This window comes from Mirounga leonina, unplaced genomic scaffold (assembly GCF_011800145.1).
Source record: "Mirounga leonina isolate KUSES-001 unplaced genomic scaffold, KU_Mleo_1.0 Mir_174, whole genome shotgun sequence".
In the NCBI taxonomy this organism is placed as follows: Eukaryota; Metazoa; Chordata; class Mammalia; order Carnivora; family Phocidae; genus Mirounga; species Mirounga leonina.
In genome coordinates, this window is record NW_023270451.1 from 67,915,417 (window position 1) to 67,986,063 (window position 70,647).

Sequence of the window (70,647 nt, forward strand, 5' to 3'; positions counted from 1 at the left end):
AAAATATGATTTAAAAATAATTTTATCCTATGTTTCCTAACTTTTCAGACACCCTCTACTTAGAACAGTGACTGGCACTTAGCAAGCACCATTACAAATATTTTCCTCTGACTGGTTAGGTCCCATTGCCTTTACAGGGAGGGTCTCCCCCTCAGCCTTAACATCTGAACATCAATTCAAGATTGTTTCTTTTTTTTTAAGATTTTATTTATTTATTTGAGAGAGAGAGAGCACACGAGCAGGGGGGAGGGGCAGAGGGAGAAGGAGACTCCCCACTGGGCAGAGAGCCTGATGCTGGAGCCAAAGGCAGACGCTTCACCGACTGAGCCACCCAGGCACCCACAATTCAAGATTGTTTCAATGTCACTTCATTCTTCCTTTTCCTTTGGTTTTCAGACTCAACTTCTCTTTCAAACCACTAGGCAAAATATATTTGTAAATAAATTTGTATATTTGTAATTTCAAACCACTAGGCAAGTTTAAGCAATTTTATCACTCACTAAGAATTAACCTCAAAACAGCTTCAAAGTAAAATGAGCAGAATTATCAGGACGGTTCAAAAGGCAATCACAGAATTCTTTCTCTTTTTCTTTTAAAAATTCCAGATATTCTCCGTGATGCTCTCTAGGTCTCTGGAAAACATTAATCATCAGACTTAATTTTGTGAAAAATATGTGTTTGTGTATGTGTATGTGTGTGCTCAGAGAAAACTCTGGAAGCCAGAGGGCTTACAGATGATTTTTCTTTTTTCTTTAATTTTTTGTATTTTTTTATGAATATGTTATGACTAAAGTATTTTTTCTTTCTTTAATTTTTAAATTTATTTTTATTTTCATTTTCTTTTTAAAGAGGTGCTGGCATGTTGTTTCCAGAATTATCTTGATTCTTTTCCAATTTATTTTCTATCTCCATTAATCAAGCAGAGTCCAATTTCTTTTTTGAATCTAAACAATTTAGCTAAGCTTGCAGCAAGATTGTGTGCTCTTCAGTTTATGCCTAAGGCTAGATCTTTTTTTTTTTTTAAAGATTTTTATTGATTTATTTGACAGAGAGAGACACAGCGAGAGGGAACACAAGCAGGGGAGTAGAAGAGGAAGAAGCAGGCTTCCTGCAGAGCAGGGAGCCCGATGCGGGGCTCGATCCCAGGACCCTGGGTTCATGACCTGAGCCAAAGGCAGACGCTTAGCGACTGAGCCACCCAGGCGCCCCACCTAAGGCTAGATCTTATTTGTAACTAGCACAATGCCTGACATATAATGGGTGCCCACAGCATGTTTGCTATCCTGGGTTTGACACTCCTAGCAGCACGATTTCATTCTGGATGCAAAGATTCAAATCCTTTTCATGGATTAAATGATTTAAACCTATTATCACAGGGGGCGCCTGGGTGGCTCAGATGGTTAAGCGTCTGCCTTCGGCTCAGGTCATGATCTCAGGGTCCTGGGATCGAGTCCCGCATCGGGCTCCCTGCTCCTTGGGAGCCTGCTTCTCCCTCTGCCTTTCTCTCTCGCTCTGTTCTCTCATGAATAAAAATAAATAAATAAATAAATAAATAAATAAATTAAAAATTTAAACCTATTATCACAGGTTTTCATTCATGGTTAGTGCCCACAAAAAGTACCACAGAGAACAGTACCCTATTACAAATATATCACCCTGAGTGCCTCAGCAGCTCAGTTGGTTAAGCGGCTGCCTTCGGCTCAGGTCATGATCCCGGAGTCCTGGGATCGAGCCCCACATCAGGCTTCCGGCTCAGTGGGGAACCTGCTTCTCTCTCTGACCCTTTCCCCTCTCATGCTGTTTCTCTCTTGCTTGCTCTCTAATAAATAAATAAATAAATAAATAAATAAATAAATAAATAAATAAAATCTTAAAAATATATATATATATATCACCCTGAAAAGGTAAGCCACAGCTTTCCTTTAATCAAGGGGACATAAAATCCAAGACTAATAGTGGTCAAAATTGCCAGTGGTAATCTCTACCCTAGCAATTGCTATCACAAATATGTGGATTTCATAATAGAATGAATGTAGACTATGAAACCCAATTTATATCCAACCTCTCTTTCGAAAAGAGATAAACTGCATCTGTTTTTATGTAATGAAATCACATCTTTAAAGAACTGATCATACTTGAAATGCAAAATGCAATTATACTTCCATACTTTTATTTATTGTTTCGATGTCATTCCATTAAGAGTTGGCAACAGACTCCCCTCGCCTGCAGAACTCGTAATAGCCTTCCCCTTGCAGGAGAGTGCAGGTCCTCCTAAGGACTCATCCCTACTGCTTCTCATTGTTCCTAGACCCATATGATTTCAGTTATAGCACACCCCACAGGATGGGGTACATAGGATAACCCATGAAGAGGTAACATGCATACTGAAGAATTGCATTATTTTACCAATTTTTATTTTTTTTAAATTTTTTTAAAGATTTTATTTATTTATTTGAGAGAGAGAGAATGAGAGAGAGCACATGAGAGTGGGGAGGGTCAGAGGGAGAAGCAGACTCCCTGCCAAGCAGGGAGCCCGATGCGGGACTTGATCCCGGGACTCCAGGATCATGACCTGAGCCGAAGGCAGTCGCTTAACCAACTGAGCCACCCAGGCGCCCCTATTTTACCAATTTTTAAAAAAGATCTTATCTATTTATTTGTGTGTGAGAGAGAGAGAGAGCCAGTGTGCACACAAGCAGGTACTCGATCCCAGGACCCTGGGATCATGACCCAAGCTGAAGGCAGACACCTCACCGATGAGCCACCCAGGTGTCCCGTTATTTTACCAATTTATATCAGCCAACCACTTTCCAGAATGGAACAAATTCACAGACTCGGAGCCCCTTGCATGAAGGAGAATGCAGTTCTTCTTGAAGAAGGAACCTATTACACATAAACATGCACACTGTAAATCTTCCTCCTAGCCTTCTCTAATAGGAACTGCAGCCATTTCCCCGGAAACATTAGGAAAGGAGAAATAAATATTTTAGGGAAAATTAGACACTGGCTCTGAACTAACTCCTGAACACCCAAAATGCCACTGTGGTCCACTAGTCAGAAGAGGAGTTTATGGCTGTCAGGGGATCAGTGGAGTTCTGCCTCGGGTTTATCTCAACAGTGCGCCCAGTGGGTTCCCACAACCACCCTCTGGGTAATTTCCTAGTTCTGTAATGTGTAATTGGCACAGACGTGCTCGGCGACCGGCAGAATCCCCACATCGGTTTCTTAATACACGGAGTGAGGGCTCTTATGGTAGGAAAGGCCAAGTGGAAGCCTTTGGAGCTGCCTCTGCCTATCAATACAGTAAACTAAAAGCAACACGATATTCTTGAGATTGGTGCCCCGCAGTGGTCATGGTTCCTGATACATCCCCATTCGACTTGCTTATTTGGCCTGTGACGACCGACAAGTGCATCTTAGAGAATGAAAGCAGTTCAATGTCAACTTAATCAAGTGGTGACTTTCATCGTAGCTGCTGCTCCAGCTGTGGTTTCTTTGCTGGAGCAAATCAACCTATCTCCTGGCAACCTGGTAGACAGCTATTGACCTGGTGAATGCTTTTTTCCTGCCAGCCAGCAGGACAGTTTACACCTCCACTGCCCTACCTCAGGGCTATATCAATTATCCAGCGCTATGCCGTGATCTAATCTGCAGGGACCCTGATCACCTTTTCATTCCACAGAGCATTGTGCCGGTCCATTACACTGATGATATGACTTTGATTTGACTCAATGAATAGGAAGCAGGAACTAGGTAGACACAGGGGTAATACTCATGTCGCCAGAGGGATGCAAATAAATCCCACAAAAATTCAGGAGGCTCCACCTCAGGAAAATTTCTAGGAGCATTTGAGATAACCCTTTCAAAAAAAAAAAAAAAATAATAACAGATGGTTCCACCTGGCCCCTCCTGTCTGTAAGAAGGAGACACAGTGGACCTCTTTAGATTTTGGAGGTGACATAGGCCTCATCTGCGAGTGCTGCTCTTCTTTATTGAAGGACCTGAAAAGCTGCCAGTTTTGAGGGCAGTTTAGGACAAGAGAAGGATCACAATAGGTCCAGGCTGCCATGTAGCAGCTCTGCTACTTTGCATAAGACCTAGCAAATGCAATGTTTGAAGAGTCCGTGGCAGATAGAGCAAGCTGCATAAAGCCTTTGGCAGACCCCTATGGGGAATCAAAGCACAGACCCTTAGGACTTTGGAGCAAAGCTGTGCTATTCTCTGCAGGTAAATATTCGCCATTGGAGAAAGAGCTCTGCTCTGCTTCTGGACCTTAGTACATATTGAATGTTTGCTTGGTCATGACCTACCTGATCCTGTCCGGAGCCATCATCCACCAAGCCATAAAGTTGGGCATGCACGGCAGTAGTCCATCAACCAGTGGAAGCGGTGTATACATGATTGGGAGACTGGGCTCAAGCAGGTCCTGAAGATACAAGAGATTTGCATGACTAAGTAGCACAGATGCCCATGTCCGTATTCCTGCCACACTGCTTCCTGCTTCTCCACCTGCATCTCTGGCTTCATGGAGAGCTCCCCATGACCAGTTGACTATGGAAGAAAGAATTTAGGGTTCGTTTACAAATGGTCCTGTATGGTAGGCTGGCCCTACTCAAAACTGGGTAGCTGCAGTACTATGGCCCCACTCCGAGGTGGCCCTGAGGGTAGGGTGGAGGAAACTCCCCGCTGTGGGCAGAACTCAAGCAGGGGACCTTGTGGTTCATTGTGCCTGAAAAGAGAGGTGGCCAGAGGCACATATATAAACTGACTCATGGATAGAGACTGATGATATGATTGGATGGTCAGAGACACAGAGTAACATGATTGGAAAATTGGTGACAAGAAGGTCTGGGGAAATGGTACGTGCTTAGAGGTATATGAATGGTCACAAAATGTGAAAAGATACTTGTGATCCATGTGAATGCTTACAAAGAGCAACCTCAGTAGAGGAGGATGTTAATAATCAACTGGGCTAGAAGACCTGTCCTGTGGACAGGTTGACCTCTTTCTCCAGCCATCCCTGTTCTTGCCCAGTGAGCTCATGAGCAAAGCAGCCGTAGCCCATGAATCAGTAGACAAGGGAAAGGGTTACTGTACTGGCTGGGGTGATCGATCCTGACTACTAAGGGGAAATTGAGAAGTTACTACACAATGGAGGTAAGGAGGCATGTGTCTGGAATGCAGGTGGTCTGAGACACATAGAATCACATATTACTATGTGATCAAAGTCGGTGAAGAACTACCATAACCCATATAGATGGGACTGTTAAAGGACCAGACCCTTCAGGAATGGAGGTTTGGGTCTCCCCACAAGATCACAGCCACTTTTTTCCCCTCAAGGAAGTAGTACATGTATAGTGGCTACTTTTCTGGACCTTTTGCAGCTAAGGTGGCAAAATGTGTGTGCCTAGTTCTGGCCAGTGAGATATTAGCAGAAGTTGCTGGTAGAGCCTCTGTGAACATTTGTGAAAGTGATAGATGTGTCTGGCTTGCACCTTTTCCTGCTCCCTTCCCTTGTCTGGAGTGTGGACACGATTACTTGGACATGCAGCAGCCATCCGACCATGAAAATTAAGGTTGCACCATAATACAAAGGCAGCAGAAGAATAGAACGAGATTGGCTCCTTGGGGACATTACTGAATCTCTGAATGCAAAAGACCAGCCCTGGACAGCCCAGCTCCTGACTTCTTGTTGCCTGAGATAAAAAGCAAACCAAACCAACCAGCCAACAAAAATTTACTTGTTTAAGCTACTGTTGGTTGTGTTTTCGAATTACTTGCAGCTGATCTAACAGACTTCATGAAATGTTTTTAAAGAATTATTTTAAACTAGAACTCATTTTTTAATTGTACAAGTTATATTCTAACCTAAGAAAAGATGGGGTCCTTTAGAGAACTTTCCCAAAGTATGGTCCATAGATGATCTGCATCAGAACTACACAGGCTGCTTGTTTAAGAAGATAAATTTCCCATGTGCTTGTTTGCCTAACCTGCCCTCCCAAACTAAGAATCAGAATTAATGGGGCTAAGTCCTGGGGAATCTTATTTATCCAGCGCTATGCTGGATAAATCTGCCTTTTTCACAAACTCCCCCAGTGATTCCTGTGTTCAGAAAATATTGAGACCCAACCCCCAAATATAATCCAAACAAGTTTGAGTTTTTTCTGGGCAGCAAGGTAAATAAATGTACAGTCGTTGTTGTTTTTTCCCAGTTGTGCACCAATACTCACACCTACCAACACTAATTTGAATATAATCAAGGAGGGTCCATCCTCCTTCTGGAAGGGTAATAAAGTGTCAAGCTTCAAAAAAAACACACAGGGGTGCCTGGGTGGCTCAGTCGTTAAGTGTCTGTCTTTGGCTCAGGTCATGATCTCGGTGTCCTGGGATCGAGCCCAGCATCGGGCTCCCTGCTCCGCGGGAAGCCTGTTTCTCCCTCTCCCACTCCCCCTGCTGGTGTTCCCTCTCTCACTGTGTCTCTCTCTGTCAAATAAATAAATAAATAAATAAATAAATAAATAAATAAATAAATAAATAAATAAATCAATCAATCTTAAAAAAAAGAAGAACACACTATTTCCTATGTGGTTTTGAGCAAATATTCTTTCTATATTAAATTTAACTAAATTTACTAACACTGCCAATCATATTTCCAGGTTGTATATGCAGTTGTAGTCAGTATCATATTTCAATTGTCTAACAAATTTGAAATGAACACAGTCCAATATATTTCTGATTTAACATTCCCTTCATTTAGGCTTTATTGAGTTATCGATTCTTTTTAGGCTCAGAATAATCTTATCCAACTTTGTCTTTCTCATTGTATGTAAGTTCTTCTTACATGAAAAAACATAGGTAGACGCAATTTAAAAAACCCCAAATCTTGAATTCAAGTATGATCAGCAGTCATTTATTAAGTAATAACAGAGATCATTGACCAATTTTAGACCCCTGAACCGTTCCTGACCCTATCTTTTGGAAACTCATTTCTCAGAGCATCCCAAAGCACATTCTCCTCACTGGTCATTATGCTATCCTCAACTCATTCCTGACTCCTCCTCTTTGCGTAGGCTGCTTCCCTATCTAGTTTAGCCAAGCCCCACCTCCTCCACAAAGCTTTCTTCAATTGCCCCAATCTAGTCAACTGGCTCTCTTCTCTAAATTCTTACTCTACTCACCGTCATTACCAGCCAATTTTTTAAACCTTCCCAAAGGATATTTTAGCATGTTAGTCTTCAACTAAAAATCCTTCAGTGGCGCCACGTTTTCAACAACAAATACATTCTGAGCATCCTGTAAGCATGCTCTGCTACGTGTCAGGGACATACAGGTGGTTAAAACACAGCCACTGTCTCACAGGGATTATGGACTGTTGGGTTATTCACTGGAATTCCCAAATGGTCTGGATCGTGGACTAGAAACAACTTTAAGGCCCTCCATGATCTGTCTCCAATTTATTTTGCTAATTCTATCCCCCATTATTTCTTTTCCTTTGATCCAAATAAACTGGGTTACTTGCTGTTCCCCAAACACATCTGCTACCTTTCTCTTTTTCATATTCTTACTTTGATCTCTGTTCCTGAAATGACCTCCTCACTTCTCTCTCCATGTCAGTTCTGACATATACTTTAAGATCCTAGATTTCAAATGCCACCTTCTTCGTGAAATGTTGTGATTAAGTCAGGTTTCTTAAAAAGAAGCAACCCCACATAACACCAAATCAGCCAGCAAGGGCTGGTTCTTGATTAAATCCTGATTTGAACAAACCAGCTCTAAGAAATATTTGGGAGTAAATTAGAGAAATTTGAGTATGAACTGGGCACAAAATGATATTAGGGAATTGTTAAATTTATCAGAAATTATAGTGTTATTGTAGTTATGTTTAAAAGATCATTATTTTTAGATATGAAAACTGAATTAATTAGGATGGAATGCTATGATGGCTGAGGCTTAAAAATGGATGAAGGAAACATGGCAAAGTGTGAAAATTTGGTATTGGGAATATAAGTGTTTTAGGATTATTCTTTCCATTTTTCTGTATATTTGAAAACATTTCTAATCAAAAGTGAAAACAAGAACCCCAAACATTTTTTTCCTGTAAGAGTAAAACATGTTCACTAAAGAAAGCAACCCCAATAAAAAGCAACCATGGGGCGCCTGGGTGGCTCAGTGGGTTAAGCAACTGCCTTCGGCTCAGGTCATGATCCTGGAGTCCCGGGATCGAGTCCCACATCAGGCTCCCTGCTCAGCAGGGAGTCTGCTTCTCCCTCTGACCCTCCCCCCGTCTCATGTGTTCTCTCTCTCTCTCTCTCAAATAAATTAAAAAAAAAAATCTTAAAAAAAATAATAAATAAAAAGCAACCATTATTCTACTGCACCAAGATAATTATCATTTATATTATAATGCATTTCCTTCTATACAGTTACAAATATACTTCTTTTTACTTTATAAAACTGTGGTTACTCTGGACATATAGTTTTATATTGATCTCAGATTTTATTTTTTTTAATTTTTAAAAAAGATTTATTTATTTTATTTTAGAGAGAGAGAGAGCACGAATGCGAGGGGCAGAGGGAGAGGGAGAGAGAATATCAAGTAGATTCCACACTGAGCACAGAGCCCAAAGCGGGCTCCATCCCACCATGCTGAGATCAGGTCCTAAGCCAAGAGTCAGTCACTTAACTGACTGTGCCACCCAGGTGCCCCGATCTCAGATTTTAAAAGAACATGTGCAACAGGTAGAAAGAAGGGCACATAAATAAGAGAATGATGCATTTTATAGGTATGTTACATATCAATAAAAAATTAAAATAATAAGAAAAAATTTAAAGCACTAAATAGATCTGCCTCCCAATTCTCTTAGACTCACATACCAGCAGTGAATTCTTTTACAATCCTAGATCCCACAGATGGGCTTTTCAACTGTATATTTCAAATCATCACTGAATCACTTACTTGCCTTTTGGCAGTTCCCAGCATTTGCAGTTCTCATGGTGGGCTCTCTAGGCTACCACATGTTTTTTTTAAGGAAATCACCAGCCTGGCTAACTGGGACCACCACAAAGTCATCAGCCACCCCAACTGGGCTTTCTCGGCCACTGAATCGCCTTCCTTCCAGCCTCCTGCCCTGATCTACTTCAAGCTCCTCCTTCCCAAAGCTCCTGGTCTGCTTCTTCTTTCCTCCTTGGCACCCTTACTTCACACGCCCTCTTGCCAACGTTAGCTCCAGCCACGTGACTGGTTTTTTTTTTTTTTGCTTTACAGAAATATTGTTCAGATACTTTAATTCCGTTCATAATCACATAAATAACATAAAATACAATTTTAAAGTTAGACACTGCTACACATCCTAAGATATCAGTGCAAAAAATTTTACTTTTACATTTTCTTTGGTTTGTCTCTGTCCATATTTACACATGTGTCATACTGTGAATAAGCTGTTTAGGATTTTTCACTTACATTGTTAAAATGTTACATATTATTACATAATCTTTGTCATTTCAGTTTAAGTGGCCACATCATATGGTCCAAATGATTAAAATGCCTTCCAAGGACCTGAAATAAGTCAGAGCCCTTTCCTGGTTATCAGATACTTTATATGCTTTATTCTACAATCTGCTTTTCTGCACTTTCTGTGTCATGGACCTTTTCTCAAGTCACTATATATATTTTCTACATTACTTTAAATGGCTGCATCGCATGTTATAATAGGGCTGTGATTTCTTTTAATTTAATGCTTTGAAGAGTTAATATACTCCATGCTTCGAAAATCAGAAAAAATAAAATGGCACACAGTGTAAAGTCTCATTCTTCACATCTTGGTTCTCATTCACTCCAGAACATAACGTCCTTCCTCAAAGGATATTTTGTGTCTGTCCAGAGTTTATTTAGGTGGATGCAAGCTAATACCAATGTCATTTCCTATTTTTGTCTTTTTTTATCAGAATGTCATACATTATATACACTGTTCCTCATTTTGCTTTTTTTCACTTAGTAATTTATCTTGGAGATTGCTCTTGGTACATGGAGAATTTCCTCATTCTTTGTTCTACAGCTGCATGCCTTCCCACTATACAAGGCACCATCCTTGACTTCCATCCTGTCCACCCTTGATGGACATTGTGGTCATCCCATTGATTCCTAATGCCATCTCTACCCATTAACCCCAAAACTTTGTCCCATCCATTATCAACCTCAATCCATTTTTACTGGCTTGTTTTCCTATACATGTCAGATCTCTTGTATGCTGAAAGAGAACTTTCCATTCATTCTAAGGTCCTTCAAAGCTCCTATAATCTTCAAATTTCTAGATTGAGGTGTCCACAGTCTTCATCCACAGCTTCCACTTCACCCCCATTCCCTCCTTGACCCCTTATGATCTGTCTTCCTCTTCCTGTCTAAAACTAATCTGATCTAAAACTGATCTCTGAACTGCCGTCTACTAGAAACATTCAGCACCTTGTCTTTTTCTCAGTTCTCACCCCTTTAACATCTGAAGAAGGGTGCGCACCCTTGGTTGCCCATTCACTCCTAACTTCTTGTAGAATGACCTCTGTTCAACCCACACTTTTTATACTAAAATGGATCTCCAAGCAGTCACCTGTTAATGCCCCATCCCCCAGCAACCTGGTCTCAGTCACTTCTTTGAACCCCATCCCTAGAGCTCCTGTCAACCCTACCCGCCCCCTCCATAGCTAGCCCTAAAGAGCCTGTCTTCCCAGTGGCTTCACTACTACCCTTTCCTATCAACTCTGTCCCTCACCTCTAAATCAGATCCGAAGTTCTGATTACCTAGACTATTATAATGGACTCCTAACAAACCTTACTCTCCCAACCTCTTTCCCACTCTAGATGAAAACCGAATACCAAAACAAAACAAAACAACAGGGATGCCTGGGTGGCTCAGTCGGTTAAGCATCTGCCTTCGGCTCAGGTCATGATCCCAGGGTCCTGGGATCAAGTCCCGCATTGGGCTCCTTGCTCAGCATAAAGCCTGCTTCTCCCTCTGCCTGCCGCTCCCCATGCTTGTGCTCAATGAATAAAATCTTAAAAAAAGAAAAAAGAAAAAAGAGTCCTTATCTTTAAAAAAAAACAAAAACAAAACAGATCTTACATCATTCCTTTCTTCAAACTTTTATTTCTGGGGGTGCCAGGCTGGCTCAGTTGTAGAGTATGTGACTCTTGATCTCAGGGTTGTAAGTTCAAGCCCCACATTGGGTATAGAGATTACTTAAAAATAAAATCTTAAAAAAAAAAAACAACAAAAAACCCCCCAACCTTTTATTTCCAAACCAATGAAGCACTAACTCCCCAATCTGGCATTCAAGTCCTTCCATGATTTTAACTCAATTCAACATGTATTGGCATCAGCCAGTGTTATCTTCCACTGCTATACTAAGCATACCCTATGCTCTAGCCAAACCAATCTGGTTATTTTTCACTAAACACACAGTGTGTTTTTACGCCTCCAGGCTGTGGTTCACCCTTTTGTCCACCTGGATTACCCTCCCCTTTCATCTCTTCTATTCTAAGTCTCTTCCTCCCTTAATTTCACTTGCCGTGGTATCTTCACTAACTCTCCAGCAAATAAATGTGCTGTAGTTATTTGTGCAGTTATCATATTTCCCTACTGGATTCTAAATTCTGCTCAAACAAAATACTGCCTTGAGTGAACCTGTCAATGTACCAGCCTGTGCTAAGTGATTTGCATGCATTATCTTGTTTAATCTACACATCAACGTTGTAGGACAGGACTCTCCCCATGTAACACTGAAGAAACTGAGGCTCAGGGGCATCAAGTTGCCTGCCCAGGTCATGCAACTGATGAAGGTGGAATCCCTTTCTTAGTCTATTTAAGCTGCTATAACAAAAAATACCATAGCTTGGGGGGCTTATGAACAACAGAAACTTATTTCTCACAATTCTGGATGCAGAGAGTCTAAGATCAAGGCTCCTGCAGATTCGGTGTCTGGTGAGAGCCACTTCCTGGTTCTTAGACGGCTATCTTTTCCCTGTGTCCTCACACGGTGGAAGGAGTGAGGAAGCTCTCTGGGGTCTCTTTTATAAGGACACTAATCCCATTCATGAGGACTCCATTCTCATGCCTAAGCACTTCCCGAAGGCCTCTTCTCCTAATACCATCATCTGGGGGGAAGGGGGCAGTTAGGAATATGAATGGGGGGAGGGTACAAACATTCAATCAATAGCATTGGTGTTTGTATTACTTATGGTAGCCAGCACAATGTCCACTACCTACACTACACTCAACCTGTTTGTGTCAGATCAACATGTTAAAAACAGTGTCTGTCTATAGACCAAGATTCTAAGGAAATAGGAAGGGGGGTATTGAAACGGTAATGAATTGGGATGGCAGGATTGTTGGTGATGCTTCCAAATCTCCACTAGTGAGTTACAGAGCTTCTGAAATAAGCATTTAAAATATATAGTTACTAAACAGGATTGCCGCTACTCTTAAATATTTTCAAATTGCTATATGTAGGTTAGTTTTGTCTCCCTGATTTTATTGTCACCCCCCGGGGATTCACTCTATTCTCTTGTATTCCCACAGCTGTCGGCGCATTGCTGAACACACGACGTACGTACTTGTTGATTTTAACGTATGTGTGTTTGCATAGTATGTGTACAGCAACCGGGGAGAGGACACGGGTGTGTGATGCAGTGTGCATTCCATCTCATCCCTTCTTCCTTGAGCAGCTGCTGCCTGGATGCTTCCCTTCTCGGGAGAGCCGGCGGAACCACTGATCCTTTAACAAGTTGTCCCTCACAGAACAGGTGTCTCCCCCGCCTTTCGGAGGAGAGGGATGGCTGGACACTTAGTGACATCAGCGACCGACCAATGAGAAGTCAGGCTTCGGAAGCCGCGCCAATGGGCGGCCAGGGGCGGGCCCGGTTTCCTGGGAGCTGGGAGGGCCAGGCTGGTCCTCCCGCCGCCGCGGACTCTCCGCGGCTCACGCTGCCCGCCGCCGCTCCCGCGACTCCCGGCGGCTCCGGTGGCGGCGCCGTTGCCCTGCCCGCGCTCCTCCCGGACGCACGGCTCGGGCACTTCCCACCGCCGCGCAGCCCCCCCCCTCCTCCCGGGCTCCCGCGGTGGCGCGGCTCATGCCCCCGGGCGCAGGGCGCGCAGGTGGGCCGGCCGCCGCGGGGAGATAGGCCCCCGGGGGGACGGCGGCGGGACCATGGCCCGGAGACCCGGGGCGCCGGCCGGCTATGGGGAGGAGTTCACCTTCGTCAGCCCGCTGGTGAAATACCTGCTCTTCTTCTTCAACATGCTCTTCTGGGTGAGTCGTGGGGGTCTCGGGGGCACCTGGGCTGCAGGGCACCCCTCGAGGGTGCAGTGGGCTGCCCACGGCTGAGGAGGGGGCGTCCCAGGATGCCAGGTTCAAGGCGAGCGTCGTGAACGGCACTGCTTAGTTTTCTGGGTGATGACACTTTGGGGTAATTTATCCTGGGGAGGGACACCATACTGGCGCCGAGTCCGGAGGGGTTGTTGCGGGAGGGAGGAGGAGGGTAATGCAAGAGATTCAGTAAAGACTTACGGGTATCCTCTGGTCATCGGATGAGCATCTGTGACAGGCCAGAAAAATGGGCTTGCGCGGGAGAAGCGGGTTTTCCTCTTGGCCCAAAGCAGATGCACTGGTACATTCATGATTGGGGGACTTTCAGGCCTGGGGGCTGGGATGCCCAACAGCAAAGAAAAAAAAGGAAAGGGGGAAAACCCAGACCTTCCCCTCCCCTTACCTCAGAGAGGATGCGTTAAAGGGCTTCATCTTTTCCTTTTGGAGGCCTCTGGTGCCCCCCTCCTCCCAAAGGCTGAGAAGGGGCAGGAATGGCCTCCAGATGTGGATGCCTTTCCCAGCACTGTCCCAAACTTGGCCCCACCTTTCTCAGGACCAGACTCCATGCCCTGGAGCCTGACAGTCTTCAGCTTCTTTAAATTGGACCTTGTGTTGGGCTGAAAGGCCAGCAATCCTTTCAGAATCTTATGATTAGCGTGGAAAATTGGAAAAAATATTGGACTGGGCCCACCTGGATTCTTGTCTCCAACCTGCAGTTGTTGACTAACCTGTGCAATACATTCATCTCTGTAGGCCCTAGTTCCCTCCTCCATAAAATGGAACCCAGTATGATCAGGGATGGCAGAAACACTCTGCTGGAGCTGGGAATCCACCTGGACCAGATCATGAAATGCTAGCTCAATTCTGTTTCACTTCTATAGAGTCCCTGAGCTCCTCTGGGTTTGAGAACACAGAGAGGTCCTTCTCCCATCCCCCATTCTCTTCCAGCTCCAGCCACACTCAGAGCAGCTGCTGTAGGTGCCCATTATCCCTGCCCATTTCAGCCTGAGACCTAAAGTTCAGACTTGCAGGAGAGAGAAAGCTTGAGTCTAAAATGTGTTTCCTAGGAGAGGGAGCAGACCAGGCATCTAAGCCAGTTGCTGGAAAGGTTAACAGGGGCCATGGTTTGAAGAACAGACACAAAGTGCGTAAGTGCTAGCCTGTTGGGACAAACGAGAGAAATCCCAGAAGGTGGTGATAAGAGCTCAGCCACTGTACTGGGAAAAATGAAGTCATTTCCTAACAAATTCTCAGTTTTAGACCTGGAAAAAAAAAAAATCTAGAAGACATTCTGTCCAGCACCCACATTTTATATATGAGAAAACTAAAGCACAGAGATGTTAATTGTTTTATCCAAGGTCTAACAGCTAGTTAGTAAGTTTGATCTAGTGGTTTTCTGTTGAACTACAGTGCCTCTAGGGGAAGTCCGTGGCCCAGATGACTGCTACTGTAGCTGGGGAGTTAGTATTACTAGGTGACTCAACTTCCCATGGTCTAGGGTCGGCCTCAGCTGGAGGTTAGGAAAGAACAGAAGAAAAACTCCCCACCACTCTGCCGGGGCTAGGGGATGGTCTAAGGGAAACTCCCTGCCTAAGGGCAAGTCCCAGTGAACCCTCCTACATGCTCCCTGAATGTGCCAGGCCAGTAACATGCCATCCTGGGGGATGACATACCATCCTCAGAGCCAGCATTAGCATCCCAGGGACCTCAGATCCTCATTCTGAGTTCCTCTATCAGCCAAGACTCTGCTTCTTCTTTGGAGCCTTGGGAAGTTCACCCTTATCTGTGTTCCCCAGCGGCAACAGCTGGGTGCATCTGTTACATTTGCGTTCATGGTCATTTTCTTTGACTTCCCCCACCCTGTTCCATCCCCCCCTTTTAGCAGACAAATGACTTTGGGAGGTTGCAGCCAGGGAGAGAGTTTGGCTTCATAGGCCCATTTGCCTTGGTAAAAATGATTCATTCAGGGTCAGAGGACCTGGCTAACCAAGCTGGCACCACCCCAAATTAGAGAAGAGCCCCTTCTTGGCCCTACTTTAGACTCATAAAAAGTCAGAGGCTCTAGAAATAGCACAATGAAGGACAAGAGGCCCAGTTCCTTTCTGGCATCAATTTACTGTGTGACCCTAAGCCAATATATCTGTCTCTCTGTCCTTAATCTTTCTCCTCTAAAGGAGAAAAATTTTCGGCCTCTGTGAACTATTTAAAGATGAATGCATCACTTTGGGGACTGTTTTCTTTCTTCAGGACCTGGGACTGGATCTAAGGATGCATCTCTCTGTGTCCTGGTGTCCCTGGGACATTGACCTTCCCAGAGGCCAGTACCTTTTGGGTGTTACTGAGTGTCATATCTCCCCCAGGCCCAGAGTCGTAGAGCTACATTCCACACAAAAGCAGTTGGAGATGAAGGGCTGCTTCCCCAGTTCAAGGGTCCTCTTTCTTCCTACCACCCTTCAGGGACTGGTTCCTGCGCTTTCTTTTTTGTAGTCTCTCACCATCCTAATCAAACTCCCCTGTTCTGCCCAGGAGGCATCCATGTTGGCCGTGTTTGTGCTGGGACACACTGGGAAGGTAGCCAGTATTGCCTGGGGTCACACTCAGTGGTGGCACTGGCTCATCCCTGCTGCTACTTGGGTCATTTAGTCTGACTCAGAAGGCTGCTGGCCTCTTTGGGAGCAGGACCCATTCCTCCTGTTCACGTTTCAAATCTCACTTCTCCTTTTGCCTAGGAGTTCTGGTTTTCTCCCCAGAATCATGCTGCTGGATCCCTGATTGTTGGGATCCCATGACCCAGAGGAGTTGCTCCAAGATCCCAAAAGTTGTATTACAATTTTTCAGTTAAGAAGTAGCTGACTTTCCTCCCCTCCCTGTGTCGGACAGCTCTGTGCAGAGGGAAGACCAATGTCATGGTACATTTCTTTATCAGCCTTGGGCATACACTGGCAGGAACATTATCAGTGCTGCCCATAGCGGTCATCTTCCTTGCTGGTCCTTTTTCCACCCAGGGCAGCAGTTGGGGTGGTTTTGAGTCAGGCTGAACTCAGACCTCCAGTCCCTGTGACTCAGCTCAGGCTTTCTTGGTGGCCATGCCTCGGGGATCCCATGACACCTTATATATACCTTGATTGTCACATCCCTTACCTCTGCTGCAATTATGTGTTTATTTATGTCTCCTCTTCTAGACTTCAGGCCCCCGAGGGTACACTGCCTTATTCACTTCTTGCTTCTCAGTGCCCAGCTGAGTTTGGCAGGTTGGGTACTTATTGAATGCTTATTGAATGGCAAATGATGGAGCAGCCCCTACCAGGTGAAGGCATGATGCCCCTCCTCCCTCTCTTATGGACACTAGTCTGTCAAGATGCAGCACAACCGGAAGTCCTTGAGCATTCTTGTGGGGGGAGAGGGATCCAACTGTGTTCTCTTCTGCACTGGGTCCTGTGGCCTAGCACCGCCCCCCCCCCCCAAGCCGGATCAGCCATCCCCTCCAACATCTCCCTCAGGGCCATGCATAATTACTACCTACAGCACCCAGATTTTTTCATTTCCACTGCAGTACATGTGGACCCCCATCCGGGTCTTTCCTAGACTGATCCAGGCCTCTAGTGAGGTATCTTCTTTAAGAAATTCACTCTTCCGGGCGCCTGGGTGGCTCAGTTGGTTAAGCGACTGCCTTCGGCTCAGGTCATGATCCTGGAGTCCCTGGATCGAGTCCCACATTGGGCTCCCTGCTCGGCGGGGAGTCTGCTTCTCCCTCTGACCCTCCCCCCTCTCATGTGCTCTCTCTCTCATTCTCTCTGTCTCAAATAAATAAATAAAATCTTTAAAAAAAAAGAAAAGAAATCCACTCTTCCCTCCAGGACCACTGTATTGGAGTCCCCAGGGCAGTGAGAATGCCCCATACCACCTGCAGCACCATCTGTTGTAACCTGGCTCAGAAGCTATGAGGAAACGACCAGGCATTAAGCCTGGCAAAAACCTCTCCTGAGTGGCAGGGGCCCTTTCCACCACCTAACACAACCTCAGCACACGCACACGCTCACACCTAAGCACATTAGGAGGCAGAGCCCATCCTCCCGCCCCCACCCCCAGCTCTCGTCCTTTCCCTGTAGACTAGGCAGGCTGTAATAAGTGACGTAGTCACATTCTTTTAATTAAAAGAAAAAAATGAAGACAAGAAACATATCCTATGCTGTCAAGCCACTCACGTGCTTTCTTATCTCAACAGCTCTGTTTGCCTTGAACCCCTTAGAAAATCATAAACTTCAAGAAACCTTTAAAAGAATAAAAGAAAGAAAGAAAGAAAGAAAAAATAAATAAAAGAATAAAAGAAAACATGTAACACCTCTCGGGTCTTGATAGCAGACTCTGTGTCAGGCTGGGAACTCCAAGGCCATAGTTTGAGTGTTTATACTACTGTGAGCCCTTGTGGACTTCCATCCCTCATGTATAACCTTGGGAAACCAAGACCAGCCATGGCCTAAAGAGAAGCTAAATGGTTGGCTCCTGACATTGGAAAGGAAAGAGTTCTGTGGATTCCCCCACTCCAGCAGGACAATTCCATCCAATCCAGAGAGAGAAAGCCAAGAGCCAGTTTGACACAGATAGTTGTCAACTCAGAAACTCAGGAACCATGGTGCTGGGATGGCCACATGAGGACCAGGGCATGCAGAGCCTGGGCAGTGAGAGAAGGGGCCCTGCTTTAGGTTGAGCAGGCTTATCCAGAAATAAGCATAGAGAGGACTGAGAAACCAGAGGTACAGACCCCTTCCTCCCCACGTCCCTCTGGGTAGGGGCAAGGTCTTGACTCTCACACAGGGAATGACTCTATTCGCAGCTGTCTGTCCCCCACCACCATCTTCAAAAGAAGAGGGGAAGAGATTCCAAAGAAGAGGAGAGGACTTTGAGATAGATGCACCCACTTCGTGTAGACTGGACTTTAGAATGTGGAGACAGACAAGGCCAGGGCTTTCTCTCAGGGGCTGGTGGGCCCTGCATCATGATGCCATGTCTTCCCCTTTCAGGGTGCTGTTCCAGGGGCTTCCCTCTGGGCCCTGCTGGCACCATCAGGTCCTTGAGCTCTCCTATCCCCCGCCCCACCTTAGCCCCACCCAGTTTGGAAATTATCAGCTACTCCCCCAAGAGGACTGCAGGCAGCTTCTTCCCGCCTCACATGATATCCCAGGTGAAAGCATGGGCCAGGTCACAAGGCTCCAGAGACATAAAGACTTAGGTTCCTCTGTCCCATTTAGCTGCTCACTCTCTGAGGGAGCTGGGGAAAGTTACTTGAATTCTCCCAACATCAGTTCTGTAAAATGGAGATACTAACACTCTGTTGGGACTGTGGTCAGAATTCAATGAAAGAATAGGTATAAGGAGTCTAGCCCAGTGCCTGACCCTTAGCACTCAACAAAGCGTAGCTATTACTGTTGCTAGAAAGAGCTCCTAGAGGTCACCTGTTAGGGATGGGCTTGGAGAGCTAGGATGAGTGCTCCTTCTGACAAGTGGCAAGTAGCTGAGGATTGAGTCTAGGTGAGGGCTAGCTAACCTTGAGTCTGACTTCCTTCAGCTTCAAACCCCCTTTGCTCATATTTCTACTGTTAGCCAGAGAGAGGTGATATTTAATGATGTCTTTATAGATTTTATAGTTCACAGAGACATTTTGTATCTATCATGGGAACAGAGACCCCACTGTTGTCTCCGAGAGCCTTCCCTGGGTCCACTTCTCAGGGCTTGTCACACCACCTTGGTCTTAAGGTACAATCCAAGTGGACTCCAAGAGCCAATTTGCCTGTAATTATTGGCTTTTGGGCACTAGAGCCAGGAGAACTTTTGTTCAGAGTTTCATCTTGGGCCCTATAACCTTTCCTCCCTTAGTGCATTATAATGACCCCGAAGCCGTGAGTGTTCCAGGGGCTAGAATAGGGTTTTTCTCATAACACCAAATCATGGCTGTCTTTCTGCAATTTGCAAGACAAGAAGTCAAATAATGGAGAGAATTTTCTCCATTTTCTATTTTCTCCCATGAACATTAGTATCTGTGGCTGCTTATCTGCCAGCAAGTGCTAGCAGAAGGCAAAGGGAAGAGGACAAGGAGCAACCAAATATTATGGAAAACTAGGAAACTATTTAGAGTAGTGCCTGTATTATTGTTTTATGAGATGTAGAGACATATGCTTAACAGCCTTGTCATTGCTTAGTAAATTGTTCCTTATTTCCACGATAGAGATTAATATGTTGTGCTTCCTCACATGACACATTGAGAAGGACACAACATTATCTGTGTAATTTTTCTGTCAAAAATGTGTCACCTGAATCTAATTGTCAGGAAACAATCAGATAAATTCAAACTGAAGGATATGCTGGAAAGCAACTGGCCTGGACTTATAAAAAATGAGTGTTGGGGCGCCTGGCTGGCTCAGTTGGTAGAGCATGCAACTCTTGATCTTGGGGTCATGAGCTACAGCCCTACATTGGACATAGAGCTTACTAAAAAAGGGGGGGGTGCCTGGGTGGCTCAGTTGTTAAGCATCTGCCTTCGGCTCAGGTCATGATCCCAGGGTCCTGGGATCGAGCCCCGCATCAGGCTCCCTGCTTAGCGGGAAGCCTGCTTCTCCCGTTCCCCCTGCTTGTGTTCCCTCTCTCACTGTCTCCCTCTCTCTCTGTCAAATAAATAAATAAAATCTTTAAAAATAAATAAATAAAAATGCCAGTGTCAAAAAAATATCAGAACAAGTATTGACAAGGTTGTGGAGAAACTGGAACCCTGGTACATTGCTGGTGGGAATGGAAAATGGTGCAGCCGCTCTGGAAAAAGAGTCCAGTAACTCCTCAAAAAATTAAACACAGAATTACCATATGACCTGGCATTTCCACTCCTGGGTATATACCCAAGAGAACTGAAAATAGGTATTAAAAAAAAAAAAACTTGTACACCAGCATTCACAGCAGCACCATTTACAGTAGCCCAAACGTGAGAACAATTCAAATGTTCATCCGTGGGTGAATGACTAAACAAATTGTGTTATGTCCATACAACAGAATATTATTAGGCCATAAAAAGTAATGAAGTACTAATACACACCACAGCATGGATGAACCTTGAAAACATTATGCTCAGTGAAAGAAACCAGACCTAAAGAGCCGTATTTATAGGCAATGTGCAGAATAGGCAAAGCCATAGAGATAGAAAGCCGACCTGTGGTTGCCAGGGTTTGGAGGTGTGGAGGGAATGAGGGGGAGTGACTGCTTAATGGGTTAAATATTTCTATTTGGGCTGATGAAGAAACCCTGGCACATGATAGCAGTCATGCTTGCACATTGCACAGCAATGTGAATGTACTTAAGGCTGCTGACCTGCAAAATGGTTACTTTTTTGATATATGTATTTTACCACAATTTTTTATTTATTTTTATTTCTTAAAAGATTTTACTTATTTATTTATTTGACAGAGAGGGAAAGAGGGAGACAGGGAGAAAGAGAACACAAGCAGGGGGAGCGGCAGGCAGAGGGAGAGGGAGAAGCAGGCTCCCCGCAGAGCAGGGAGCCCGATGCGGGGCTCCATCCCAGGACCCTGGGATCACAACCTGAGCCAAAGGCAGATGCTCAACTGACTGAGCCACCCAGGCGCCCCTTAACACAGTTTTTTAAAAGTCAGTGTCTTGAAAGACCAAAACCAAAGAAAAGAAAAAAGCTGCAAAACTCTTCCAGGCCAAAGGAGACTTAATCACTAAAGATCACTAAATGCATGATCCTTGATGGGATCCTGGATCAGAAAAAAAGAAAAATAAAACAAAAACCGGTTATAGGGATGCCTGAGTGGCTCAGCAGGGAGCCTGCTTATCCCTCTGCCTGTGGCAACCCCTGCCTGGGCTCTCTCCCTCTCTCGATCCCCCCCTCTGATAAATAAATAAATTTTTAAAAAAATCTTAAGGGGCGCCTGGTGGCTCAGTCGTTAAGCATCTGCCTTCGGCTCAGGTCATGATCCCAGGGTCCTGGGATCGAGCCCCGCCTCTGGCTCCGCGCTCAGCAGGAAGCCTGCTTCTCCCTCTCCTGCTTCTCCCTCTCCCACTCCCCCTGCTTGTGTTCCCTCTCTTGCTGTCTCTCTCTGTCAAATAAATAAATAAAATCTTTAAAAAAAAATCTTTAAAAAACAGTTATAAAAGACATTCTTGGGAGAATTGGGGAAAAGTAAATATGGACTGTAAATTAGATAGCAGTGATAGCATATTAAAGTTTAAGAAAAGAATTTAGTATGTCAAAATTGTATAGGTTATACTAACAGAGCATTGTAGCTTCGTGGTGCTCTTGACACCTGAACTGTTTTAAGATCCATTGCCCCGGGGATGCCTGGGTGGCTCAGTCGGTTAAGCGGCTGCCTTCGGCCCGGGTCATGAACCCAGCGTCCTGGGATCAAGTCCCACATCAGACTCCTTGCTCGGCAGGGAGCCTGCTTCTCCCTCTCTCTCCTTCTGCCTGTGCTCTCTCTGTCAAATAAAATCTTAAAAAAAAAAGATCCATTGCCCCATACTTTGGTGTAAGGACAACCCTCTCGCCACCCCCCGCCCCCGGATTAAAGTTTGTGAAATTGCATGCAAGTGAATCCCCAGTTTAGGAAAATCTGATATTAAAAACTGTGGATTTACTAACCAACTAACACCTAACAAATTGGGAATGGCTGTTTTTAAATAGATTTCATTTTTTAGAACAGTTTTAGTTTTACAGAAAGATTGAGAAGATAGTACAGAGAATCCCCATATACCCCACATCCAGTTTCTCTCAACATCTGACATGAGTATGATACATTCGTGACCTGAGTATACATTCGTGACAATTAATGTTATTATCACTGAGGTCCATACTTTATTCAGATCTCCTCAGTTTTCACGTAACACCCTTTTTGTGTTCCAGGATGCCATCCAGGATACCAAATCTCATTTAGTTGTCCTGTCTCCTTAGGTTTTTGTTGGTTGTGACAGAATTAGAATTTCCTCGATTTGGGGGGCATCTGAGTGGTTCAGTAGGTTAAGCGTCCGACTCTTGATTTGGGAGATTTGTCTTTTCTCCCTCGTTTATTTATTTAAGTCCTCTTTAAAAAAAATTTAAGTCCTTTTTATCTGTATGGACTCATGGATATTTATTTTATGTTTGGGGTGATAATTTCTTACTTACTTATTTTGATGTCACTTTAGCATACCCACAGTAGTGGGGGGGAGTGTTTGTTTTTGAGCATTTCCTTACTTTCTGGCACCACGAGATACCCCAGGTTTATCTTGTATATCTCCTGCTCCAGTCGTAGATTGAACCATTTTCCCAAGGAGCCCAGGGGATGGCTATTTTCATTATAAGGTGATTACTCACCTTCTATAAGGATAAAAGTATTGGTGCGTGCAAGTTATTTTATATAATTTGACAACTCTTCAGGAACATGCCTTTTGCTAGACTCAGCTATTTTAAACACTGTGTCTAGCTTTTAAAAATTTCCAGTGAGGCTTCATTCTCGCCAGAATATGAAAAGCCATTCTAAGAAGTGTCTATCTCCAACCTCATCACAAAAGGAGGTCATTGGCGATATTGCGGGGTGTTATAAGGATTTTGTGGCAGAGCCTGATATGGTGGAAAGAGTTCCAGACTGAGATTGGAAACTGGGTTTAGTCCAGATGTTTCCTCTGTACCCATGTGCACTTGGTCAAGTATTGCTGTGCTCTCTGGGCCTCATCTATAAAAAGAGGTGAGTGGCTGAGCTCATTTCGAAGGTTCTATTCAGCTCTAAAACGCTGTGCTATTAACGGCAGTGGGACGACAGTAGCTTTGAAGAAATCAGGGTGGGAGATGTGGGCAGGAATAGGGGTGTGAAAGGGCAAGCTGTGACTCCAGGATAAAGAGGCAGATCAGTGATAGAAATGTCGAATTTTAGAGTTAGCTAGTGAGCTCCAGGTAAGCAGTGTCATTAGTGATCGTATTAAATGTTAACGATAATATTAAAGTCTTCATCTCAATTTTAATGGAATCTGCACCTGCTGCTCTAGATCCCTGGCTGAACGTGCTTTAGGCTTGTGGTTCTCAAAATTGGAATCACCTGGAACGCATTCAGAAGTACTGCTGCCTGGGTTCCAGTGTCAGAGATTCTGAAATACGTGGTGTGGGGTGCAGCCAAGACAGCAACAGTTTTAAGTTCTTCTCTCCCTGCCCTCCCGCCCATCCTAATGACACCAAGTTTGGAAAGGATAGGCTCTGGTTTTTCTTGTCCCTCTCCCATAAAACATTACAGTCTCCTTAAGGGCAGGGACCATATCTCACTCATCTCTGCGGTCCTCAGAGTACCTTGTGCATTGCAGCTGATGAACGGAATTTGGACTGCGTGTTAGTTTCCTACTGTGGCTTTAACAGCTTACCACAAACTTCTTAGCTTACTACAACACAAATTAATTTTCTTATGTTCTGGGGGTCAGAATTCCAAAATGGGTCTCACTGGGTAAGATCAAGGTATCGGCAGGGATGGTCCCTTCTGGAGGCTCCAGAGGAGAATCTATTTCCTGCCTTTCTCAGCTTTTAGAGGCTGCCCATCTTCCTTGGCTGCTGGCACCACACCTCTCCAACCTGTTCCTCCACTGTCATACTGATCTCCTTCTCTGACTCGGAGTTTCTGGCCTCCTGTTTCTAAGGCCCACCGGGATAATCTCCCCATCTCAAAATCCGTAATCACATTTGCAAAACCCCTGTGGCCATGGAAGGTGACATATTCACAGGTTCCAGGAGTTAGGACGGGACATCTTTGGGGGACACTATTCTACCTACCGCAAATAAAGACAGAGCAACTGTTGTAATTACAGGTCCACACGTGGAATTAAGTTACCGCGAGATGTGGCACCTCTTTACTTTCTCTTTCTTGTTTTAGCTGTGTTAGGATTTAATCAGAGACCATCTCTGTGGAAAGTTATACATCCTAGTGAAAATTTAACATGTTGCAAAACAGTGAGGAGCCTGGGAACAACAGAAATAAAGAGCAGATGCCTACCCTTCAGTGATTCAGTAAAAGGATATTCAGAACCGTTAATTGGCTGTGGGGAGTTTTAAAGGGCAGGCCAAGATGCTCAGTCACTCTGGCAAAGAGCTGTGCCTACAGGCCTCGGGGGTGACTGGGATCTCTTTCGTGTGGTTTCCTCGCCTCCCCACCCACTCCCCCTTGCTCCCTCAGCCTGCTTGTGCTGGGGAACAATAAGCCAGCTTGCACCTCCAGCCCCACTCCCAGCTCTGCAAGCAGCTCCCTCTCTCCTGGACAAAGAGCATAAGGGCCAGCAGATAACACATCTGGCCCTGAGTCCGAGTCAGTGCCAAATGATTGAGGGGCAAGGCTGGGTATATAGCCAGAGACAAGTCCTGAAAGATACGGTTTTAGATAAGGGTTTCCATTTACTGCTAAATGCACCAGAAGGCAGAGGCCACTAAGGAAAAATGTCTTTCTGCTGAGGGACTACTCTGACCCTATTCCCTCTCTAGGGGCCCTATTCCCTTCTCCCACCAAAGCCCCAAGACGGCTCTTTCCAGCTGGTCTCTGTCTTGTAGGACAGTGGAGTCTAGCCAGCCATCTCCTTCCCCACTGAGTTGGTCAAGTCCCTGCTGCTGAGAACTCCCTCCAGCCAGAGCTTGGCCCCAGCTATTGCCATGGTGACAGCCAGCTGCAGCTTAGCACCAGCCTGGGGACTGGGCACAAAGAAAGAGTGTCCAAGAGTTGTGAACGCTGGGCTGCCCTGCACTCCTGGAGGCCTGGCGTGGGGGTGGAGGTGGGGCAGAAAAGGCCCCTTTGGGGATTGCTGGTAGTCCCTGACAGGTTTATTCTCTCAAAGAGGAGCCCGGAAGTTTGAAGCGTCTAAACTCTTGCTCCACACTGGAATCCAGGTTTATAAAGATAAAGGCTCCTTTGCCAAGGCAGTCTGGTATTTTACTTACATACATGCATTCATGCATGCATTCTTTCACATTGGGATGCACTTGCATTCTTGCATTTGACACCATTTTGACCCCCAAGAGAGTTAGAGACTTGGGAGTGTGCCTCTACTCAGGCCTGCTTCAGCTTTAACACCTGCCCTTTGGGGGCGCCTGGGTGGCTCAGTCAGTTGGTGTCTGCCTTTGGCTCAGGTCATGATCCCAGGGTTCCAGGATCGAGCCCCCCATCAGGCTCCCTGCTCAGCAGGGCGTCTGCTTCTCCCTCTCTCTGCCCCACCCCCGCCCCCATCATGCTCTTTCTCTCTCTCTCTCAAATAAATAAAATATTTTTTAAAAACCCTTCCCTTGGGGCGCCTGGGTGGCTCAGTCGTTAAGCATCTGCCTTCGGCTCAAGTCATGATCCCAGGGTCCTGGGATTGAGCCCCACATCAGGCTCCCTGCTCGGCGGGAAGCCTGCTTCTCACTCTCCCACTCCCCCTGCTTGTGTTCCCTCTTCGCTGTCTCTCTCTCTCTGTCAAATAAATAAATAAAATCTTAAAAAAAAAAAAAACCCTTCTCTTTGATGTAGTTGAATTCAAATTCAAAACTTGTGACCCTGGACAAGTTAACTATTAGTAATGAGAGATAATATTTATTGTCAGGCATTATGTTAAATGCTTTCCATGCATTATCTAATTTCACGGTAGTTTTATTAGATGTAGTTGTTTTAAATTCCCATCTTCAGGTACAAAAACTGAGGCTCAGTGATTTGTTTATCAGAGGCCCAGGTTTGACTGACTCCAAAGTCCACATTCTTAACCACTGTTAGTAACCTTGAATTGCCTTAATTTGCTCATCTGTAAAACAGGGAAAATAGCTGCCCCGCAAGGTAACTCTGTTGTGGGGATCAAATGAGATCACCTTGGTAAAAGCTTTTCTTGGAGGCAAAGCAGACAGATGCTATCAACTGTATCTGCTGGGGGGACAGAGATGCTCATCTCTGGCTCCTAGGAAAGTCGTCTTCCTCCTGTTCTTCCTGAAGGTAACTTACAGCGGGCTCTCTGGTTTCCAAAATCTCAGGGTCTGCCTCATTCCCTGTGTCCACAGGTGATTTCCATGGTGATGGTGGCTGTGGGAGTCTACGCTCGGCTCATGAAGCATGCAGGTGAACTATAGGCCCCCCTCTATCTCCCCATGACTCTTCCTCCTCTGCTTCCTTCAGCCCTGGCCCTCTAATACGCTTTCCCACGTAAGCAATGGGGCTAAAGAGGACAGCAACCTTCTAGCCCAATCTTAACACCCTGCTCCAAGGCAGCAGGCAGGCCATGCCAGTTCACCAGGATTTCCCCAAGCTCCCACGAATCCCCCAGGATCTGCCTGCATTTTAGGCTTAGGAAGTGTCTAGGAAAGGAGGTAGGCCTCCGGGAGCAGAGAGTAATCCGAGGCCTCAGCTCCTCCCTCACTCTGTCCTGAAGTAACTCAACCTCCATTCCTGTTCTACTGCACAGTCTCCAGGAAACGGAATCTGCAAAACTGGGAGCTAATGCCATTCTAATTCTTTTCTGGAGCGAAAGTGGTTCCTCCTTTCTTAAGCTTGGGAATAAAGGCTCTCACTTTGTTAGCTCCTCAAATTAAATGTCACAAACCCTTCTGGGCCCTTTTTATTCTCCCACGGGAGGGGAGCACTGCCTCCCCATAACCGTTGTCCAACCATACTAGAGATTCCCCCTGCAGAGGAGAACAGTTTTGGGGGGCACCCCCCACCTCGTCCCTGGGTATCACTCTCAGTCAGCACCAGGCTCAGACTGAGAGACAGCCCCTCCCCCAGAAGCAGCCTTGGCCTGCCTGGCAGTGGACCCTGCCATCCTGCTGATTGTGGTGGGCGTTCTTATGTTCCTGCTCACCTTCTGCGGCTGTATTGGATCGCTTCGTGAGAACATCTGCCTCCTACAGACGGTGAGTGGTCGGTGAGTGGTCAGGGGCCCCACCAGAAAGACTCCAGCCTCCTCCATATGCCTCTCAGGCTCCTGATGCCATTCCTACAACCTTTCAGTTTCCTCTGCACCTCTCCCCCCTCCCCCCGCCAAGCTTGTGCTGTCTGCTCCCCACTATAGAGCTCAGCCCAGATGACCCAGCACAGGGTGGCCACCCTCAAGACAGCATGGTGGAGGCAGAGGCCTTTATCATGCATGGGGCACCTGGGAGAAGTGCCCCATAGCTCCCCAGTACCCAGTACTCCCCATGGCCCTGGGAGGGGCTAGAGCCCAGCATGGTAATCAACTGTCTCCTTTTCCTGCCTGCTCCCCACAGTTCTCACTCTGCCTCACCATCGTGTTCCTGTTACAGCTGGCTGCAGGGGTCCTGGGCTTCGTCTTCTCAGACAAGGTAACGTTGGGAGCCAAGGGGCCTCCTCAGGTATGAACCAGAGGGAAGAAGAGAAGGTTCCTGCCTATGTTTAGCCTGATTAATTAACCACAGCGCTCCTTCCCCTGAGAAGCATCAGCCTTTGAAAGATTCTCCTTAGGGATGAACGAATGGCCTTTAAAGTCACCATATTTAAAGAGGATTTCCATATTGTAAGGTGTTTTCCTCTGACAGTCTGAGAAGCCAACAGGAAAATAAATTGTATGAACACAAAGTTAAAATAATCTGCAAACTTTAATGGCAAATTATTGGTTAAAACACAATTATCAAATAGACCATAGACAACATGAAGAATCTTTTATTTCTTCTAAACATTGCTTATTGGGATAAACAGAAGGAAAGAAGGGGGAAAGTAAACGAGATTTTGAGCAGTGCTCACCATAGCTGGAAGTGATCTGCTATTCAGTGACAGTCCTTTTAGTTAAGAACCAGAATTCCTTTCTCAAAGAGCAAATGATTGCCAGGGGGTAGTATTGGACTATAGACAAGAAACTTTGAGGGAAGTAGCAGAGCAAGAAGGAAGAAAGCATGGTGGAAACTATGAAATGGGGAGCCACTGAGTTCATTCAGAATGTCCTAGTAAAATCCTAAAATGATCTGTTTGGAGTCTAAAGAGATGTAGTTCTCTTCTGTCCACTAGAGGTCAGTGTCTTGGTTTTGTAAGCCCTTTTCTACTAAAATATTAGATTCTCTGCTTTGCATCAACAAGTATTTTGTGGTAATAGTGTTCAGAGGTAAATAAATCTTGGATTATCTCGAAAATGTGGCTCTGAGAAGAGGCAACAGCAGGTCCTGTGTTTCTCTTGCCTACTGGTACCTGAGGGCCCAGGGATGGATGGGCTTCGGAACTGGCCATCAACCTAGGACCTGGTTCTGATTTCAAGGCTGACTTACATGAAGAAGGATGACCACTGTCTACTGTTATTCCTGAATGGAGGAGCAGTTAGGGATTAGTCCTGTGTTCTGATTCCCTACTCATGTCTCTGGCAGGCACGAGGGAAAGTGAGTGAGATCATCAATAATGCCATTGTGCACTACCGCGATGACTTGGATCTACAGAACCTCATTGATTTTGGCCAGAAGAAGGTATGGGCTAGGAGTGGGGGGAGGTCAGCTGTGGTCTCAGAGGCTGTAGGCAAAAGTTAATGCCATCCCAAGAGACACCTCACCCTCCAGGCCTATGGACTTCTTCATTACTTTCAGGTAATGGATTCTGGAAGGAGGTTTGGCAAAAAACCATACATAGCAGAGTGCTTTAAAAGTACTTCTAAGAGAACAGAACAGTAGTGTATATAGTAATCTACCATTTGTGTAAAAAAAGAGAGAGGAAAGAATATGTATTCATATTTGTGAAAGGAATCTACAAGGATATGTAGAAACTATTCTAAGTGGTTACTTATAGGGGGATAAGGAAGTGGCAGATTTTTAAATATTACCTATACAAAAGGTAAGTTTTTTAAATTGTGCTAAAATGTACATAACATAAAAGTTACCATTTTAACCTTTTTAAGTATACAAATCTGTGGCACCAAGTATACTCACACTGTTTACATCCATCACCACATTCATCTCCAGAACTTTTTCATCTTCCCCAAATGAAGCTCTATCCATTAAACACTAACTCCCCATTTCCCCCTACCCCAACTCCTGACAACTACCATCTATTTTCTATGAGTTTGACCACTAGAGGGACCTCACGTAAGTAGAACTGTACAGTATTTGTCCTTTTGTGCCTGGCGTATCTCACTTAGCATGTCTTCAAATTTCATCCATGTTGCAGGATGCGTCGAAATTCCCTTCTTTCCTTAAGGCTGAATGACATTCCATTGTATGTATCCACCACATTTTGCTAATTCGCTCACCTTTTGACGCACACTTGGGTCACTTCCACCGTTTAGCTATTGTGAACAATGCTGCTATGAATCAAAAGTTGAATTTTAAATAAAAGTGCTTTTGAGACCAGTACTGAGTTCCCCTTCCCTTGGTGCAACTTACTTGGATCCTACTTGCTTTCATGGAGTAATTATGGGCCCATAATATTGAAGACTCTCTTCTGTTTTCTCTGTATTAAAACAAATATTTTCAACACTGATCCTTTAATTATTTCAGCCAGTGTTTTTGAACACCTCCTTTTGCAGCCTCTATACTATGCAGAAACTGCTCTCAAGGAGCTCATAGTTGAATGTGAAAAACAAAATATATATACAACTATGGTCGTTATAACAAGGTATATAAAGGTAAAGGCCACTGAGGGACGTGAGCTCAAGGTTTAAGGTTGTGTTTAAAAACAGCCTGAATGTACAAATGGAAGCTGGCCACGGACTTTTGGCTGCTCTGAGAATTCCCCTGGTCACTTCAGTGTGAGGAGTGGGTGATTCTTAACCTCTGTGGTGGGCTTTGTTGCAGTTCAGCTGCTGTGGAGGGATTTCCTATAGGGACTGGTCCCAGAACATGTACTTCAACTGTTCAGAAGACAACCCCAGCCGTGAGCGCTGCTCTGTGCCTTACTCCTGTTGCTTGCCTACCCCAAACCAGGTGAGCCTACATCCCACTTCATTTCCTCCTGGGCAGCAATTTCAGTTACTTCCCGACTAGGGTAGCCACTGTAGGGAATCCCCATTCCCTAGCTTAACCAATCAATTTTGTAGGACAGCTGTCAGATGTTTCTCTTTGCCCCAGTCTAATGGCTCTGTTAACTTTTCACTCCTGCGGTCCACGTGGGGATTCAGAAGGTGCAGGTCTCTAAAGCAAGGGAAACTGAACTCAGATCTCCTAGAGGGAAGGAAGCTTGCATTTAGAAACTTCCAAGTTAGGATCCTCCACATATATTCCCTAACAATTTAGGAATTTGGGAAGGGTGGGAAGACCATAAGCTAGGACCTGAAATAGAAAGTTTGGGAATGGGAGTTCCATTTGGCTTTTCAACTCTTTCCCCAGGCAGTGATCAACACCATGTGTGGCCAAGGTATGCAGGCCCTTGAATACCTGGAGGCTAGTAAAGTCATCTATACCAATGGCTGTATTGACAAATTGGTCAACTGGATACACAGCAACCTCTTCCTTCTTGGTGGTGTAGCACTGGGCCTGGCCATCCCCCAGGTAACTTACCCTGTAAGACTTGTGGGTCTTAAAATTCTGCAAAGGCTCCTTTGTTTAGGGGAGGGCACCTGCGGACCAGCTAGGGTGTCAGGCACTGACATTGCTAAGAAGCTGGGGATGGGATGGTGCTAACCATACTGGGAAGATTGAGTCAGGGAAAACAAAGACATCACTCGTTGCTGAGGGCCCAATCCATCTCGCCCCTCCCAGCTGGTAGGAATCCTGCTGTCCCAGATCCTTGTGAATCAGATCAAAGATCAGATCAAGCTGCAGTTCTACAACCAGCAGCACCGAGCTGACCCGTGGTACTGAGAATCCACCCTGCACCTCCTCACTATGGCGACAGGCCAGCCTCACCGACCAATAGCAGTGGGTATAGCTCTCAGCACCAAACGGAAATTTGGATTCCAGTTCCCCAGCGACAGCCCAGTGGGGAGAAGCCAACTCCAGCTGGGCAGAAAGCAGGGGGCACAGGTGGCTCAAGTCTAGGAAGGATGCACCTCCCCCTCTCCTCCATCCTAGCCCTCGGCATTATTAGAGTTATTTTGCATTATTTTTAACCTTACACATTTGGGTTTATGGTTTGTTGTTGTCGTTTTTTTAATTTTGTCTGGGCAGAGATGTTTGGGAAACATCAGTTGCACAGAGTCTTGGGGGTACTAGGTGTTGCTTTTCACTGAGGCACTAAACCAGTGGTTCTACCAGGGCTGATACTTACTTAGCCTGCTGGACATACTGATTCCATCTGTTGCCAGCAAGACCTGGCTGGAGAGTGGACACTAACAGCCCTACCTGGAGTCCACTTGGTAGGATACCAGCTCCAGGAGGGAAGGGAGTGGAACAGGCAGGGAGCTTGGGGTCGACTGGGGACAGCTGTATGTGTTGGGTAGGAGTGGAAAGCGATACGTTTACTTAATGCTGCCCTGCCATCCCCCCAGGTAGTCAAAGTGAGCTACATCCTGCCCCTCCCTCATTTCCATGGAAACATGGCAGCAAGGGCAAGGGGTACAACAGCAGCCAAATTCATCCCTCTCCCCCACTCCACCCTTTTTTAAAAGGTCTGGAACCATGGTCTTTATACTCTGCAGCCAGCAGCGATGGGACTGAGCCATTTGTGCCCTTGAATTCCTCCCCTCTGGCCCTCCCTCTCCAGCAAGTGGGGTTTCTTTAACCTTGGCAGTGTGCAGAGGAGGCAAGGTTAACACCCCCGCCCCCATTACCCTGCACCAGAGCTCAGTATTTCTACAGTGTAAGAAGCAGGGATTTTGCTGGGGCAGGGGAGCCAGAAGGGGCAATAAAAGTTTGTTGACCTGCGCTAAATTGGACTCCATGAATTTTCCATTCTGGCAACTAGAACGGGAGGGGTAGAAGGGCGCAGCGGGTGGGCCCTCTCTCCAGGCGGGGACTGGAGACTCCCCTAAACACCACAATACCTCCCGGGCCCCATCCCTCGCCCTATCTCCCTCAACCAGATGCAATCCCCCCCCCCCCCAACCCCCCCCCCCCCCCCCCCCCCGGTCTAAATTAGGTCGAAAGATTCCCAGTTTCGACCTGGGAACGGCGTAATGTTATCCTAAAACCTGATGTTAATTTTTTCCCCAAACTAAACTGAATTAAAATTGGCCACCCAAAACTTTCAGGACGGGGGTAGGTAAGAACACAGCTGGAAATCAGAGTCTAGCACTCTCCGCTGGGGCGGGGAGGGGAACGAGGAGGAAGAAGGCCAGCTCTTCACCCCTAGTCCGGGCCCTCCAGCCCCCTCCTCCATCTTCATCTGAAGGAGCTTGTACCGCTGCCCGCCGTACTTAAAGGAGTACTCAGAAAAAAATGCCAGCGGGGCGCGGGCCTTCCTCACGCCCAGAGAAGCGTGCGAGGGCGGCTAGCCGGGAGGCCCGGCGGGCGCGTCGGGGGCGGGGCCGGGGCGGGGCCGCGCGGCGCTGTGGGTGGTCCCCGCCCCCGCGGCGGCCGGAGCCGGCGCCTCCGCCCCCCGCCCGGGAGGAGCTGGGAGCTGGGCTGCCAGGGGCTGGGTACGAGGCTGCGAGACGCGGTTATGCGCTTAGTGTTCCCCGAAGTCTCCTCGCTGCCCTCTGCTGTCGGGGGTCTCAGACTGGGAGCTTTGGCCTGGCCGGAGAGAGACTCGAAAAAACTCCCTACGGCGCTGGAGAGAGCGAGTCGCAAGTTCTCTCCCCGCCCCCAGTCTCTTCTAAACGAGCCTTCTGCTCCTGGGAGGGCGCCTTTCCAGCAGCCGCCTGGGGCCCCAGCCAATGTTTAGCTCCAGCTAGTAACACAACGGAAAGAAAAAAATTAAATCATCACAAATAAAAAAATTAAAAGTAAGGGCCTTTTATTCTGAGAGAAGAGTAAGAAAAGCGCGCTTTCTCTGTGTCGAAGACACATTTTATAAAGCATTTTATACTTTTCCTTCTCATGCTGACGCGGACCATCGTTTGGGTTAGGACTTGGGGTGACGCACTTTCCCGGTTCCCCGGCTTTGAGGAGCTCACCTGGCAAGGGGCTCGTTTGGGGCCTCTTGGAATAAGAGAACAGGAATGGTGGTCCGCAGAACCAGGGTTCAAATCCAGACTGCTTAACTCCAAACTACACTTTTGCTTAGGTCTTAGGGTATCTAGCCTTCTGGGCTTAGACAAAAGGGTCAGGAATTTCTGCCCAAGTCCCGGGCCTTAAAGGGCCGCTAGCAAAAGTGCAGAAGCTTATATTGCAGTTCATCGTTCCTAGCTAGATTCATTCTTCAGTGTCTCTGGTTCTCAGTTTCTCAAGCTTTCTTTCTCTTCGGCCTGATGCTGGGAGAGAAAATGCCCCAATTTTTAAAATGGTTTCTTACTGGTATTTCATGTTTCATTGTGATTTGCTCCCTGAATTTCAGTTTCTAATAACTCTAGTCTCAAACATGTGGTGGGGTTAATGCCGGTATCTTAGAATAGCTATCAAATCTAGGCCTCAGAGCTGGGTGAATGGAAGAAAATTCTTGGGGCTCCGGAAATCAGGCCAGATCGACAGAAGTGTGGAGAAAGGCCCGAAGGAAGGTGAAAATCTGGCTGGGGTGAGGTGGCAAGAAAGGTACTGCTAATTCTCTGGGCCTCAAACCCTACTATGTAAACAGGGACTTTGAGTCCAAGAGTGCAGATTTTGCAGAATGTTCAATGAAATTCTGATCCCCTCTGAATTTGTTTTGTATTGCTGCTGTACCAAATTACCTCAAATTTAAAACATACAAATTTGTTATCTTACAGTTTCGAAAGTCAGAAATCTCAAATGGGTCTCACTGGTCTAAAATCAAGGTGTCATCAGAGCTGAGTTCCTTCTGAGGGCTCTAGAGGATCCATTTAACAACTTCTGGAGGCTGTTTGTTTGCCTGGCCCCTGTTTTCATCTTTAAAATACATCAACCTCTGCTTCTATGGTCACATCTTCTTTTTCTCAGACTCTGACTCTCCTATGTCCCTCTGATTATATTGAGCCTACCCAGGTTATCCAGAATAATCTTCCAATTTTAAGAGTCTTAATTTAACCACATCTATAAGGTTCCTTTTACCGTGTAAGGTAATAAACACACAGGTTCCAGGAATGAGGACATGGACATTTTGGGGTGGTCGTTATTCAGCCTATGATACCCCCTTCCCACTCTCATGCATCTCTTAAGGTGAGGGAATCCTAGGAAGAGCTTGAGGTGGGCGTTGTCTGGCCTTGGTTCTAAAAATTACCTAACATTTATTGAGTGCTTACTGTGTGCCAGGCACACATTTATTGCAAGTTTAATATGAGGGTCCTTTAATATGCTATTTTCTGACATGTTCTCATCCCAAAAGAGAAGATACGTAAACAGGGACAGGGTCCAGTTTCAAGAAGGGGACACAGAAACCTTCTACCAGAAGAGTTCCCCTGGGCCATTACTCTAAAGAGGTCAGGAACATGTTGTAAACCATACTTTCTCCCCACAAAAAATAAGAGTAATTAGATATTCCAAATTGCCATAGATAAAACACTTAGAGAAGGAGATGAAGTGGGGAGTAACCATACTCTAGAATTTATATTGGAAGTTAAGCCTCTAGAGTCTTCTCACTACCAGGCCAGGAACCTGGTAAATCAGTCAGATGAATGGAATAGCATAGATACTCCAGAAGCATTTTCAACCATCTGTACTCACTGACTAATAAATACAGTGATGAGAGGAAGGGGTGATCACTAATAATGTTAGGACAAGTAGATTACGGTATGAGAAAGAAGCAACTGAGATTCATCTGTCACATACACTAGATTGCATTCTAGAGGGTAAAATAACTATTTTAAAACGAAAGAAAAAAATAAAAGTTGGAATATCATATTGATCCCAGCTGTAGGGAGCTAGAGTGGACAGCTTTTCAGTGCACCTGCCCAGCCCACAGTGGTTCTTCCTTCTTTGGAAATAGGTCCCCTACCCCTCAAGCCATAGGGGTGAATCTTAAGGAGCCATATTTGTACTGTAAGACATGGTCTCCCAGACAGAGCTAACCGAATCAGTCTTAGGCACTACATTACTTTCCAAAGATCCACAAACTGGGTGGCTTAAAACAACAGAAACTTATAGTCTCACAGTTCTGGAGGCCAGAACTTAAAATCAAGATGTTGGTAGGGCCATGCTCCCCCTGGCATCTCTAGGGGAGGATCTTTTCTTGCCTCTTCCAGTTTCTGGTTAAGCTTCCAGAGCCTTAACCTTGGTTGGCATTCCTTGGTTTGTGGCAGCTTAATTGCAACCTCTGCCTCCATCTTCACGTGGCAGTCTTCCCTCTGTGACTGTGTTCCAATTTTCTCTTCTTATGAAGACACCAATCGTGTTGGAATAAGGGCCCATCCTATTTCAGTATGACCGCATCTTAACTAATTACATCTGCAATGACCCTATTTCCAAGTGAAGTCACATTTTGAGGTACTGAGGTGGTTAGGTTACTCAGGGGGTCAGGGCTCCCCTTTTAGAGAGGAGGAACGAGAAACACTATTCAACCTGTAACAGGCACCTAGCCCAAACCATGCCAGACTTCCTTTCCTGGGATTTGGAATTGAGAACAAGATTCTAGTCACAGCCTGAGCTGACTGGTCTGGTGAAGAAAGAGAAGCAAATGGAAACTGAGGCTCAGCCTTCTTACACTTTATGAACTAAGTAGCAGAGAAAGTCTATTTACAGAAAGAGAAGAATGAAACAGATGGGGGGTGCGGAGGCATAGAAAAAAAAGGGGCAGAGGAAGGACGCTCCGGGTGGCAGCTTTCACTACGGTCCTACAACCTTTCTGCAGCTTCACTGCTGCCCTGCCTTGGGTTCCCTGAGACACCGTAGGCTTCCCGAAAAGCTTGGTTTGTTTGCTTAAGGAAACTCAACTTGGTTTCTGTTGCTTACAAGCAAAGCTAATAGAAAAGCTATAATCAGAATAAGATGCCCTATTAGTTTTCCTTGCTGCTGTAACAGCCTATCACAAACTTAGTGCTTAAAACAACACAAATTTATTATCATGCAGTTCTGTAAATCAGAAACCTGATACAGGTCTCACTGGGCTAAAAATCAGGGTGTTGGCAGGGCTGCGTTCCTTTCTGGAGGTGCCAGGGGAGAGTCTCTCTCCTTGACTTCTCCAGCTTCTTAAAGCCCCTTCTTCCATCTTAAAAGTCAGCAACACCATTTGTCTGGTTCTCTACAGCCAGAGAAGTTTCCTTCCTTTTAAGGACTCAAGTGATTGGATTGGACCCACCTGCATAACACAAGCTCATCTCCCCACCTCAAGGTCCTTAACTTTAATCACATCCCTCTGCAGAGTCCCTTTTGCCATGCAAGGTGTCATAGTCACAGGTTCAGGGATTCGAATGTGAACATTTTTTAGGACCCATTGTTCTGCCTTCCACAGATGCATAACAAAATATGTCATGACCATCTGTAACAAGATAGATGGCTGAGAGTTTAATGGTCTTTCTTTGTACTGGTTTTCTTGTAAAATTGTTTCATTTTATTTGAACCGCTCATTCTGAAGCTTTGGCCTCCTAAAGCTCTTTTTGAGGAACACAGGGTCAACTCTGTCAGATTCAAGGACCTTTATTTGGCTGCCTTCTCATAGCTGAAGGTTTAACTATCCCGGAAAGACACTGAATGAGGACATATTCCCAAAAGACCTGATTGGGGCCAGGAAGGAGTAAACAGAATGGCATCAAATTGCTTATTCCCCACTAGAGAACTGCATGTATTGAAACGTTATTACGGAGGAAAAGACAATTGAAATTTCTCTGAACAGAGAGTCTGGGGTGAATACCTTGATAAAGGTGTTGTTTCCGGCAGAGGGCTGTAAAGGCCAATTTACTTATAGACACAATAAAGGAAATGTACATCCACAGGAAGGCAGGTAGACCCGTGTAGTCAACAAAGACAAACGGGCCAGGTGCCATTGCAGGACTGGGCATACAGTGGAGAACACAAGTTCCTGCCTTCCCAACTCTACTGAAGGATATAGGTTTATACAAAATATGTTATATCTTATGTCAGGGAGAGATATGGGCTATGGAGAAAAATAAAGCAGGATAAGAGGGTAGAGAGTGAAGGAAGAGGTGCTGTTTTGGATGAGGCAGTTTTAAAATACCTCAAATTTAAAAAGAACATTATTTTTGGAAAGAATTATAGACTCACAGGAGGTTGCAAAGAAACATCCAGAGATAAACAAAATCTTAAAAAAAAAAAAAAGGGCGCCTGGGTGGCTCAGTCGGTTAAGCGACTGCCTTCGGCTCAGGTCATGATCCTGGAGTCCCGGGATCGAGTCCCACATCGGGCTCCCTGCTCGGCGGGGAGTCTGCTTCTCCCTCTGACTTCCCCTCTCTCATGCTCTCTCTCAAATAAATAAACAAAATCTTAAAAAAAAAAAAAAAAAAAAAGAAACATCCAGAGAAGTCCCATGCACTTTTCCCTCATCTCCCCGAATGTTAGCATTTTATGAAATTATAATACAGTATCAAAACCAAGAAAGCAACACTAGTGCAACCCATAGGGCTTGTTCAGATTTCACCAGTTACACATGCGCTCATTTGAGTATGTGTGCATAATTCTAGGTAATTTTAACATATGTATAGTCTTGCATAATCATCACTACAATCAAGGTACTGACCTACATATACGAAGGTATTGTAGGCTATTACAAAGCTATTACAAAGAAATACTTAACTGTGCCATCATCACAAGACACATCAGTTACCTCTTTGGGCCACATACATCCCTCCCCACCATCACTAATCCCTGGCGATCACTAATCTGTTCTCCATCTCTATCATTATGTTATTTCATGTGACATAAATGGAATCATGCGGTAGGTATCCTTTTGAGATTGGGTTTTTTCACTCAGTGTCATTCCCTTGAGATTCATCCAAGTGACACGTATCAATAGTTCTTTCCTTTTTATTTCTGAGCAGTGTTCCATGGTATGGATGTACCACAGTTTGTTTAATCATTCACCCTTATAAGATGCTTGGTTAGTTTCCAATTTTGAGCTATTATGAATAAAACTGCTACGAACATTTGTGTACAAGTTCCTGCGTAAAAATAAGTCTTTGTGGGGCGCCTGGGTGGCTCAGTCGTTAGGCGTCTGCCTTCGGCTCGGGTCGTGATCCCAGGGTCCTGGGGTTGAGCCCCACATCGGGCTCCCTGCTCTGTGGGAAGCCTGCTTCTCCCTCTCCCATTCCCCCTGCTTGTGTTCCCTCTCTCACTGTGTCTCTCTCTGTCAAATAAATAAATAAAATCTTAAAAAACAAAAAATAATTAAGTCTTTGTTTCTCTTGGCTAAATGCCCAGGAGTGTGATTGCGGGGTTGTATGGTAAGTGCATGTACGGTTTTTCCAGAGACTGACAAACTGTTTTCCAGAGGAGCTGTATCATTTTATATTCTCCAGCAACGTATGAGTGATCCAGTTTCTCCACAGCCTTGCCAACATTTGGTGTTAATCACAGTTTTTCATTTTAGCCAGTTTGATAAGTATGTTGTGATATCTCATTGTGGTTTAATTTGCATTCCTCTAATGACTAATGTTGAATATTTTTTCATGTATTTATTTGCCACCAATATATTCTCTTTGGTGAACTGTCTGTGCATGTCTTGCTCATTTTCTAATTGGATTGTTGGTTTTTTTAATGCTGAGTTTTGAGAGTTTTAAAAAATATATTCCAGGGGCTCCTGGGTGGCTCAGTCAGTTAAGCATCTGCCTTTGGCTCAAGTCATGATCCCGGGGTCCTGGGATCAAGCCCCATGTTGGGCTCTCTACTCAACAGGGAGCCTGCTTCACCCTCACCCTCTGCCGGCTGCTCCCCCTGCTCATGCGCGCACTCTCTCTCTTTGTCAAATAAATAAATAAAATATTTTTTAAAATAAATAATAAATAAATAAAATATATTCCAGACATTAGACCTTTGTCAGATATGTGATTTGCAAATATTTTCTCCTGGTCTGTAATTTGTCTTCTCATTCTCTTAGCAGTGTCATTTTCAGCACAAAGTTTTAAATTCTGATGAAGTCCAATTTATCAGTTTTTTCTCTTATTGGTCATTCTTTTGGTGTTAAGTCTAACAACTCTTTGCCTACTCACAGGTCCTGAAAACTTTCTCTGTGTTCTTCCCTAGAAGTTTTATAGTTTTACATTTATATTTAAGTCTATGATTCCTTTTGAGTTCATTTTTGTATAAGGTGTGAAGTGTACATTGAGTTTCATATTCTTTCTTATGGATGTCTAATTGCTCTGGTACCATTTATTGTAAAGATTATCCCTCCTCCATTGATTTTTTTTTTTTTTTTGCTTCTTTGACAAATTTAATTGGCCATATTTGTGGGCTTGTTTCTGAGATCTCTATCTGTTCCATTGGTGAATGTGTCTATCTTTCCACCAATATCACCCTGTCATGATTACTGTAGCCCTATAGTAAGCCTGAATATCAAGAAATGGTTTCTCCCACTTCATTCTTGTTTTCCAAAAGTTGTTTTGGCTAATCTAGAGCCTTTCACTTTCCACATAAATTTTAGAATAAGCTTGTCTATGTCTAATACAGAAACTTCCGAGATTTTGATTAAAATTATGTTGAACCTAGAGGTTTAGGGCATCAGTTTAGGGGAAAATGACGTCTTTATTATACTGAAGCTTCCCATCCATAAACAGTGTGTCTCTCTAAGGATTTAAGTTGTCTTTTATTTCTTTCATAAGCATTTTATAATTTTCTTTTTTTTTTTTTAAGATATTATTTATTTATTCATGAGAGACAGAGAGAGAGAGAGGCAGAGGGAGAAGCAGGCTCCCAAGGAGCAGGGAGCCCGATGCAGGACTCGATCCCAGGACGCTGGGATCATGACCTGAGCCGAAGGCAGACGCTTAACCATCTGAGCCACCCAGGCGCCCAAGCATTTTATAATTTTCATCATACAGAGCCTATACTTATTTTTGTCAGATTTATACTTAAGTATTTTATTTTCTTTGGAGCGATTTATAAGGCATGTCTTCTTCAGGGGGAATAGTTGAATAGAGACCTGAGTGCAACAAGAACATGGAGTGAGCTCATGCTCATAGTGCAAAGGTCTTGAGACAGGAGCTTGCTTGGTGTACATAAAGAACAACAAGGAGAACAGCATGTTTGAGGTGGACTGAGCTAGAAAAAGAGTAGTAGCAAATAAGATCCAGGTTGTCAGGGGTTGACAGGGCCTTTGTGAAGTCATGATGAGACTATAGAATTTTACTCTAAATGTGATGAGGTGCTATCAGAGAGTTTTGAACACAGAGATGATATAGCCCAATTGATATTTTAGAAGGACTGTCCTGGCACTGGAAAATAGGCTGTAGGAAGGTAAGGGGAAACAGGAAGCTATATTAGGAAGCTCTTGGAGTGGCCCAGGTGAGAGGCTGGTAGCGCAGACCAGGTTGGCAGCTGTGGAGGTGATGAGGAATAGTTGGAGTCCAGACATATTTGGAAGGTGTAGCTGAGAGGACTGGGTATGAGAAGTTAGAGAAAGGGAAGAGTTGAGGATGACTCTAAGGTTCTTGGCCAGTGCAGCTGGCTAAACAGTGGTGCCATCTACTGAGAAGAGGAAAACTTCATTTTTTTTTTAAGATTTTATTTATTTATTTATTTGTCAGAGACAGAGAAAGAGAACAAGCAGGGGGAGTGGCAGGCAGAGGGAGAAGCAGGCCCCCTGCTGAGCAAGGAGCCCGATGCAGGACTTGATCCTAGGACCCTGGGAGCATGACCTGAGCTGAAGGCAGACGCTTAACCAACTGAGCCACCCAGGTGTCCCTGGAAAACTTCATTCTTTAGCATAAAAACAAAAATTGTCACTGTCCAGAAGAGACCTAAAACCTGCTATCCCAGTGCGCAGTCCCAGACCAGCCACATATCTGCAATGTTGGCTACTAGTTGGACTTCCAGAAACTACTGAAATGGCACCATAGGAAGGATGTTGGAGATGAAAGAAGGGAAATGAAACCAATAGTTATTAAGCACATAAGGACCAAGATTTGTCATGCTGCTTCACATTAATATTCATTAGTTACCTATAGCTAAATAGTAATATGCTTTTTTTCTCTTTTCTTTTTTAATTGCTGTAAAAATATATATATATATAAACATAATAGTTATTTTAACCATTGTAAGTTTATACTTCAGTGGCATTAAATATATTTACAACGTTGTATTACCATCACCACTATCTAGATCCAAAATGTTTTCATCATCCCTACCAAAAATTCTGTAGTAAACCTAGTAAACCATATTCTACTTTCTGTCTCTATGAATTTGCCTATCCTAAGTGGCTCATATAAGTGGAGTCATTCACTCTTTGTCCTTTTGTGTCTGGCTTATTTCACTTAGCATAGTTTTCAAGGTTCATCCATGTTATACCACATATCAAAATTTTATTCATTTTTATAGTGGAATAATATTCCATTGCATGCATATACCATATTTTGTTTATCCATTCATCTGTTAATGGACACTTGGGTTGTTTCCACCTTTTGGCTATTGTGACTAGTGTTGTTGTAAATATTCGTGTATAAGTATCTGTTTGACTTCCTGCTGTCAGTTCTTTTGGACATATACCTAGAAGTGGAATTGCTGGGTCATATGGCAATTCTATGTTTAGCCTTTGAGAAAACCATGAAACTTTTCCATAGCAGTTGCACCATTTTCTGTCCCCACCAGCAAAGCACAAGGGTTCCCATTTCTCCCTGTTCTTGTCAACACTTGTTATCCTCTGTGTGTGTATGTGTGTTTTAATAGCCATCCTAGTATAGTAACTGCGAAGTAATATCTCATTGTGGTTTTGCATTTCTCTAATGACTAATGATGTTGAGCATCTTTTCATGTGCTTATTGGCCATCTGTAGATCTTCCTTGGAGAAATGTCTGTTCGAGTTTTTGCCCCTTTTTAAATTAGGTTTTGTTGTTGCTGTTGTTGTTGTTGAGATTTAGGCGTGCTTTATGTATCCTGGATATTAATTCCTTATTAGATATATGATTTGCAAGTATTTTCTCCCATTCTATAGGTTGTTGTTTGTTTGTTTGTCTTTGCTTTTCTGATAGTATCCCTTAATGCACAGAAGTTCTTCATTTCGATGAAGTCCAGTTTATCTATGTTTTCTTTTATTGCCTGTGCTTTTGGTGTTATACCCATGAAATTGGTGCCAAATCCAATGTCATGCAAATTTTCTCCAGTGTCTTTTTCTGAGAGATTTATAGTTTTAGCTCTTAAATATAGACTTTGATCCATTTTGAGTTAATTTTTATACAGTGTGTACAACTCCATTTTTTTGCATATAAATATCCAGTTTTCCCATCACTGTTTGTTGAAAAAACTGTCCTTTCCCGATTGAATAGTTCTGGCTCCCTTGTAGAAAATCAATTGGCCATATAAGTGAGGGTTGGTTTTTAGGCTCCCTATTCTATTCTATTGGCTGTCTTTATGTCAGTACTATACTGTTTTAATTACTGCAGCTGAGTAGTAAGTTTCAAAGCTGGGAAGTATAAGTCTTCCAATTTTATTAATCCTTTTCAAGATTGTTTTGGCTATTCAGAGGCCCTTGCAATTCTGTATGTACTTAAAGATCAGTTTTTCCATTTCTGTGAAAAAGACTATTGGAATTTTGATAAGGAGTGCGTTGAATCTATAGATCGCTTTGGGCAGTATTGACATCTTCCTATCCATGAACACAGAATGTCTTTCCATTTATTTAGGTCTTCTTTAATTTCTTCAAGCAATGTTGTGTAGTTTTTTTTTTAATTTTTTTATTGTTATGGGTATTTACCCCAAAGATACAAAATTAGGGATCAGAAAGGGTATGTGCACCCCGATGTTTATAGCAGCAATGTCCACAATAGCCAAACTGTGGAAAGAGCCAAGATGTCCATCGACAGATGAATGGATAAAGAAGATGTGGTATATATATACAATGGAATATTATGCAGCCATCAAAAGGAATGAGATCTTGCCATTTGCAACAATGTGGATGGAACTGGAGGGTATTATGCTGAGCGAAATAAGTCAGTCAGAGAAAGACATGTATCATATGACCTCACTGATATGAGGAATTCTTTTTTTTTTTTTTTAAGATTTTATTTATTTGGCAGAGAGAGACACAGCGAGAGAGAGAACACAAGCAGGGGGAGTAGGAGAGGGAGAACAGGCTTCCTGCAGAGCAGGGAGCCCGACGTGGGGCTCGATCCCAGGACTCCGGGGTCACGACCCGAGCCGAAGGCAGACACCCAACGACTGAGCCACCCAGGCGCCCGATATGAGGAATTCTTAATCTCAGGAAACTGAGGGTTGCTGGAGTGGTGGGAGGTGGGAGGGATGGGGTGGCTGGGTGATAGACACTGGGGAGGGTATGTGCTCTGGTAAGCACTGTGAATTGTGCAAGACTGTTGAATCTCAGATCTGTACCTATGAAACAAATAATGCTATATATGTTAAGAATGTTGTGTAGTTTTTAGTGCACAAGTCTTTTACCTCTTTGGTTAGATTTATTCCTATGTATTTAATTCTTTTAGATGCTCTATAAATGGAATTGCCGTCATGTAATTTCCTTTTCAGGTTGTTCACTGCTCATGTATAGGAACACAATCAACAATATCTCATTTTTTGTAAAGAAAGAAATAGGGACTTAGAATAAGTTGTTCAAAGATCCTTGGCTAGTAAGGTCCAACTCAGGTCTCTAACTCCAAATCTATTGTGCTACCTCTCAAAGGAGGTAGCTTACCTGGCCCCTTTCCCATATTGTCCTTTCTTTCTGACTTGATGCTCTTAGTTGCAAATTAAGCAACACTAGAAAAAGAAGAAAATGGAGCATTGCAACAATTATGCTCTAAATTCTGGCCAGTGTGACAACTGAACCACAAGGAGGCAACCAAGTTCTCCAGGACACCCATGATATTCCATAGATACGTTCATGTCCATTCTTTTTGAGTGGAGGGACAAATAACAAAGAGTCAACATTGAATGTGTGACATCAAAATGCCAAAATGGTTGGTGAGAATGACTCAGAAATCAAGAAGCTACTTGTAGCAAATCAAGTACGGTAATGCATTGTCAACACAGGAGAGTTCCTCACGGCCCTGACCAAAGGACTATGTCATGGCACGTCGATGGGGTTAATACTCTTGAGGACCTGGGTGGGGGTGCCTGAGGCTCAGGAGAGGTGCACTCTGCAGCCTGCCACCAGGTTAGAGACCAGGAATGTGTCAAGTAACACTGAAGAGTCTCTGACGACCATGGCAGTCTTGATATGCCTGCAGGAGGGGATGGATGAGCTTTGTCCAAGACCCTGAGTGCCATTCAGGAACCGCTAGGTTCTCTTCCCCAGTCCCCACTGAGTACTTTTCCTCCTCTCCCAAACCTGCTGTCTCACAGGATTTCTGAATCTCCATCTCCGGCCGATTCTGCGGAATAGCACAGGCACTTTGAATGTGGAGCCGTGACTACTGCTGCACCTGCCACTGATGGGACCTGGCCCACCAGCTGTGGACAGTGCTGTGCGAAGTTCCTCAGTCTGCTTTCCTGCTGCCCCTCGCCTAGGCCAGCAAGATATCCAGAAAGGAATGCTGAAGCCTGGTAAACAGAAGTATGCTTCTATGTATACTTCTATTATACACACATACACACAAACACACATACAGAGTTGAGAAATTCGAGTATCTTCTCCCTCCTCCCGAAGGGAAGAACATTCTGGCCAGAAGTTAACACCTTGGGAGCTTCTCAATTTACCCTCTTCTATCTCTCCAGTGTGAAGTGCTCTATTGCAGTGAGGTATTCTTCCTCATACCCGCCAAGAAATCCCAGACAAGGAATGATAGAGCCTTCATACCTAATGAATTACTAACATTTTTAGGTGGAGAAGTAAGGAGTTGCCCGAGCACACATGTAGGTTCCTCCTAATATGTAGGATACTGAGAAAATCCCACAGGGCTTCAAAGCTGCCTCAGTAACAACCTGATAGAAAATAAGTGAAGAAAGTTCACAAAGCGAAATGTCAGCATGGTATCCGGGTAACTTTCTCTGTGGTTCAGACTTTGGACATGTTATAACAGCATTTCATTTATATCACAGAAAAAAATTAATCAAGTAGGTCATAATGCTTTAAATTATTTTTCCAGTGGGACTCTTATGCTCTAATGACAGTCTATTCCTACTTCTTCCATAAATCACCAGCGACTTCCCTCAAATGGTCCCTTGCCTCCAGCCTCTTGCCCTTCAGACCATCCTCACATTGCCTCATTAATGTTCTTAAGCATATCAATCCTCTGATCAAAAATCTGCGCTATTTCCTTGTTGCCAATAGAATTAAACCTGAATTCCTCTCTATGCCATTTGAGGTTTCTTACCTATCACTTTCTCTCCTTCTCCTCTACTGGGTCCTGATTGCCAGGCCAGTCACGCTCTGGAGTAAAGTCCTAGTTTCCTGCACTTGTAATGGCAGCTCTACTCCTCTCTACTTTTCTAACTCCGCCTTCTCACACTTCAGGGCTGGGTTCAAATCCTGCTTCTTCCATTTCCACCCACACCAGTCTCTCCCTGCTAGAAGTTCCTAATGCACACTCACTGTACACCTCATTTTGGCAGCTTATTTATTGAGTGGTTACTCTGCATGTCTGACTGCACTAGATGCTTTGTGACTACAGAGACTAGAATAAGGTCTCTGCCCTGGTGGAGAAGAGTTAGCTGCTTTATCATGATATATTACTGTCTCCCGAGGGCAAGGCTGTCTCCACAGTAAAATGTAAGTTCTCAAGTTCTGCAAGGATATCATGCTTATTATGGTGCTATGGACATCCTAGGATTTCAGAAAAACTAAACTGAATTAAATCCTCTCTCTGTGTCTCTGTCTCTGGGGCTTACCTACTAATTGAGGATGGTAGCTGAAGTGCAATAGCTAATTTGTTCTTAAATGGCCAAACCTAACACAACTCATCTACTTCAGCTGTGCTGAAGGGGTAAGGGTAGGGGTGAGAAAGGAAAAACCATCCCAGTGTGTTGCAACATGAAAAAGTTGCTCAGTGTTTAAGTCCACTCTCCTGGAGGGACCCCTTGCTGTAGGTGTAAACTGTTGCAGGGTGAAATCAAGTGCGGTGACTCAAAGCCCCACAAGTAAAGGAGTGAGGAAAGGCCAAATGAGTAGAATAGGGAAGGAAAGCAGCAGAAACGTCCTCAGCCAGCATATGAGCAGCAAGGGCCATAAAGAAAGGAATGGCTTCCTTTGAACGTAACCAAAGACATGCCAGGGTCAGTCGTCGGAAACCACGGCTCGCACTTCACACATCTGTAGCAATACAGGCTGATGTGGGCACGTTTGGTTTCCAAACACCTGCTCTCACAGGTTAACAGCAGCCCGAGTGACTCTGAGCTCTTCTCTCACACGGGTCCTGAGCTGGAAGGATTGAGACAAGCAAGTCCACCCAACCCTGGTTCTCTTCCATGGAGCCCCGGGACAAGTCGAAAGATCTAACCAAAAACAGAAAAAACTGGCGCGTTGGGGGACGGGGCAAGGATGTAGAAGAGGCTTCTGCTGACTTCAGGCATCCCCGGTCTCTCCCATCGTAAACCAGAAGAGTCTATTCCCTGCAGATGACCAAGTCGAACGATCCTCGGGCCGATCAAGGTGCCCGCTGAGTCTGGTTGCAGCTCCCGGCCACGATTTCCTCCCATCTCTTGCTCCAGGGCGGCGAACGGGGTCGCCAGAGCCCCCTGGCCCGGGCCCCTCAGGGCGCCCGGGACAGTGAAGCTCGCGCTCCTCCTCTCTCGCATCCCCTCCCCTCCTCTTCCCTCCCTCAGCCAGTCCCTCCCCAAGCCGTGGCGGAGGTGGGGCCGGGCTTGGCTCGGCAGGGCCCGTGCATTCCAGAGAGCCGAGCGAGCTAGAGCAACAAAGGAGCTGGGGAGTCGGTGGGAGAAGTCGGGGGGCTGCTGCGCGCTCGGGCGAAGGTGGCGGCTGGGCCGCGGGCTGGCGCAGAGGGGAAGCCGGGGAGCTAGTCCCCCACCGCCGGCCCGCGCCTGGCCTGCATCGCAGGGCCGGGAGGTAGTTTTAATGGTGGAAGAGGGAATGGGGCTGGAGATTGGGGGCCCAGGGGGCTCCCGGGGCTGAAGACAACTTGGATTGGCCGGAGAAAGAGTAGAGAGTTGTGCATCCCGGCGGGGGCCTCAGCCGCCCAACATGGGCCCCGGGGTCCAAAGTTTGCGAAGTTGGGCTCCGAGGCCCCGCGGAGCGCCGAGCGTCCGAGGGGGCCCGGCAGCGGACTTGCGGGGCGCACAGGTCGCCTGAGCCACCTCCGCGGCCCCAAGGGTTGCGTGTGTGGCCGGGGGGGCTCCGGGGAGCGGGCGGGGGCGCCGGGGCTTCTGCTGAGTTGGCGGGTTTGGCCATGGCCGCTGCCCGCCTCGCACGGGGGCCGGAGATCCTGCTCCTGGGGCTGCTGCTGCTGCTGCTGGGGGGCCCGGGCCGGGGGGCGGCCTTGAGCGGGAACGCGACTGGGCCTGGGCCGCGGAGCGCCGGCGGGAGCGCGAGGAGGAGCGCGGCGGTGACCGGCCCTCCGCCGCTGCTGAGCCACTGCGGCCGCGCAGCCCCCTGCGAGCCGCTGCGCTACAACGTGTGCCTGGGCTCGGCGCTGCCCTACGGGGCCACCTCCACGCTGCTGGCCGGGGACTCGGACTCCCAGGAAGAAGCGCACGGCAAGCTCGTGCTCTGGTCCGGTAAGCGCGCGGGAGCCGGAGCCGGGGCTGCCGTGGTGGGATGCGGGACTCTTGGACAGAACAGGCTCGGGCCTGAGCTTTGGCGAGGGCGGGAGCTGCACCCGGGAGAGTTGGAGGAACACAGTCTGGAACTTTGGGTGCCGCCTGTAAGCAGGATGGGATCCTCGGTGAGGAGGAGGGAGGGCGAGGCAGTGGAGGGAGCCGGTCACAAAAGGCCGGAGCAGGGTGGGTGCGCAAAGGATGCGGGGGAATTGAGGGGCCCATGAGGAAGGGGCTCAGAGCCACGGGGAAGGACGTTTTTTAAGAAATGGAGCTGCTCCACCTAAGTGCTGCTTTGGAAGCGGGGTCCTTGGGGATTCAAGGAGGTGTTTAGATCTTGGAAAAGAAACCAACCGGCAAGTCCAGAGTTGAAGAGGAAAAAAGGAAAAGGATGGGGTAGAAGATTTAGGCAGTGAGGGACAGGGTGGGGGGAAAGAACTGAGTGAAATTTGTGACGGAATCGAAACCCCCTGGTGTTGAGTAATTAAAAGTTAAGCAGAAATTTCCAGAAATCTTGTTTTGGGAGACAGGAAGTCCAGAGAACGGTGATCCTGTCTTGCTTTTACAGGAGATTTCACTGTTTCCTCATCTGAAAAATGGGGACTCTGATCTTTTTCTGAGGTTGTGAAGGCATGAGACTATTCTAAGAATTATTTGTGTATTCTTTGGAAGTTTGGATCCTCAGGCTGGTCAGGGCTGCGGAAGGACACTTAAGTCTGGGATGTTGGGAGCCTGTGGAAACTTTCATAGTGGTCTGAAGTCCCAGAGCACTCACCTCACGGTAGGATTATGGCCTACCTGAAAAACTGCAGAGTGAACCCAAACAAATCCTTCCTAAGCAGTGTGGAGTGGATTCTCTCCCCACTTGTCACTCTTCTCGGTTGGGGGCCTGAAGGGGCCTGGGGAAAAGAACTGGTCTTGTCATCCCTTGCTTCTAGTCCATGTGATTCCAAAACTGTCCTTGAAACAGAAAACCAGAAGTCAGGAGCCAACTTGGCAACTTCCTTCTTTCGACAGGCCTTGGGTGCCCTACATCTTCGTTCTGCCCTGGGGGCTGGTGATGATCCTGAAGGAGGGAGCATTATGTAGGCTGCCTGTCATTGTCAACTTGGCCACTAGAGTTCTCAGAGTCATTGCTGGATGTTGGACAAAGCCATGTCATTCCTGGCCTGGTATCATTCTCTGGCAGGTGCCAGAGGAGGAACTTGGGAGATGGTACCCATGGTGGAGCTACATCCTTAGTGGGAATCAGGTTCTAAAGTCAGCATGTAGGCAGAAACTACGTGTAATCAACAGTTGCTTTGAAAAATCCATAAATTACCGTAACGTAAGGTCTATGTGATTTTGCCTATACACTCTTTTAATGGTAATATGTTTGTATAAATGTGTAACATATAGGAATGTATAGTATATAAGAAGGGGCATACCTAGAGAATACAATTTTAGTCTTTAAAGTTACGTAAATGCAAAAGAGCAGAAGACTGAAAGAATAAAAAAGGAACACGAAAGAAAGGGATAAGCAGGTTTCTTTGAGCACTGCCTGAAAGAAGGTTTTCGTTTAGGAGCCAGTTGTTGGAAAAGCAGATCTGTCAGCACTAGGAGCTTCCCCAGTTCTGAGACACTCACACTGAGAAGGTATTGATGCCTCCCCCACCCCCACCTCTCTCTCCTTATTTATTTTGCAGGGCCCCATGGTTGAGTTCTCCTAAGTTAAATAAATGTGTGATGCTGCCCTTCTGTAGTTACCATCAAATCAAGGAGGAAGGGTATGGACCTCTTTCTAGTCCATACGCCTGAGAGAAGCTGCTGAGCAGGCAGAAGTGGTTTGGGCAGGAAAGTTTAGGAGTTAGAACCATCTGCTGGCTGTGCAGTTTTGATCCTTACCAGCTGGGCATCTGGTGAGGCCGGGTCCTGCAGAGGTGCCAGCCCGGAGCCCAGGTCTTTAGTTCACACTGAAGTTTTCTCTGCTGCCATCATCCCTCAGCTCAGTCACATTCCCATGTGTTTACTGCTTGTTCTTTCTGCTTTGGGTCTTTCTGCTAGATGTTCTGGGCAGTGGGGTCAGAAAGCAGATGGTGGTACAAGCTGGGCCAGTGGTGGGTAGAATAAATCAGAGCCAACTCTAAGAATCACCGACAGGCCTTTGTCTGGGAGCCTCTGGTGAGTGATTTGTCCTGTCCTGAGTGAGTGGTCTTGATTTGACCATGACTAAATGGCCGGTGTCACCTGGCTTTTGGAGGTGTTTTTGTGGGTGAAGGATGAAGATGATCTAGGTTGTCTTCATCTGTAAACTTTTGAAGGTCGAGCCTGGTTCTTCACTTTTTTTTAAAGCCTCAGAGTTCTAAGTACACAGCTATCCACTCATTGATTAAATTAGGCATTGGATGCTTGCTATATGTCAGCCTGGGTCAGGTTCTGGGGCATATAAAGATGAGGAGTACAGACATGATCTCAAAGGGGAGGGAAACCAAAGGGAAAAAGACAAACAGCTTTAGCAGTTCCTGTGAGAGGTATTGTGACAGGGTAGGGTGCTCGAGGAACACAAAGGACTTTGGGGAGCAAGGGAAGACCCCCAGAGGAACTGACCTTTAGCCTATGACCTGAGAAATAAGTAGGAATTACCTGAGCCAAGGAAAGGTTGGATGGGAAGGAATAGGAAGAGGGGACAGCATGCAAAGGTGAGGAGGTGAGTGGGCTTGGTACTTTTAAAAGAGTGTAAGAATTTTAGTAGAGCTGGATCAAAGCATGTGAGGGATAGAATTATAAGAGATAAGACCTAGAGAGTTAGAAAGCAGAGGGATTCATACCCCATATTAAGAAGTTTGGATGTTGGGGCGCCTGGGTGGCTCAGTTGGTTAAGCGACTGCCTTCGGCTCAGGTCATGATCCTGGAGTCACAGGATCGAGTCCCGCATCGGGCTCCCTGCTCGGCAGGGAGTCTGCTTCTCCCTCTGACCCTCCTCCCTCTCATGCTCTCTGTCTCTCATTCTCTCTGTCTCAAATAAATAAATAAAATTAAAAAAAAAAAAAAAAAGAAGAAGAAGTTTGGACGTTATCCAGGAGATAATAAGGAGCCACTGACAGCTTTTGAGCAAGGGAGAGATGTAATCATATTTGCATTTTAGAAAGATCTCTTTGAGTATTGTGTGAAGAAGCCATGGGAGGAGGGAGGGCCTGGAGCCGGGTTGCTTGTCTAGGGGATGGTTGAAGTAGTTCAGGTGAGATATGATGGTGGTCATGATGGAGGTAGAGGTCCATCATCCAGAGATGATGGGTACAGCTGAAGGAAGTGGACAGATCCCAGAATTTCCGAGTAGAACCAATGGGACTTGCCGATGAGTTGGATGGAAGGCATGAGCCAGAAGGAGGACCTAGGTTTCAGGCTTGAGGGCAAGGTGGTATCGTGATTTTGCCTAAGGGAATGCTGGAGGAGGAGTATGTTTAGGAAGAAAGCATGGCTTCAGTTGGGCCATGTGAATTAGAGGTGCTCAGTGGACATCTCTGTGGAGATTACTGGCAGATTGGGAATAGGAGTTGCTGAAGAGAGCAACCACTGTGTGCTCCCTCAGCCTAGAGCCTTTGGAAGTACACCATTGAGCGAGGAAGTTTATAGCTCAGGCTGGACTACTTTCTAGATCTGCAGAGAACTCAGGTCCCTCCTATATCCTTCAACTCTCTGGACTTGGGCATGTTCAGGCACTCAGCATCTTTCCCCATTATAGCTTGAAATGTCTCTTCATAAGCATTCCAAGCTGACCAGACAAACATCATATCCAGGCCGCGGTCCACCTTGGGCCAAATCTGGTTTGGTAAATGGGGCAAGAAAGCAGAGACCTGCGGCCGGTGAGGGAAGTAAGTCCCTGTCAGCCAGCACGTAGCCTCTTTGACCAGTGGGTGTACAGTGATGTGTGGCCTTGCTACCCAGCGGGGGGCAGCCAGCGGAAGAGGGCCCGAGAAGCTGGGAGGAGTTTCTCTGTTCCTCTCAGACACCTGGTCGAGGTGATTAGAGGAGGGATGGTGTTGGTGATGGTGGGTCGTTTGCAGGGGCAGATCAGAAAGAATTTCCCTAGAGCTATTCCCAAGCCTGGCTGACGAGGAGAATCAGTTAAGATCTATATATTTGGAAAGTGTGAAAATACAGAAAAGCGTCTATCAGCCCGAGTTTTAATTTTTGCTTTAGATTTTTTTAAAGATTTTATTTATTTATTTGAGAGAGAGAATGAGATAGAGCATGAGAGGGGGGAGGGTCAGAGGGAGAAGCAGACTCCCTGCTCAGCAGGGAGCGCGATGCGGGACTCGATCCCGGGACTCCAGGATCATGACCTGAGCCGAAGGCAGTCGCTTAACCGACTGAGCCACCCAGGCGCCCCTAGATTTTTCACTTTTTAATTCATTTTTATTTATTTATTTTTAAAGATTTTATTTTTAAGTAATCTCTACACCCGACGTGGGGCTTGAACCCACAACCCCGAGATCAAGAGTTGCACACTCCTCCCACTGAGCCAGCCACGCGTGATGAGATTTTTAACTTTTTAATTGTGAAATGCTGCATGTATACAGGAAGTGCATAAAACCCAGAGGTACTAACTAACAAATAATTATAAAGTGCCACCTGAGTCAAGAACTAGATCATGGCCAGAAGCTCCCATTTGTCTTTTTCAATCACATCTCCTTCCTTTCTCTTCTAGAAGTAACCACTACCCTGATGTTTTTGATTATCAATTCCTTTTTCCTCTATAGTTTTTTTTTAAATTTTTTTTTTAAGATTTTATTTATTTATTTGACAGAGAGAAAGACAGCGAGAGAGGGAACACAAGCAGGGGGAGTGGGAGAGGGAGAAGCAGGCTTCCCGCCGAGCGGGGAGCCCGATGCGGGGTTCGATCCCAGAACCCTGGGATCATGACCTGAGCCGAAGGCAGACGCTTAACGACTGAGCCACCCAGGCGCCCCTTTCCTCTCTAGTTTTATCATCTAGTTTTGGCATCCCTAAACAGGATATTTCAGTTTTGAAAGTTTTGGGTTTTTTTTTAAAGATTTTATTTATTTGACAAAGAGAGAACAGTGAGAGAGGGAACACAAGCAGGGGGAGTGGGAGAGGGAGAAGCAGGCTCCCCGCAGAGCAGGGAGCCTGATGCGGGGCTCGATCCCAGGACTCCGGGACCACGACCTGAGCCAAAGGCAGATGCCCAACAACTGAGCCACCCAGGGGCCCCTCAGTTTTTAATGTTTTTGAGCTTTATACAAATCATGATACGTATTTTCTTTTATGTCTTTTATGTCTGGCTTCTTTTGTTATATATTCTTTTGTAAGATTCATCCATGTTATTGCAGCTCATTTTTTTTTTTCATTGCCGATCGGTATTCCATTGTAGAATATATCACAATTTATTAATCCATCTTATTGTTGTTAAACATTTAAGTTGTGTCCAATTTTTGGCCACTGTGAATACCATTGCTGTGAGTATTCTATGTATATCCTGGTGCACCTGGGTCAAGTTTCCTTAGGTACCTACTTAGAGGAATGGGATTACCAGACAATAGGGCATGCATAACCTTCAGCTTTAGTGGGTGATACAAAACAGTTCTCCAGAGTGGTTGTGCCACATTAGGTTCCCCACTAATCCCGTAGAAGAGTTGCCATTGCTCCGCATGATTCCTGATCCTTGGTGGTGTCAGCCTTTTACATTTTTGCCAATCTGGTGGATATATTGTGGTATGTATTTGTGGTTTTAATTTGTGTTTCCCTGATAACTAGTGAGGTTAAGCACCATTTCAAATGATTACTGACCATTTGGATTTCTTCTAGTATGAAATGTCTATTCACATTTTTGGCCCATTTTTCTATAGGACTGTCATTTTCATAAGATTTGTAAGAGTTCTTTATTTATGCTGGGTATGAGTCCTTTATTGGTTGTATGCATTGAAAATATTTTCTGTGGCTTGCCTTTTCATTCTCTCTGTGTCTTCTGTTAAACAGAAGTTTGGAGCTTTAAGGTAGTCATTTATAAAACTTTTATGATTCGTGCTTATTGTCTTATTTTAAAAAGTCCTTTCATGGGGTGCCTAGGTGGCTCAGTCGGTTAAGCATCCTACTCGTGGTTTTGGCTCAGGTCATGATCTCAGGATCCTGAAGTTGCCCTGCATGGGGCTCCCTGCTCATTGGGGAGCCTGCTTCCCCTCTCTCTCTCTCCCTCTGCCCCTCCCCACCCCTGCTCGTGCACACACACACTCTCTCTCTCTAAAATAAATAAATAAATCTTAAAAAAAAAAGTCCTGTCATAACACAAAGTTATAAACTTATTCTCTTATGTTATCTTCTCCAAACTTTTTAGGTTTTCCTTTCAATTTAGACATGTAATTCACTAGTTTCATACATGTCTCAACATCATTTGTTGAAAAGAATATCCTTGCTCCACTGCTCTGTCATAAATCAAGTGTCCAAATATCTATTTGTTTCTGGGATCTTTATTCTGTTCCATGGCTCTCTTTTGTCTATCCCTTGCCAATATGTACCATCTTAATAATCATATCTTTTATTTTTTAATTATCATATCTTTATAGCATGGTTCTTCACCTTCTTCGGGCTATGAACCTCTTTGGCAGTCTGGTAAAACCTATGGGCCCCTTCTCAGTATACTATTTTTAAATTTATAAGGTAAAACACATAGGATTAAAAAGGAGCATATAGGATTACAAAGGAAATGAATTATACTGAAATATAAATATCAAATATATTAAAACAATTTTGTGATCTAACATATATGTGCTTATTTATTAATACACTAAGTAAGATGTATATGTGTTTAATAACCACCATAATGTCAAGGTAGAGATAAACAGTAACAAATTTTGGGATATCTATAACAAAAATATCTGATTTCCATTTGTGACAAAAACACAAGTACTGATAACATTACTGTAGTATGTGGCTTACATCCATAATTGAAGGAAAGGCTAAATTTCTGTTAGGTGTAATTTTTTTCTCATCTAAGTTCATGGGCCCCTAAATTCACTGTAAGAATCCTTTGTGGGTTCCAAGCCAAGAACCTCCACTGTTCTTTTTTTTATATATAAGATTTATTTATTTATTTTAAAGAGAAAGAGAGAGCATGAGTGGGAGGGATAGAGGGAGAGGGAGAGGGAGAGAGAAAGTCTCAAGCGGACTCTGTGCTGAGTGCAGAGCCCGACGCGGGGCTCAGTCTCACCACCGTGAGATCACAACCTAAGCCAAAACCAAGAGTTGGACGTCTAACCGACTGCACCATCCAGGCGCCCCATCACTGTTCTTACAGTACTTATAGTATTTATGGTACAGGAGTATCTAATAGAGTCTGGGATACTCGTGACCCTTTTGTGTTTTAATATAAAAATAGTTGGTGGTGGTTTTGATGGGGATTACATTGAGTATACAGACTAATTTGAAAAAAAAAAAAAAAGACATCCTTACAATATTGAGTCTTCCAATCATTTCATTATATATTTCTGTCTATTTAGAACTTTCATTTTCTCAATTTTTTAATTTTTGTGCGGCGTTTCAATGTCATTTGTTAGATATAGTCCTGGATACTTGATTTTTAAAATACAATTATAAATAGTCCCTGTAACATTTCATTTTCTGTTTGTTGCTGGCATTTAGAAATACAATTGATTTTGAATCCAGTAAACTAGCTAAATTTATTCTACACACATAGCCATCTCATTTGTGAATAATGAGTTTTGTGTCTCCCTTTTCAAGGTGTGTATTTTTTCATCTTTATTGCCTTAATGCAGTGCTTAAGACATCCAGTACGTTGTTAAATACAAGTGGTAAAAGTAGCAGCATCCCTGATCTCTGACTTAGTTTCTGTATTCTAAAGTTTTTCTATCCTTCACCATTACGTACGATGTTTGGTATAGGTTTCCTGTAGTTACATTTTATCAGATTAAGAAAGTGTTGTTTTATTCCTAATTTGCCTATTCTTCTTTTTATCATGGATGCATGTTGGACTCTATCAACTACTTCTACATATACTGATATGATCATCTGGTTTTTTTTCTTCTTTAATCTCTCAATGGGGTAAATGGCATTGGTTGAATTTCCTAATGTTAAGCCAATCTCAGAACAATGGTTTTCAACTTGACTGATCATCAGAACCACACAAAAAGTCATTTAAAAATTTTTTAAATTTCAATTGTGGTTGGGTGGCTCAGTCAGTTAGGCATCACCTTTGGCTCAGGTCATGATCTCAGGGTCCTGGGATCGAGCCCTGCGTCGGGCTCCTTGCTCAGCGGGGAGCCTGCTTCTCCCTCTCCCTCTGCCCCTCCCCCCCATGTGTGCTATCTCTCAAATAAATTTAAAAAAATCTTTTAAAAAAAGTTTAAATCGTGGCAAATATTTAAGAAGTCTGTGAATATAGAAAAATGCCAAGACTAATAGAACACCTGTGTCTTTATTTTTTCTTTTTGTTTCATATTTTAATAAAATGAAAGAAGTAAAACAATACACAGATAAAGTTGATATCCCCTTTCTTCCTGTCTACAATTTTGTTCCCTTCTCTAAGGAGATTCCCCCATCTCAATAATTTGCATATTTATTTTTTTAAGCTTAATGACATCTAAAAAGTTGGTAGTATGTGCACATGGTACAAAATTCAAAAGTAACAAAAGTTAATCCCTCCACTTCTGCTTCCAGCTACTGATTTCCCCTTCCTAGAGGCAACCACAGTATGATTTTTATGTGTCCTTTTAGAGATATCCAACATATATATAAATGTAGATGTGTCCTTAGTCTTTTTCCTCCTGCACCCAGTAGTAGCCTGCCCTTCAGACTGTTCTTATTCAACTGCATCCATTTAACTAGATGCATTGGAGATAGTTCGGTTTCAGTGCAAAGAGTTCAACCTTGCGTAGTGTCCTGTTATATTGATATATGATATTTTATGTAGCTGGTCTCCTATTGATGGCTATGCATTCATGCAGTGTCTACTCTTTTGCTGTTGCAAACGATGCTGCAATGAATAATCTCATGTATTATCTTTGTAAACACGTGAAGTGGGATTGCTACTATAAAGTTCTGATAGATAATGCCAAATTGTCTCCACAAGTGTTTACTAATTTCTGTTCTTACTAAAAATATAAGTGCCAGTTTCACCCACATTCTTGTCAATACGTTTTCAAATGTTTTGATCTTTATCACTCTAAAAGTTAAAAAATTATATCTCATTGTAGTTTTATTTCACATTTAGTTTATTAAGAGTGAGATTGTCGGCCGCCTGGATGGCTGAGTCGGTTGAGCTTTGGACTGTTGGTCTGACTCTTGGTTTCAGCTCAGGTCATGATCTCAGGGTGGTGGGAGGGAGCCCACCCTGCCCCTCCTCCTGCTTGCACTCTCTCTCTCTAAAATAAATGAATAAAATCTTAAAAAAAAAAAAAAAAGAATGAGGGGCTCCTGGGTGGCTCAGTTGGTTAAACAGCTGCCTTCGGCTCAGGTCATGATCCCAGGGTCCTGGGATCAAGCCCCTCATCAGGCACCCTGCTTGATGGGCAGCCTGATTCTCCCTCTCCACCGCTTGTGCTCTCTTTCAAATACATAAATAAAATCTTAAAAAAAAAAAAAGAATGAGATTGAATGTCTCTTTATGTGTTTAAAGGCCATTTGAGTTTGAGCTTTGTCTTTTGCCCATTTTTCTATAGGATTATGAATTTCTAACTGATGTGGAAGAGCTTCATGCACATAAGGAAATTAGCTCCTTACCTGTGATATATATCTGAAATATATTTTCTCAGTGTGTTGCTTTTCTTATGATTTTGTTTTTTACTCTACTGATTTTATTTTTCTGAAGGTTTTTTTTTTTTTTTGAGATTTTATTTATTTATTTGACAGAGAGAATGAGAGAGAGAGCACATGAGAGGGGGGAGGGTCAGAGGGAGAAGCAGACTCCCTGCCAAGCAGGGAGCCCAATGCGGGACTCGATCCAGGGACTTCAGGATCATGACCCGAGCCGAAGGCAGTCGCTTAACCAACTGAGCCACCCAGGCACCCTTTCTGAAGTCTTTTAAAATCTTTTATAGCTTCTGAGTTTTGTGTCATACTTCAAAAAGCCCTCTCTACTTCAAGATTTTAAAAACCATTTCCCATCTTTTCCTCTGGTACTTTAATTTTTAAAACTCATGTAGTCATTTTGATTCATCTGGAAATTATTTTTATGTAAGAAATGGGGTAAGGATCCAAAGTTTTTTTCCCTAGGTAGTTCTTCAATAGTCTTTTAAGATTTCTTTAATAATCTCTTTTCCTTAGGGAGTTTATTTTTCAGGTACAAAACAGTATTTAAAATGAGAAAAAAAAGCAACAAAATTCCACATTTTTAGAAGTTGATTACTACAAATATCACAAAATGCTGAAAAATAACACAGTATTTTTATTAATCAACTGCTTGCTGCTCCTCTAGAATACATTTTACTCCAGTGAGATCCCCCATTTAAAATATATTGTTCAGTAAACATCAGTAACATTCACTTTTTCTTTGTTGTACAGCTTCTATGACTGTAGACAAACACATAGTTATGTAAGCAGCCACTACACTCAAGATAGTGACAATCCCATCAGACCCAAATAGTCCCTCGTGCTGCCCCTTTGTAGGCAAATTCTCCTCCTACCCAACTCCTGATAACCACTGCTGTGTTCTCCATCCATACCCACTTGGTCAGAATTTCTCAGAGTGGGTTTCTCCATCTAGAATGATAAGGGTCCCCAGGTGATTCCGATTTGAATCGGGTCTGGGAACAGTTAACTGAGGACATTGCTTCCTTTTTTTTTTTTTTTAAGATTTTATTCATTTTATTTGTCGGTGTGGGGGGGGAGGAGAGCACAAGCAGGGGAAGCGGCAGGCAGAGGGAGAGGGAGAAGCAGGCTCCCTGCTGAGCATGGAGCCCGATGCAGGGCTCGATTCCAGGACTCTGGGATCATCACCTGAGCCAAAGGCAGATGCCCAACTGACTGAACCACCCAGGTGTCCCAGGACATTGCTTCTTGACAGGAACTTGCTCTGTGCCCCAGGAATAGGCTCTGTGGTAGTGGGAGCTGTGAGTGATCAGAGATCTCAGATGAGTAATAACAGCTAATATTTCCTGAGTGCCTACTATCTGACAGGTACCATGCTAAACAGATTCAATGCATTATCTAACTCTTCACAACATTTCCATGAGGTAAATCTATTATCCCCATTTCACAGATGAGGAAACTGAGGCTAGAGATAAATTTGCCCAAGATCACACAGCCGGGAAATGGTAGAGCCAAGGCTTGGACCCAGGGAGGCTAAATGCAGTTTCCATGCCCCGTATCCCTCTACCGTATTACCTCCCTCCCAAAAAGAGCAGGTACCTGCCCCCACTGCCCACAGCCTGGCAGTGTGGCAGTCACCCAATTTGGTCTCACGTCCTTAGAAGCTTCTCCTAACACAACTTCTTGTGTGGGCAACAGGCGTTCCTGAAGCAGGGATGACTCGGGAGGGGCAAAGGGGGGGGGGCAGATTGCTGAGTGGGCCCAGCCACTGGGGAGCAGGGTAGAGGCCTGGGTTGGGCCAGGGGTGCCGGGAGACCTCTACCTGTTTCTGCCTTGCTGACAACACGTTTCCTCCCTCTGCACTGGACAGAGCCTCCTCTGTTTCTCTCCATCTGATTTCCTGTTTCCTCCTCTGGCTCTGGAGTACCTGACTCCCCTGACTACCTCTTCTTAAGCTCCCACCTGTACTCTGTTTCACCTCAAGTTGGTAAGAGGAACAAGGATCCTGGGGTCTGGGCGAGGGGCAACATCTGATTCTGGTGCACGGGCCCTGCGTGGGGTGGGTCCCACCACCTCCCTTTCCCCTGGAAGAGACCTGTAGAAGGTTTTAAGAATGCCCCTGAAAAGGTAAAAGGCAAGTCGACTTGGGGTTCTCAGCCAGAGGCACTAAACCCCCCAGCAGGGCATTTGGAAATGGAGGCTGCTTTTTAAAAACTTAAATTGAATTACAATATACATACAGAAAAGTGTATGGATCACAGGCGCACTTTCATAAGGTGAACACACACACATGCAAACACTACCGGATCAAGAAATGGAACATTACCAGCCTCCCAGAAGCTCCCCTTCAGGCCTTCTTCCAGTCACCAAGCCTGGAGTAAGGGTGGGAGGGGGGCGGCATTTTTTGGTTGTCATAATGACTTAGGGGTTCTGCTGGCAATCAGTGGGAAGAGTCTAGGGGGGCTGGATGTGCTGCACTCTCTTGGGACAGTCCCGCAGCACAAAGAATCATCCTGCCCAAATGCCCTGTTGAGAAACACTGTGCCTGAGAGCTCTAGCACGGCCGCAGAGACTTGCCTTAGGCCTGGGAACAGCTGTGACTTTGGGTCAGCGTGAGGAGGGGTTTCACCGCCATGCATCCACACTGTTGCCTCCCCGCAGGCCTCCGGAACGCCCCCCGCTGCTGGGCAGTCATCCAGCCCCTGCTGTGCGCCGTGTACATGCCCAAATGCGAGAATGACCGGGTGGAGCTGCCCAGCCGCACCCTCTGCCAGGCTACCCGAGGGCCCTGTGCCATCGTGGAGAGGGAGCGCGGCTGGCCTGACTTCCTGCGCTGCACCCCTGACCACTTCCCCGAGGGCTGCCCGGTGAGTGCTTTGAGGGGCAAGCCCCAGGCCTAGGGCAGGGCCCCCACAGGAGGCAGGGGCAAGGGGAGCCCCACAGCCTTCTCTTGTGCAAGACCCCAAATCTGCAGCCATGGGGGTCAATGAGCCACACACCCAAACCGACGTTCCCTGGCTGGGCCTGTCTATTAGGGATTATCTATTTATAAAATATAACTGTGTTCAACAAATATTTTTTGAGCACCTACTCTACTAGGTGTTGGGGGGTTTCCGGCATCATGGATGACAGGAACTCCTTCTCCAAGAAGTTTATCATGTATTTAGGGAATCAAGGCACATAAAACAGCTAGAGATACCAAGACAGGGGGGGGTGATCTCATTCTGGTAGTAAAGGAGAGGTCATAAGTAATAATAATAATTAACAGCAATGATATTGGCAATAATCCTAGTCGTTACTATTCACTACCTGCCAAATACCCTATGAGCACTTTACATCTATTTATTCATTTAACCCTTACACCACACCATGACGTAGCAACTGCTATCTTATAGCTGGGGAAACTGAGGGAACAGAGAGGTCAAAGAATGTGCCCCAGGCTATTGATATCATTTGTCACTGAGCTGCCGGGCTGGGATTGAAAAGCCGGAAGGCTGTCCCCAGCCTGTGCTTTTTGTCTTCGGTACCCCGCCACGCTACCCCCAGGCCTCGTATTCAACCCTGGGCGTCCTGCTCCCTTTTGCACTGCCTTCTCCCCTTCCCTTGTGCCAGAATGAGGTGCAGAACATCAAGTTCAACAGTTCGGGCCAGTGCGAGGCTCCCTTGGTTCGGACCGACAACCCCAAGAGCTGGTATGAGGACGTGGAGGGCTGTGGGATCCAGTGCCAGAACCCGCTGTTCACCGAGGCCGAGCACCAGGACATGCACGGCTACATCGCCGCCTTCGGGGCAGTCACGGGCCTCTGCACGCTCTTCACCCTGGTCAGCGGAGGGCAGGCCTGCAGGCGGGGCGGGCCCGGGGAGCCGTGGGAAGGAAGTGGATTGTCAGTCGGCTGGGCTCTGGGGGCGGAGGGAAGTGGGGAGGGGATGACCTGGTCGGGTCCCGGGGGTCAGACAAGGGCCCCTGTGGCGGCAGCATCACCCTGACCTCATAGAACGGCCCTCCCTTCTCCCTTCCAGGCCACATTTGTGGCTGACTGGCGGAACTCGAATCGCTACCCTGCTGTCATTCTCTTCTACGTCAATGCGTGTTTCTTTGTGGGGAGCATTGGCTGGCTGGCCCAGTTCATGGATGGCGCCCGTCGGGAGATCGTCTGCCGTGCAGATGGCACCATGAGGCTTGGGGAGCCCACGTAGGTGTCTTGGGGACCCAGAGGTGAGGGTGAGGGGCAGAAGGCTGAAATGTGGGTTTCCCACGGAAGGGACAAGTTGGGCTTGAAAGTGAGATTTCAGTGGGGGATTCAGCCCTGCCTGTGGTGCCCAAAGATTCCCGCGTGAGGCTGTGATTGTTTGCATCTGCTCCAAGGGGCATCTTCCACACCCTCTTCGAATCTCACCTGGGTCCTGTCTCCAAGCCCTGACTCCTAGGGAACCTCCAGACCTTAGAAGCTGAGGGTCTGGGGAGAGGGTGGAGAGAGCTGATAAAAGGAGTACAGAATGACCTCCCCAAGTGACCCCTCACGTGTCCGCACAGCTCCAACGAGACCCTGTCCTGCGTCATCATCTTTGTCATCGTGTACTACGCCCTGATGGCCGGTGTCGTCTGGTTTGTGGTCCTCACCTATGCCTGGCACACCTCCTTCAAAGCTCTGGGCACCACCTACCAGCCTCTCTCCGGCAAGACCTCCTACTTCCACCTGCTCACGTGGTCACTCCCCTTTGTCCTCACCGTGGCAATCCTTGCCGTGGCCCAGGTATGGTGACTGGTAGGGGGCTGGGGACCTAAGCGTAAGGGGGCCGGTGACCCACTCTGTCCCTCCCACCCACCCCTTCCTGCCGCAGGTGGATGGGGACTCCGTGAGCGGCATCTGTTTTGTTGGCTACAAGAACTACCGATACCGGGCGGGCTTCGTTCTGGCCCCGATTGGCCTGGTGCTCATTGTGGGAGGTTACTTCCTCATCCGAGGTGAGTGAGCACTGGGCCAGCACCAGCCAGGCAACGACATGAGGGGAGCACCTGCTCTGCGGAAGTAGGAGCGGGGAGCTGCCGGCTCACCCAGGGCCTCGGTGCTGAGCGCCAGGTGCCCCCTCGAGGCAGACAGAGTATCACGGCACTTGGTGTGGGGCAGCACCTTTGTGCTGGCCAGAGAAATGCAGCCCCTTTCTCCAGGGCCTTGGGCCAGGGCTCACACAGCCTGTTGAACAGATCCTGAGCTGGGGTCCAGCCTCTGCCCAGCCCTGGGCCAGCAGCGCTCACGTGGTGAATAGCCTGCCCTGTCCCTGTGGGCCAGCACAGGGCCTCCAGTCATGTGTGTGCACCCTGAATTTCTGTCTGCTCGCCATCTCTTGGAGCCTGGCTCCTCATCCGCTTCCTACCCACAACAGTTTCCACAACATGCACAGATTTGCTGTTCCCTCATTTCCCATCTGAAGCCGCCTCCTCCACAGTAAGCCTCCGTCTCTTCTTAGCTCATTCTTGTTGCATTCTCTTTGTAAACTTCAGCTTCCTCCCCCGGTGCTGTCAGCCTTCTGTTCAGCCCACCTCTTGTTGGCAGTCTCTGGGCCTCTGATTTCTGTTTTGTATCTCTGCTGTCCTGTACAGTGGCCACCAGCCACATGTGTTGAAACTCGTCCAGACTGGGATGTGCCCTAAGTATAAAATCCGCGCTGAATTGCAAATGCTTAGCACAAAGAAAGCAGACTATCTCATGAATAGTTTGCTATATGGATTCCATGCTGAAATGTCAATTAAATAAACAATGACGTATTGTTTATGAAATGTATGGAAATTAGCTTCACTTGCAGCTTTTTACTTTTTTAATGTGGCTGCCAGAAGAGCTGAGATTATGTATGTGGGGCTGACGTTGTCTTCCTGTTGGATAGCACTGTTCTTGCGTCTCTTCCTATGCCTTTTCCATCAGCACAGCGTTGACCTGGCTGCCTTCCTTAGGCGTGGCTGGAGCCAGGACCAAGGCACGTTCTCTGTCTTCGTGACGTCCGTTCTGGGCTCTGCCCCGGGCTTGCCGATGCACAGCACATCTGCTAAGAGTGGTGCTCCCTTTCTCCCGCGTCTCCAGTTCCCCGAGCTTTAAATCATCGGAGTAATCAGACTGGGGACCCCCTGCCACACCCATCCCTCCCGGGAGAGTGGCCTCGCCCCACTAATGTCTGCAGTCTCTCTTCTGTTCAGGAGTCATGACTCTGTTTTCCATCAAGAGCAACCATCCGGGGTTGCTGAGCGAGAAGGCTGCCAGCAAGATCAATGAGACCATGCTGCGCCTGGGTGAGTGGACCCCAGGCTTTTGGCCAGTCCAACACTGGACCCCCCTGGGGCTGTGGGACCTGCAGGATAGGGTCTGGGAGGACGCAGTGTCAGCGGTGCAAATTAGCAGCCAGGGGGACAAGACAAGGCTTTGGGGTGCACGCACACGTGCGCACCTATTGCCTGTTGATGGCGGTAGCAGCTCAAAAGAAGGGGACCTTTTTGGACAGAAGAATTCAAGTTCATGCCAAGACTGCTTCCTCATGCCCACTGATCCACAGTTGGCTCAAGTGCCCTTCGGGCCTTATTTTGGAGAACACAGCAAACTGAGCCTGGCATGGATTCACCCCAGACTCAGCTATCTTTTAGGCCTGAGTGGGGCAAATACCTTGTCCCCACTGCTGCTCCCACACCTGGGATTCGTAATGCTCAGTCCCACCCTGGCCTTCCACAGGCATTTTTGGCTTCCTGGCCTTTGGCTTCGTGCTCATCACCTTCAGCTGCCATTTCTACGACTTCTTCAACCAGGCTGAGTGGGAGCGCAGCTTCCGGGACTATGTGTTGTGAGTGCAGGGCTGGGGGCTGGGGGGCAGCCGCCCCAGGAGCTGGAGCCAGGACTGAGATGTGCCCTAAGTATAAAATTCTTGCCCCTCAGCAAGGGTCTGCCAGGTCCCTGCCTCCGATGGCAGGTGAAACTGCCCATCTTGCTCCGGGCGCCCAAGACGTCATTTGCTCTGTAATTTGCAAACACGGCAGACAGCTCTCCCAGCCTGGCTCAACTCTGCCCTCCTCTCTGCACGAGCCGCCGTCTGGCTGGTGTGTTTGTAACGGTAAAGCCCTCTCATGTGTGGGCTTCTCTGACGACCCTGTGCTGGCCGCTCTAATTCTCATGTACTCTCCCAGAGCTTATTAGAGAGCCCTGCGCGGAAGTAGTCTCTACGATAGGTTAACAACCTGTTAATACTTGCTAGCTTTGTCTGTGCCTTTTTGTGTCACCGTGAGGATGAATCTGAGAGGAAGGCAGCTCACCCGCTGAAAACACTTGCTGATGGCAGGAACAGCAGTTACAGGGCTCATTAAAATGGACACCAGTCCGTGTCCTGACTGCCTCCGGCTCTTCCTTAAAGGCTCCAGCTTCCAGTCTTTAAACCACACTGATGCCGGGTCCTCCCCCAGAGATTTGATTTAATTGTCTGGGGTGTGACCCAGACACCAGTAGTTATTACAAGTAACTCTAATGTCCCAAGTGGCTCTAACGAGCACCCAGGGTTGTGAATCATTGTGTGGGGCTTAGCTGTTTTTGGAGTCTTTGGATTGATTGTCTGGGTACCACTCAAGAGACCCAGAAAGCCTCACCGGTCTGCTACCCCACCCCCACCCCCACCATAGGTGCCAGGCCAATGTGACCATCGGGCTGCCCACCAAGAAGCCCATCCCCGACTGTGAAATCAAGAATCGCCCTAGCCTCCTGGTGGAGAAGATCAACCTGTTTGCCATGTTTGGAACTGGCATTGCCATGAGCACCTGGGTCTGGACCAAGGCCACGCTGCTCATCTGGAGGCGCACCTGGTGCAGGTGGGTCAGCAGCCAGCTGCTTCTGACCTTGCGGCCTTACTCTCTCAGGCTTGGTGTCCCTGCCAATAGATGTGGGCTCCATGGTCTCCCAGCAGTCTTGGGCAGGCTAGTTTTCTAAGGGTCTGTGCTGAGCTGTCTAAGGCCGCCTTCTATGTGGCTCACCACTGCCCCCTGGTGACACCTCCTGTCCTTGGGAGGATGGGTCAAGTGCAGAGCCATCTTCTAAGAGTGGAATGATCTGAATGATTTGAGTACTGGGCATACAGGAGCCCTGAATTCTAGACCCACTTCTTTGCAGAGGTCTCTATTCCTCAGAGTCCTTGAGGGATTTGGGGCCCTCCGGAGGCTGCTTCCCTGGAAGGAATGGCTTCACTGCTCTTTCCGAAGATTTGGTGGGAAGTAGCTGCTCCTCCACTTCCCCTCCCCCACCTTTTCTGCTCTCAGGTTGACTGGGCAGAGTGATGATGAGCCCAAACGCATCAAGAAGAGCAAAATGATCGCCAAGGCCTTCTCCAAGCGGCGTGAGCTGCTGCAGAACCCAGGCCAGGAACTCTCCTTCAGCATGCACACTGTCTCCCACGATGGGCCTGTGGGTGAGCTTCAGGCCCCTTTCCTCCACGGGAGCCACTCAACACCCACAGTCCCTGGGCCCCACCCCCCCTAGGCTGGTGTGGACACCTGGACTGTCCAGAAGGCTGGGAGGAATAAAGCACCCCGGCCTCTCCTCACACACTCAACTCTCTCCAGTCCCCCTCCCATCCCTGGCTACTCTGCCCTCTGTTTCTGCCCCTGGGTCCGCTTGCTGGTACCTTGGTTTCCAAAGGACTCATCTCCCTCTCCCTTCTTCTGTCTTCTCCAGTTGCTCTCCCTGGGTTAGAGTAAGTCAGGGTTCCAGGAACTGGATTTCTGGCCTCTAGTGAGGCCCCACTCTTCAGACGGACTGGGTAGATCACTGTGATTACCTGGGTGGGCTTTCTGGGCTCGGTGAATGGGGAGGGAGCTGCTGGGAGAAGGTAAATGTGCTGAGTCAGGGAGGAGCCATCATCCAAGGCAGTCATGATTCCTTAACCTTGCCTTCCATCCCCACAGCGGGTTTGGCCTTTGACCTCAATGAGCCCTCCGCCGACGTGTCCTCTGCCTGGGCCCAGCATGTCACGAAGATGGTGGCTCGGAGAGGAGCCATTCTGCCCCAGGATGTGTCTGTCACCCCTGTGGCAACTCCAGGTACGAGGGGTCAGGCCTCTGTAGGAAGGTGGGGGGCATGGAGATGGGGGTTCTTGGGACTGGAGCACCAGCAGCCACCAGAGGGGAGGAGGAAGGAAAGGCCCTGGAGGGTCTAGAGTATGGGGCTGAGGCACTAGAGCCCTAGAGTTGTGGGTCACAGAGCTCAAAAATAGGGGTCCGAGGAGAGATCAGGTGATGTGGACAGAGCCAGCCTCCCAAGCTCACGTTCTCTCTCCTGCCGTCAGTGCCCCCGGAGGAAAAAGCCAACCTGTGGCTGGTTGAGGCAGAGATCTCCCCAGAGCTGGAGAAGCGCCTGGGCCGGAAGAAGAAGCGGAGGAAGAGGAAGAAGGAGGTGTGCCCCCTGGTGCCACCCCCTGAGCTTCACCACCCCGCCCCTGCCCCTGCAGCCAGCGCTGTTCCTCGCCTGCCTCAGCTGCCCCGGCAGAAGTGCTTGGTGGCCGCAGGTGCCTGGGGAGCTGGGGAATCCTGCCGACAGAGAGCCTGGACCCTGGTCTCCAACCCTTTCTGCCCAGAGCCCAGTCCCCTACAGGATCCATTTCTGCCCAGTGCCCCAGTTCCCACGGCCTGGGCTCAGGGCTGCCGGCAGGGCCTGGGGCCCATTCACTCCCGCACCAACCTGATGGAGGCAGAGCTCATGGACGCAGATTCAGACTTCTGAGCCTGGAGAGCGGGACCTGGGCTAGGAAAGAGGAGCAAAGACCATTCTGAGGTTCCTCATCCTCCCCGAGAGTGCTTCCCCGGGATCTCGTCTTCCGGAGAACCTGAGGGTGCAGTGCCCTCCTGGGAGGGCTCTCTATGTCTGGCTCATGGCAGCGGGACTGTGGGAAAGGGCCCTGACATCTCCACGGGTAGGCCTCATCCAGGGAAGGGCCCTGGAGCTCGGGGTCCTTGTTTCTGCCCTGCCAGCTGGAGTCTGGCTGGCAGTATCCATCTGCAGCAGGGTCATGGGATAGGCAGAGCTTGAGGGGGGACAGTAACGGTAGAAGCAGGGGTGACAGTACCCAGAGTGGGCTGTGGTTGCCAATGAGGCAGTCAAAGCCCGGGCCTGGCAGATGAGGGCTGGCTGCCCTTTTCTGGCTCGCTCAGACCAAATGTGTTTATTGGGTCACTAGCCCTTTGTCTAAATGGAGACAGGGCTCCCTTTTCCTTCTTCCAGATGGTTGTGGAGCTGGAAGTGCTCATTCTCATAGGGGCTATAACCTCTCTTCACAGGCGTCCAGTTGGCCCGACCCCAGGCCAGTAACCCATCCTGTGCGCTCCTGCAGCCTCCTTCCCCCTTTCCCATCTCAGTTCAACCAGGCCAACCTCTTCCTGTGTCCTGTTTGTTGATTAGGCCCCAGAACTGCTGCATGCTCCGCCCCACCCCCACCCCCCTCCCCTCTGAGGCTGGGCTCCATCTCCAGGTGAGAGATGGGTTCGGCTGTGGAGCCTGGCGTGGTGTAGAAGCAGTGAGTGACGGGGAGCCTCTGGGCCCCTGAGAGACACGTGTTATCTCTTCCTCCCATCCATCCAGTGGGGGATGGACCCTCTGACTTGAGGGGCTACCCTGGGAGGCTGCTGGAGCTTCAGCCAGGCAGGAAAGCTACCTTCAACTTCCACAACTGGGGGGTGAGGAGATTCCCACCTCTCATAACCCCTAACTCTGTCCCCGAGGCCCCAGTTTCAAGAACCAGACAGCAGGAAGCCTTAGGAGCTGGCTGGGTTCCAGAATGGGGATAGGGATGGGGAGAAGGAATACAAGCAGTAAATAAAAGGTTTTTGTATAAACTCTTGATGTGCTGCTTTTTCACGGGCCCTGGTCTTGGGAGGGGCGCCTGACTGGCTCAGTCAGTAGAGCATGGGACTCTTCATCTCCGGGTCGAGAGTCTGAGCCCCACGTTGGCCATAGAGATTCCTTAATAAAATAAAGTAAAGTAAAATCCATAGGCCCTGGTCTTGACCTGTTTACCTGGTCCTGATCGCGTTTGTGTCCCACTTCCTCTCAGGCTATTCTGGAAGGCCCGCCGCTTGGTGCTATTGAGATCACAACCGACAGATGTCAGGCTGATGTCAGCTTAATGTGCTGGCTGGCCTTCCCGGCCAGTTGGCTCCATGGGGACAAAAACTCTCCTGCGGCCATAGCTGCCTCACTGTGGTTGCCTCTGCAGGGACGATTGGAAGCAAGGGGCCCCCGTCTAGTGTAGGTGAGCCCGGCTCCGGTGGCAATCCTGGGCCCCACCTCTGGGGGCCTCTTCCTTCTAAAAGGGGTGTCAGGAGGACCAGTGCTTTCTGATCCATAGCTGGGCAGTCAAAGGAATTCAGACTTCCCCAAGGAAAGCCTGTTAGCCCCACTTCCTCCAAAAAGAGGTCAGTAGAAGATTGGGCTGTGGGTTGCAAGGACTCCGGATCATGTGGAAAGGATCTGTGGAGGAAACGGGGGGTGATAGCCGCAGACTGGGAAGGTATTGTGGAGTACTGACCGGGTTTGTTTATGTGATGGGGACATAAGCATTTTGCCCAGAGCTAGATTCCAGGGGAAAAAGGGATTCACATCCCGAGCTGATCATATTCTAAGTACATTACACACAAATGATTATAATCACAGCTAGCTTGCTAGGCTCTTTTCTAAGCACTTCACATACGTTAATTCACCGACTCTCACCACAGATCTGTGAGGCACAGAGAGGTTTGATAGTTCACCTGAGGCCACACAGTAAGTGGTCATGCTGGGATTCTCCCAGGGTATCTGGCTCCAGAGTGGGCTCTTGGCCACTGTGTTTGACTGCTTCTGGTTTAATTCAGAGGGATCAGAGGAGCTAGTTTTTTGAAGAAATAAGTTCAGCGAAGCAAAAGGACTTACGCACAACCTCACAGCTCGTATGTGACAGACCCTGGACCCAGGGTCTTCCTAACTACCAAGTCCAAACTCTCCAGTCTCAGCTCTGACTCTGGATTTTTCCTCCCCTCCAGGTTTCCTGGGCTCGGTTCCCTGTGGCCTCCCTGCACCCCTTGGTGCTTGCTTACCTCACTCATCCTTGCCATTAGTGCCTCTCTCAGCAGGGATATAGCTATTTTTAACCTTTATCAACAATCAACTGTATTCAAAACAGTAAAATGTATCAGTGTGGTCTAATGATCTTTTCTGAAATAAGGGAAAATGTTAACAATATTCTTTCTTTTCACCTTCGCGGACATTCCCTCCATCCCTTCTTTCTTTAATGGGAAACACTTACAGGATGAGGAATGGGACCACAGGGGGAGTTGATTGCGGGCTTTATTTTTTTTTAAAGGTTTTATTTACTTATTTATTTGACAGAAGGAGACACATCGAGAGAGGGAACACAAGCAGGGGGAGTGGGAGAGGGAGAAGCAGGCTTCCTGCGGAGCAGGGAGCCCGATGCCAATGCCGTGCTTGATCCCAGGACCCTGGGATCGTGACCTGAGCCAAAGGCAGACGCTTAATGACTGAGCCACCCAGGCACCCTAGACTGTGGGCTTTAAAAGCTCAGAAATGTTACCTTTCTCTCTCTGGTCGTGGAGGCTGACATAGAGTCTATAACCACGAGAGGGCACTGTGAGCCCACTTTTTGTGAATGCTTACATTAGGCGGCAGAGAGAGGTCCAGGACCGTGACATTCCGGCAACCAAGAGATCTTGCAGTATTTTTTTTTTTTTTTTTTTTTTTTTACAGGAGCACCAGCTCTCATGACTGACTCACAGTGGTCACTTTTCTACCAAAGCTCCTGAACTAGATCCCTGGAAGAGC

At 46.5% G+C, this 70,647-nt stretch overlaps 2 protein-coding genes across 3 annotated transcripts; both read left to right on the top strand.

Moving 5' to 3' along the window:
- Positions 1-12,976: 12,976 nt before the first annotated feature.
- TSPAN33 (tetraspanin 33) lies at positions 12,977-31,367 on the top strand. Its single transcript, XM_035021078.1, has 8 exons — positions 12,977-13,299; positions 26,387-26,444; positions 27,108-27,235; positions 27,590-27,664; positions 28,694-28,789; positions 30,110-30,238; positions 30,641-30,802; positions 31,013-31,367. Exons 1-8 carry the CDS (start codon positions 13,198-13,200, stop codon positions 31,112-31,114), a joined length of 852 nt encoding a protein of 283 aa, XP_034876969.1. The 5' UTR covers positions 12,977-13,197; the 3' UTR covers positions 31,115-31,367.
- Positions 31,368-47,127: 15,760 nt separating this feature from the next.
- Positions 47,128-68,669, top strand: SMO (smoothened, frizzled class receptor). Of its 2 annotated transcripts, XM_035021080.1 has the most exons (13): positions 47,972-48,022; positions 59,691-59,807; positions 60,482-60,687; positions 61,433-61,642; positions 61,841-62,013; positions 62,355-62,574; positions 62,663-62,786; positions 64,011-64,103; positions 64,537-64,645; positions 65,472-65,657; positions 66,102-66,250; positions 66,747-66,881; positions 67,127-68,669. In XM_035021080.1, exons 3-13 carry the CDS (start codon positions 60,541-60,543, stop codon positions 67,558-67,560), a joined length of 1,980 nt encoding a protein of 659 aa, XP_034876971.1. In that variant the 5' UTR covers positions 47,972-48,022; positions 59,691-59,807; positions 60,482-60,540; the 3' UTR covers positions 67,561-68,669. The 2 variants fall into 2 exon arrangements, with proteins under 2 accessions (XP_034876970.1, XP_034876971.1); XM_035021079.1 differs by lacking the exon at positions 59,691-59,807 and having other exon boundaries at positions 47,128-48,022.
- The last annotated feature ends 1,978 nt before the right edge of the window (positions 68,670-70,647 follow it).

Coding starts and splice junctions, on each gene's coding strand:
- TSPAN33 (XM_035021078.1), top strand. CDS start 13,198: ATGGCCCGGAGACCCGGGGCGCCGGCCGGCTATGGGGAGGAGTTCACC. Junction 26,445..27,107: donor TCGGCTCATGAAGCATGCAG/GTGAACTATAGG, acceptor CCCCTCCCCCAG/AAGCAGCCTTGGCCTGCCTG. Junction 30,239..30,640: donor GCTTGCCTACCCCAAACCAG/GTGAGCCTACAT, acceptor CTCTTTCCCCAG/GCAGTGATCAACACCATGTG.
- SMO (XM_035021079.1), top strand. CDS start 47,695: ATGGCCGCTGCCCGCCTCGCACGGGGGCCGGAGATCCTGCTCCTGGGG. Junction 64,104..64,536: donor TGAGACCATGCTGCGCCTGG/GTGAGTGGACCC, acceptor GGCCTTCCACAG/GCATTTTTGGCTTCCTGGCC. Junction 65,658..66,101: donor TGGAGGCGCACCTGGTGCAG/GTGGGTCAGCAG, acceptor TTCTGCTCTCAG/GTTGACTGGGCAGAGTGATG.